The sequence below is a fragment of the Salvelinus alpinus genome, chromosome 15, assembly GCF_045679555.1.
Source record: "Salvelinus alpinus chromosome 15, SLU_Salpinus.1, whole genome shotgun sequence".
Lineage (NCBI taxonomy): Eukaryota > Metazoa > Chordata > Actinopteri > Salmoniformes > Salmonidae > Salvelinus > Salvelinus alpinus.
Window position 1 is genome coordinate 50478717 of NC_092100.1, and position 72089 is coordinate 50550805.

Consider the following 72089-nt stretch of genomic DNA (forward strand, 5'->3'; position numbering starts at 1 on the left):
CTAAAACCAAGCCTGGGCACCAATATAGATTCACCCATATCTCAGCCTGAGCTATAGCGGCAGTTACTTTAGCAAGAAAAATAATAAAAATACGAATATTACTGAACCGGAGCATGTGAGAGCTCACCTTCTTTGTCAAATAAATCAAGCACAAATATATTTCTTTCAAATAACTTAGGAAAGAACAAAGACTTGTTTTTAACAACAATATCTTAGTTGTTCCAACAGAAGTGCCTGGGTAATCTCATTTGTGTTTTGATGGGTAATTTTGCTGGAGAATAGTTGCACTTCCACAAAAATTGAAGACCACCCAATTTCATAAAAATATGACAGGGAATGAAGTACCATATAGTTTCAGAGCTAAGCATACATCTTTTTATCCAGATATTGTTGATATCAAGGAAATCTAGTACTTCAAGCCCGCCATCAGCTCTTTGGTTTGATATTACAGGCTTCTTAAGTTTGCATTGTTTATTTTTCCATATAAAGTCTAGGAAAGTGTTGTTGATATCCTTACTGGTTTGATCAGCTACAAATAGGGATAGAGCACGGTAGACAAAACGTGACAGACCCTCTGCTTTGGACAATAAAACCCTTCAAATAATAAAGAGGTCACGCTGGAGCCAGTTATTAAAGATGGATTTTGTTTTCTTTCATCGCTGAGAGAAATTGAGATGTTGACGGACAATGTGTTTTTTGATGATGCGGACAAAAGACCATCTGTTCCAGGTACTTTGCCCTTCTTCATAGATCTAAGACCAGCTCTAATCTCTCCTATAGAAAACTCCAATCTAATTGGAACATGACCCTGTTTTATAAAATGTTCACATTCAATCCCATGAAAATTTGACTTATACAGATTTTCATAGAAAGAATACACAAAGTTAGAGAGGAGCTTAGGGTCTTTACACAAGGTATTGTCAATATTTAAGGCAGAAAGAGATTTTCTCTTATAGTTTATTTTTTCAAGAGCAAATAAATTGCTGTTTTTCTCACCCTCCTCAACCCATTGTTCTCTAGATCTAGAAAATGCCCCTTTCTAAAAAGAAGCTCATCTTCTTTCAAAAAATGTTGCTTCTTTAGTTCCTTACTGTGTGCCATGTAGATAGATCTTACTTTGAATTAAAATATTTCCCAGTTACTTCCATGCCTTGGTTCTAAATCATTTGACCTAAACTAGTCTATGATCAAGTTATTTATGCTCTTGTTAAAAGACTGGCTCATTTAGGAGTGAATTATTACGATTCCAGTATCCTCGAATGCCACTGGATTTTCCAGAACATTCTAACTTCAATAATATAATTTTATGATCAGTCAAAGGAGCATGTTTATGACTTAGTTCTTGTACATAATGTAAAAGTGGGGGAGAAAAGAGAAACCGATCAATTCTGGATCTGACCATCATTAACCTATTACATCAGGTGCATTCGTTTAAGTTTGTACTAAAGAAGCGCCATGTATCGATCCCTGTCAGTTTACTTCAAAATGAGGTGATGATGTCACTATTCTGAGATCTTTGAGCTATTCTAGGTGGAAATTTATCTAAAGAGTTATCCAGTGTTTCATTAAAGTCTCCAGCTATTATAAGCAATGCATTTGTATACTTGTTTTGCAGCTCAGGAAGCTTATCAGCAAGATCCAAAAATAAAGTCTTATTTGAGGTGTAAGAGTTGTACCCATACACATTGCATATAATAAAACAATCATTATCTTTTTTTTCTTTTTTTCTTAAAAAAAAGAATTCTTAGGGGTGGATCAGCTTAATATTGCGGAAAGAATGTTGCTTCCATCAATGTAATTGTCTGCATCTTTTCCAATCCCCCATATATTTTTTGGTAAATATATCCATATACATACACACATAATACATACTGTAACGGCTGTTGGAAGGAGAGGACCAAGGTGCAGCGTGGTACGTGTCCATATTTATTAAATTAACACTGAAATAACAAAAATAACAAAGAATAACGACCGAAACAGTTCTGGCTGGTGCAGACACACAACAGGAAACAACAACCCACAAAACACAGGTGGGATGAGGCTACCTAAATATGGTTCTCAATCAGAGACAACGATAGACAGCTGCCTCTGATTGAGAACCACACTCGGCCAAACACATAGAAATATAAAACATAGAACAAAAACATAGAATGCCCACCCCAACTCACGCCCTGACCAAACCAAAAATAGAGACATAACAAAGGAACTAAGGTCAGGGCGTGACAGTACCCCCCCCCCAAAGGTGCGGACTCCGGCCGCAAAACCTGAACCTATAGGGGAGGGTCTGGGTGGGCATTTCACCGCAGTGGCGGCTCTGGTGCGGGACGTAGACCCCGCTCCACCTCTGGCTTGGTCCACTTAGGTGGCGCCTCTAGAGCGGGGACCCTCGCCACCGACCCCGGACTGGGGACCCTCGCATGGGGCCCCGGACAGGAGGGACACTCTGGCTGCTCCGGACCGGAGGGCGTCGCTGGAGGCCTCGTGCCATAACTCCTCGCTGGAGGCTCCGTGCCATGGATCCACACTGGAGGCTTCGTGCCATGGATCCACACTGGAGGCTTCGTGCCATGGTGCAGACACACAACAGGAAACAACAACCCACAAAACACAGGTGGGATGAGGCTACCTAAGTATGGTTCTCAATCAGAGACAACGATAGACAGCTGCCTCTGATTGAGAACCACACTCGGCCAAACACATAGAAATATAAAAGATAGAACAAAAACATAGAATGCCCACCCCAACTCACGCCCTGACCAAACCAAAAATAGAGACATAACAAAGGAACTAAGGTCAGGGCGTGACACATACACATACCTATATAGACATACTTTTTAAAAATATACCTTTATTTTTGCCCGCAAACCCTACCACCCTCCCCCGCCCTCCTTTCAGAAAAGCTGACCACGACTCCATTTTGTTGCTTCCAGCCTACAAACAGAAACTAAAACAGCAAGCTCCCGCGCTCAGGTCTGTTCAACGCTGGTCCGACCAATCTGATTCCACGCTTCAAGACTGCTTCGATCACGTGGATTGGGATATGTTCCGCATTGCGTCCAACAACAACATTGACGAATACGCTGATTCGGTGAGCGAGTTCATTAGAAAGTGCATTGACGATGTCGTACCCACAGCAACGATTAAAACATTCCCAAACCAGAAACCGTGGATTGATGGCAGCATTCGCGTGAAACTGAAAGCGCGAACCACTGCTTTTAACCAGGGCAAGGTGACCGGAAATAGGGCCGAATACAAACAGTGTAGCTATTCCCTCCGCAAGGCAATCAAACAAGCTAAGTCCCAGTATAGAGACAAAGTAGAGTCGCAATTCAACAGCTCAGACACAAGAGGTATGTGGCAGGGTCTACAGTCAATCACGGATTACAAAAAGAAAACCAGCCCCGTCGCAGACCAGGATGTCTTGCTCCCAGACAGACTAAATAACTTTTTTGCTCGCTTTGAGGACAATACAGTGCCACTGACACGGCCCGCTACCAAAACCTGCGGGCTCTCCTTCACTGCAGCCGAGGTGAGTAAAACATTTAAACGTGTTAACCCTCGCAAGGCTGCAGGCCCAGACGTTATTCCTAGCCGCGTCCTCAGAGCATGCGCAGACCAGCTGGCTGGTGTGTTTAAGGACATATTCAATCAATCCTTATCCCAGTCTGCTGTTCCCACATGCTTCAAGAGGGCCACCATTGTTCCTGTTCCCAAGAAAGCTAAGGTAACTGAGCTAAACGACTACCGCCCCGTAGCACTCACTTCCGTCATCATGAAGTGCTTTGAGAGACTAGTCAAGGACCATATCACCTCCACCCTACCTGACACCCTAGACCCACTCCAATTTGCTTACCGACCCAATAGGTCCACAGACGACGCAATCGCAACCACACTGCACACTGCCCTAACCCATCTGGACAAGAGGAATACCTATGTGAGAATGCTGTTCATCGACTATAGCTTAGCATTTAACACCATAGTACCCTCCAAACTCGTCATCAAGCTCGAGACCCTGGGTCTCGACCCCGCCCTGTGCAACTGGGTCCTGGACTTCCTGACGGGCCGCCCCCAGGTGGTGAGGGTAGGTAACACCATCTCCATCCCGCTGATCCTCAACACTGGGGACCCACAAGGGTGCGTTCTGAGCCCTCTCCTGTACTCCCTGTTCACCCACGACTGCGTCGCCATGCACGCCTCCAACTCAATCATCAAGTTTGCGGACGACACTACAGTGGTAGGCTTGATTACCAACAACGACGAGACGGCCTACAGGGAGGAAGTGAGGGCCCTCGGAGTGTGGTGTCAGGAAAATAACCTCACACTCAACGTCAACAAAACAAAGGAGATGATTGTGGACTTCAGGAAACAGCAGAGGGAGCACCCCCCTATCCACATCGACGGGACAGTAGTGGAGAAGGTGGAAAGTTTTAAGTTCCTCGGTGTACACATCACGGACAAACTGAATTGGTCCACCCACACAGACAGCGTTGTGAAGAAGGCGCAGACTGGTTCCCAGTCCGGAGCTTCCGGCGACGGTTCCCAGTCCGGAGCTTCCGGCGACGGTCCGGAACCTCCAACGACAGTCCACTGTCCGGAACCTCCAACGACGGTCCACTGTCCGGTAATTCTATGCGCCAAGCATTTTGCTAGGATTTTTGCACCACAACACTGGAGTGTAAGAGGTCTCAAATTTTTTAAATGGACTGGATCTTTTTATATACCATTTGGGTCCTGTTTCAGTAATAATGATATCAGACCTTCTTGTTGCGTGTCTGATAATCTACCATTTATATAGGAATGGTTAAAACATGCTAATAATGGTCCTCTGAGTATATCAGAAAAGGTTTTGTATACTTCCACTGGTATGCCATCCAGCCCTGGAGTTTTCCCATCCTTAAAGGCCCCAATTGCATCAAGAAGTTCCTCCTCCGTAATTTGGCCTTCACACGAGTCTTTCTGTACAGATGTTAATTTTACATTATTATTAGGAAAAAAATCCATACAATTACTTTCAGTTAGTGGAGATGGAGGAGCCTGAAAAGAAAACATATTCTTAAAGTACTTTACATCCTCTTTCAAAATATAATTTGGTGAATCATGCGTGACTCCATCATTTGTAACAAGTTTTAATACATTATTTTTGGTAGCATTTCTGTATTGAAGATTGAATTTATTTTTTTTGCATTTTCCCCCATATTCCATCCAGTTCGCTTTATTTTGATAATATATTGATAATATTTGATAATATATTACACTGGCCAAATTTGGCCCGCGGGGTAATTATATTTGCCCCGCGAGACAATACCAAATTACTACTAGAGCTGGCCCGCCGGTATTATACAGCGCATTCACCGCTAATACTACGAATCCCATAATGCTCTGCTGTTGTTTTCGCGCGCCAATCAGGACAGGACCCAGAAACGCCCTCTCCTCTGTGACAGTAGTCATAGCAACATAGACGCTACAACTGTCAGCGCGCTATCCCTTCCCAAAAATGGCGAAAAGAAAGGCAGAAAACAGGAGCTTTCTGAACAAGTGGGAGGCAGAATATCTGTTTACATATGTAAAAGACAAACCTGTTTGTCTTGTTTGTGGAGTCAACGTGGCTGTAAGTAAGGAGTACAACATTAGACGACACTATGAAACGAAACACCATTGACAAATACAAGGACCTGGACATGACTCAAAGGAGCCAGAAAGTAGAGGAGATGAAAATAAGTTTGGTTTCACAACAGAATATGTTCAAAATCACAAAGTGCTGGCTTGGGCACATCAGATTAGATCAGTGTGCAATAATTAACGTTTTCTTTGTGCACTTTTTCTTGCTACAAGGCATGGGCTTGAATGGTTGATTGATTTATTATCATTTTATTTGTAAAATTATTAGCCAGTGGAAAAAGTTTCTTTTGGTATTTAAATCAGAAGGCTGCAAATAGAAAAGAGGCATACGATTTTTATTTACATTTTATTTATTTAATAAATGAATGCCATTGATGTGTTTTTTCATTTGAAATTCGATTTTGCATGTCTCCACTATTAAATTATATATTGTATGGTAATAAACGATGCTTGTTCCATATTCAATGTTAAAGCAAAACTTGTTTGGGTCCATATTAAAAGGTTAATTTGTTCAATGTTGGCCCGCGACTTTGTTCAGGTTTTACATTTTGGCCCACTGGGTATTTGAGTTTGACACCCCTGCTCTATGGTATAGTTTTTAATGCTATCTAACTGTACTGTTAGTCTTTCAATTTCCTTTATTAATATGGACCCTTTTGATCTAAATTGCTTTTGTTTTATAGATGAGTACTGAATTGCATGGCCTCTAAAGGCACACTTAAGTGTCCCATACAATAAGGGGATCTGCTGTACCTATGTTATGTCTGAAAAAGTCAGTTATAAATTGTTCTGTTTTAGTTCTAAACAATTTATCATCTAGTAGGCTTTGATTAAATTTCCAATATCCTCGTCCACGTGGACATTCTGTAAGAGTAATATATATACCAATTATGTGATGATCCGACCGCATTCTGTCCCCTATCAACACTTTTTAAACTTTTTGGTGCCAGAGAGAATGGCATAAGAAAGTAGTCAAGACGACTAGCTTGATTAAGCCTCCGCCATGTATATCTCACTAGATCAGGGTATTTAAGTCTCCATATATCCACTAATTCCAATATATCCATGACATTCATGATTTCCTTAAGTGCCAGAGGGTGATAGTTTGTAGTGTGATTTCTTTTCCGGTCCATAGAGGTATTTATTTAAGACCGTATTCAAATCTCCCACCATAATAATAGAGTCTAGTGTTGCTTGTGGAGTTGATAAATTCTTATATATTGTCACGCCCTGACCTTAGAGAACCTTTTTATGTCTCTATTTGGTTTGGTCAGGGTGTGATTTGGGGTGGGCATTCTATGTTTTGTTTTCTATGATTTTGTGTTTCTATGTTTTGTCCGGGTATGGTTCTCAATCAGGGACAGCTGTCTATCGTTGTCTTTGATTGGGAACCATACTTAGGTAGCCCTTTTGGCCTCCTTTCGTTGTGGGTAGTTGTCTTTGTTTGTGTCACTATAGCCCTTAAGCTTCACGGTCGTTTTTGTATTGTTTATTGTTTTTGTCGGCGTCATTCAAATAAAAAGGAATATGTACGCTCACCACGCTGCACCTTGGTCCACTTCTTCCATTATTGGCTGTGACATATATATTTTCAAAGAAGCTTGGATCATCATTATTTGGACCGTATAGGTTAATAAGCCATATCTGTTTATTGTCCAATAACATATTTAAAATATATCCATCTACCTTGATGATCTGTTTGGACAATTTGCACATTTGGATCAAAAATACTGTTAATTAATACCATCACCCATTTTGAATTTCTTTGCCCATGGGAGAAATATATTTCGCCCCCCCAGTCCTTTATCCACAAAACTTCATCTAAAATTGTTGAATGGGTTTCCTGTAAACAATAGATATTATATTCCTTCTCTTTTAGCCAGGTAAATACTGATCGCCGTTTCTTATTATCTGCTAAGCCATTACAATTGTAACTGGCTATACTTATTTCACCACTTACCATAATGAGACACAACTTTCAATTAAATTGATCAAAATATATGTTTGTAAACGTAACATGATGATTGAGTGTCTATATAGCTGTACCATGATATTTGCATTGCTACTAAGTAAACCTCCAATTGGTCCCCACTATTCCACCCTCTAAAAGCCCTCCTCGTCCCAAGTTGGGTTGTCATCCCAATGCCCGGCAGACCACTCCCGACCCCCCGTATCCCATAGCCCTGAAAAGACTGGGATCCATCCTTCGAAAAGAGCACACAGTGCCATTTACAGAACAGAAGTAGATCAACTGCTAAATAATGCATTTCCATCGATCCTCACCTCGATTTGTATTATATATAGCCATCAAAAAAAGTTTCTTATTTTCCATAATTAGCTATTAATATTTGTAGTAATGTAGGCAATTTATGAAAAGGATTTTACGTTATCAAAATTACATTATTATAAGCAATTATTATATTAGCAAACAGTTGTTGTGAATCATCCTCTATTGTCCCAAACATCTTTTACTCCTTCGCAAAAGTTGTGGGATACACACATACACCCACACACTCATACACACTCAACCCTTTCCCCCCACACAACCATAGGCTCACATTCTCAACAGTTGCACCATCCCAGAGCCCAACTCAAGAAAGGTCTTGATTTACAAATGCATTTACAGTTGCAGCTGTTTGAGAAGGCCTGCAAGACCGTGCAAAAAATGGGCAGAAATGGAGAGATTTTATTAACCATTGTCACGTCCTAGATGATGGAGGTCAAATGTACACCTTTTCCCTGAAACACCCAAAACACGGTACCCCGTATTGACCATATTCTCAAGCATCTCCAACAATCATTATCTTGTTTGGAGACAATATAACCCATCTCCCATCTTTGGACACACAAGACTGAAATATCACCTCTAAACTTATGAAGCAATATCATAGTACCAGCTTAGTGGTTAGACCCGTGACTATAAAAACAGTATTAACACATTGTGATTTCCAAAAACTAAAATCTGAATCGCAGGAGTGAGTCTCCTGGAGTAGAATGACATCTGCGTTAGAGTGTTTACAACATTTTTAAAAAGTGCTATTCTTTTAGTTATGTTTCGTAAACCCCTGGCATTTAGAGATACAATATTTAGTGCATTGAATTCAAAATGTTGCATAACCTTACAAAAATGTTATAAAAATAAGAACACAAATACAGTGGTGTGATATGAATAACTGTTTAACTAGGCAGCTAGTAAGGAAACCTGAGCTTAGAGAAAGAACTGGACTACCCTAAACCGAGGTAGTTGTGATCAATATGATGAACCCGTATTCACATTTACAAACCTGGTGAATGTAAAAATGACAATCGACTTATTAACTTGAGTAATTTAGCTAACTCTTAACATTTTCATTTGACTTAGAAAGAATAGGACATCAATTTCAAGTTAACGGGCTCCGGAGTGGCGCAGTGGTCTAAGGCACTGCATCTCAGTGCTAGAGGCATCACTACAGACACCCTGGTTTGAATCCAGGCTATATCACAAACAGCTGTGATTGGGAGTCCCATGGGGTAAATTTGTTCTTAAAACTGACTTGCCTAGAAAAGTAAAAGGTAAATAAATGTTTTTAAAGCTATATACCTGAGCACAGTGTTTTCAAAACATTCAGTACACTAATGACATTCACTTGACGTCCTGGCAATCGATCTTCTTTCCATCGCTAAATGCATAAGGGCTTTCGATGATATTCTGTTGCAGCTGGCGATTCACTTGTTGCAGTTTCTGTACTTCAGCTTCCATGGTCAGCATTTTTTCGCTGTGGGTTGACACCTGGTTGAGGAGCTGCTGCACAGTGGCTGAGAGAGACTATTGATTTGGAGGTAGTATCTGTTGTCTTTTCAATGATGCCAGTTTCTCAAAGATGGCTTTGAGAATGTCAGGGTTGGGAGAACAATTTTCACCTGCCCTGTGTTTGGTAGGAGGGCTCTTACTCAGCGTAGGTGGTATGAGTTTTGCCATGAGTTCTGGAAAGTCTGCAAGCTCCTGTCTCGCTGCTAGCATCTTAGGTGATTAGCATCTGTTCATATGGAATCAATATCATGCCAAATGTACTCACAAATGTAAATACCTTTCCACAAATGTAAATCACTTTCCACAAATGTAAATCACTTTCCACAAATGTAAATGCCCAATCCACAAATGTAAATGACCAATCCACAAATGTAAATCACTTTCCACAAATGTAAATCACTATCCACAAATGTAAATCACTTTCCACAAATGCAAATCACTATCCACAAATGCAAATCACTATCCACAAATGCAATTCACTATCCACAAACAAACGCCTTTTGATTTGTATTTGTAAATCGATATATTGCATCAGACTGTTTTATAACTGGAGATATGCAGGCCATTTCCATGGGCCTTAAGAAAAATGACTGCCATAAAGACAGATGTTATCACACGTAGAAAGCGATTTGTAGTCATAGAAAACAAGTTATCACGCATAGAAAAAAAGTTCTCGCGGCGAAAGCGAGTCGTATAGTCGTATAAAAAAAGTTGATGCCATAAAAGTTGATCCCATTGATGCCGTTGACCCGGATCACTGGTTGCTGCGGAACAGGAGGAGGTCAAACTGGGTGAGTATAACCGGTGTGAAATGGCTAGCTAGTTAGCCGGGCGCGCGAATAGCGTTTCCCTTGCACTGCAAGCGCCGCGGCTTTTGTGGCGCGATGGGTAACGGTGTTTCGAGGGTGACTGTTGTCGATATGTGCGGAGGGTCCCCGGTTATGTCTCCTTAATGCTTGTGTGGGCAACATGAGACAGCGGATGGATTATAATCACTTACAATGTATGACATATCCTTCACATGTAGTGGTGCTATCAAACTGACCAGCTAATTCAACTATTTGGGTGATGAACGGGTGTACACCGCAAATATAGAGTAATCTACTAGGGCGTCGATTATTTACGTTGGACGTACTAAGGATACACATATGGTTAACATATTATGGTTACCATACTATAATTTCTGCAGCCTTGAAAGGCAGGCATCAACATGGCCGAACTAGATGCTGCCAGCGATTTCGCTTTCTATGGGTACAAATCTTTTTATTTATTTTTTATTAACCCTAAATCAATACAAAAAGTACATGCGGAACACAAGTGTATATTTAAAGAATATACAAACCTTTTTTTCTATGAATACAAATCGCTTTCTACGAGTGACGGTGAATGTACACTAGATAACGGTACATTTCCGAGTGCCGCCCATTTGTGACTCTCATGTGCGGGTGCTGGCAGCATATAGCAAGCAGCATGTTCAATTGTGCGTCAATAATTCAGCATAGCAAGTTTGTATGAGGGTCTGGTTATTATTAAATGGGCACATAGTTCAATAGTAATATCATCTAAAACGCTCTGGTGACAAACAAACTTTGCTGCCCTGTTTCCAATTGTCCACATGGCTGGGAGAACCTATTCAAGTAAGTAAATACATTTGGAATAAAAATAAAAAAAACGATGTATTGTTAGCTAACTAGCTACAGTGCAGGCTAACTCAAATGAGCTGCTAAATGAGCTAGCTTGTTGGCAAGCTAGCTAACTTAGCTATCTAGCCAACTTCACATACTGTATAGATAGCTAGTTAAGTGAATGAAATATCACCATCTACCTAACTTCATATTAGCTAGTTATCTTGATGTATTTATCACTGTAAAAAACAAACTCCAAATGCATTTGTAGGTAGCTAGCTAGCTAACAGCCATGGTGGAGGGTGATAGGATAGTAGCCCCAACTGTCAGTGAGAGAGTAGGCTATTCTGGATAGGGCAGGTACTTTTGTGTAGTTCCTGTCCCTAGGAGTGAGGATGGAGATAATAGTAACATATAAATTCAGTGCGGTGTAATTTGACTGTAATGAATTCTGTGTCTTGGGAGGTCCCAAAGAAGAGCAGTGGTTTTCAGTCCTGGTCCTGGGTACTCAAAGGGGTGCACATTTTTATTTTTGCCTCAGCACTGCACAGCTGACTCAAATGATCAACTCATCATCAAGCTTCAAGTGGTATTTATGTATTCATTTGTGATGCTATCCTTGATATGATCCTGTTATTGTCACATGCTACACATGCACATATGTGTGCCCATGCATCTAACAAATCATGATAACATTGGATTGATATCAGGGATATTATACTTTAGTAATCCACAATGACCTGGTGATGTAAAAGTCTAATAATTACATTGTCTTCCATATTCCTACAGATACCTTGTAACTGGAGATTCCTTCAAAACGATTGCCTACAGTTAACGTGTAGGGCACTGCAAGGTTGGGTGTCCAGGGCCATCTGGGACTTCCTGCTGGAGGAATTCAGGTGTGTGAAGGCTACCTGTGTCCTACATAACTTCATGAGGATGTGAACAGGAGGGGATCTGCAGGAGGGGATCTGCAGCTCGCCGCCATGTGCCAGAGGAGAAGTCTTCTGCTCTGCAGGATGTTTCAAGGTTGGGGTTTCCAACAACGCAGCAAGAGGCAATCCGTGTGCGGGAGATCTTCACCTCCTACTTCTTCGAAGAGGGTGCTGTTCCCTGGCAACACCATAGACTACACTATGCACAACCAAAGGCTCTTTTAAGAGTAATTCACATTGCAATAAGAGTATTATTCCATTTACTTAGCTATGTCAACTGCAGTTATTCAATTCCCAGTTTCTCTCCCTTTGAATCCTACTTCTCAGGTGAGGGTGCTGTTTAGGTAAGGGTGTGATGTCTGTACAAAAACAAAACGGGCTATTTTAAATCACTAATATTGAAAAAATGTAGAACAATTAGACACCCTATAACCCACACCTACACACTCATGTATCAATCTGATTGATGGACTGTGTTGTGCAGTAAGCAGACTCGGGTGTATAACGGTGGCTCCGTCCACCTTCAAAGAATAGACAAGAGGGCTAACCATGGAGAATAATAAGACACTTTATTATTTCTATAACTACGCTATAATGTTTGTCCTCGTGTGTCCGTTCATGTTTTTCAGCATAGAGTACTCTGCAGCCACTTAGTGTGGTGTGGACACAACCACAGATTCCTGTTGAACACTGTCACTTTAACTACCTTATTTTCTCAATAACAGTCTCTCTCCTTCACTTCATCCCTCTTCTCCCCAAATACACTAGGTTATATCAGCTGTGTCGGGGAACCCCTCCCGCATCTGAACTGGCTCAACAGGAAGTATTATTAAAAAGATGCTTCACATTGGGATTACTGCATCCATCTGTATTTCAGAGTTAATGATCCAAGGTCAGTTTTGCATTTCACCCCCTGATGCTTATGATTATACCTCTCGCCACCTCTTTCTTCCTCTGTTTTTATAGTGCACAACAGATGTGCTTTGAAGTACAGATTGAACTTGTATTTATAATATTACAATTATATTTATACATGTATTTATAACACTTGGATAATGAACTTCTTTCAATACAGTGTTTCACATTCTCTACTAGTTGAAATTATGTCTCTCATTTGATGAAATACTACACCTATCCTGTGTTTATCAGATCAATGCAGATGAAGGGAATGAACTTGTTTTCAGAGTATTTACATGATGCATGGGAAGTGTAGTGTACTGTTTAAAAAATAAAATAATTCTGTATATATGAATTACAAATCAGTATTTTAACTAGTTAAATCCTGTTTCTAATCTATTAGTTACAATGTGTAACCATTGATTGGTAAACACTGAAGTGTATAGTTGTAATACATACATGCATACAGTGTCATTCAAAGACTGGTATTGGATACGACTGAAAAATTATCTAAAAGACATTCATACCTGACCTGCACCTTTATTTGCCAAAGTAGAGTACATGATCAATGAATATATTAAATGTACAGGCTACAATGTGGGGATCTCATGCATGGTATTAACTACATGTATATACGACTTGCATCCTTGGCACAAAGTTATATTATATTCTACTCAATCCATAGGCTTCATTAATGTCATTTAGACTGTTTTGAAGTTGATACAACTGGCTATGATAGCTGAGGTTCATAGCTAGGTTCTGAACTAATATGTATACCAAATGTTTGAGTCCATCCACAGATAGGCTAGATACAGTTGAAGTCGGAAGTTTACATACACCTTAGCCAAATACATTTAAACTCAGTTTTTCACAATTCCTGACATTTAATTCTAGTAAACATTCCCTGTCTTAGGTCAGTTAGGATCACCACTTTATTTTAAGAATGTGAAATGTCAGAATAATAGTAGAGATAATTATTTATTTCAGCTTTTATTTCTTTCATCACATTCTCAGTGGGTCAGAAGTTTACATACACTCAATTAGTATTTGGTAGCATTGCCTTTAAATTGTTTAACTTGGGTCAAACGTTTCGGGAGGCCTTCCACAAGCTTCCCACAATAAAGTGAGCGAATTTTGGCCCATTCCTCCTGACAGAGCTGGTGTAACTGAGTCAGGTTTGTAGGCCTGCTTGCTCGCACACAATTTTTCAGTTCTGCCCACAAATTTTCTATAGGATTGAGGTCAGGGCTTTGTGATGGCCACTCCAATACCTTGACTTTGTTGTCCTTAAGCCATTTTGCCACAACTTTGGAAGTATGCTTGGGGTCATTGTCCATTTGGAAGACCCATTTGCGACCAAGCTTTAACTTCCTGACTGATGCCTTGAGATGTTGCTTCAATATATCCACATCATTTCCCCTCCTCATGATGCCATCTATTTTGTGAAGTGCACCAGTCCCTCCTGCAGGAAAGCACCCCCACAACATACAACATGATGCTGCCACCCCCGTGCTTCACGGTTGGGATGGTGTTTTTCGGCTTGCAAGCATCCCCCTTTTTCCTCCAAACATAACGAAGGTCATTATGGCCAAACAGTTCTATTTTTGTTTCATCAGACAGGTGTGTCACAGCATCATCGGACTGAGCTTGTTGCCGTTGCAGGCAATCTCAACGCTGTGCGTTACAGGGAAGGCATCCTCCACCCTCATGTGGTACACTTCCTGCAGGCTCATCCTGACATGACCTTCCAGCATGACAATGCCACCAGCCATACTGCTTGTTCTATGCGTGATTTTCTGCAAGACAGGAATGTCAGTGTTCTGCCATGGCCAGCGACGAGCTCGGATCTCAATCCCATTGAGCACATCTGGGACCTGTTGGATCGGAGGGTGAGAGCTAGGGCCATTCCCCCCAGAAATGTCCGGGAACTTGCAGGTGCCTTGGTGGAAGAGTGGGGTAACATCTCACAGCAGGAACTGGCAAATCTGGTGCAGTCCATGAGGAGGAGATGCGCTGCAGTACTTAATGCAGCAGGTGGCCACACCAAATACTGACTGTTACTTTTGATTTTGACCTCCCTTTGTTCAGGAACACATTATTCCATTTCTGTTAGTCACATGTCTGTGAAACTTGTTCAGTTTGTCTCAGTTGTTGAATCTTATGTTCATACAAATATTTACACATGTTAAGTTTGCTGAAAATAAATGCAGTTGACGGTGAGAGGACGTTGCGTTTTTTGCTGAGTTTATGTACTGTATATATATATATACAGTATATACAGTGGGGAGAACAAGTATTTGACACACTGCCGATTTTGCAGGTTTTCCTACTTACAAAGCATGTAGAGGTCTGTCATTTTTATCATAGGTACACTTCAACTGTGAGAGACGGAATCTAAAACAAAAATCCTGAAAATCACATTGTATGATTTTTAAGTAATTAATTAGCATTTTATTGCATGACATAAGTATTTGATACATCAGAAAAGCAGAACTTAATATTTGGTACAGAAACCTTTGTTTGCAATTACAGAGATCATACTTTTCCTGTAGTTCTTGACCAGGTTTGCACACACTGCAGCAGTGATTTTGGCCCACTCCTCCATACAGACCTTCTCCAGATCCTTCAGGTTTCAGGGCTGTCGCTGGGCAATGCGGACTTTCAGCTCCCTCCAAAGATTTTCTATTGGGTTCAGGTCTGGAGACTGGCTAAGCCACTCCAGGACCTTGAGATGCTTCTTACGGAGCCACTCCTTAGTTGCCCTGGCTGTGTGTTTCGGGTCGTTGTCATGCTGGAAGACCCAGCCACGACCCATCTTCAATGCTTTTACTGAGGGAAGGAGGTTGTTGGCCAAGATCTCGCGATACATGGCCCCATCCATCCTCCCCTCAATACGGTGCAGTCGTCCTGTCCCCTTTGCAGAAAAGCATCCCCAAAGAATGATGTTTCCACCTCCATGCTTCACGGTTGGGATGGTGTTCTTGGGGTTGTACTCATCCTTCTTCTTCCTCCAAACACGGCGAGTGGAGTTTAGACCAAAAGGCTCTATTTTTGTCTCATAAGACCACATGACCTTCTCCCATTCCTCCTCTGGATCATCCAGATGGTCATTGGCAAACTTCAGACGGGCCTGGACATGCGCTGGCTTGAGCAGGGGGACCTTGCGTGCGCTGCATGATTTTAATCCATGACGGCGTAGTGTGTTACTAATGGTTTTCTTTGAGACTGTGGTCCCAGCTCTCTTCAGGTCATTGACCAGGTCCTGCCGTGTAGTTCTGGGCTGATCCCTCACCTTCCTCATGATCATTGATGCCCCACGAGGTGAGATCTTGCATGGAGCCCCAGACCGAGGGTGATTGACCGTCATCTTGAACTTCTTCCATTTTCTAATAATTGCGCCAACAGTTGTTGCCTTCTCACCAAGCTGCTTGCCTATTGTCCTGTAGCCCATCCCAGCCTTGTGCAGGTCTACAATTTTATCCCTGATGTCCTTACACAGCTCTCTGGTCTTGGCCATTGTGGAGAGGTTGGAGTCTGTTTGATTGAGTGTGTGGACAGGTGTCTTTTATACAGGTAACGAGTTCAAACAGGTGCAGTTAATACAGGTAATGAGTGGAGAACAGGAGGGCTTCTTAAAGAAAAACTAACAGGTCTGTGAGAGCCGGAATTCTTACTGATTGGTAGGTGATCAAATACTTATGTCATGCAATAAAATGCAAATTAATTACTTAAAAATCATACAATGTGATTTTCTGGATTTTTGTTTTAGATTCCGTCTCTCACAGTTGAAGTGTACCTATGATAAAAATTACAGACCTCTACATGCTTTGTAAGTAGGAAAACCTGCAAAATCGGCAGTGTATCAAATACTTGTTCTCCCCACTGTATGTGGTATATATTTTTTCACTGCAACTGCCAACCACAGGAAGAATCAGGAGCCCTCTCTCAATGAGCGTAGACAGCCAGCTGCTGCCATTCTGCTAATCATCAGATGGGGGAGAAGAGGAGGTAGGGGGCTCATGTGGGTCACTGGGGGGGCTGCCTTGATTGGGTAACTTATTCATAAAAAATAAAATAAAAAATACATGTGACTGGTCAGTTGTGTGAGTCAGGAGCTTGACCCAATCCCATAGGGTGCCTAAAAAACAAAAAATGTAAATGAACAATTACGTAATTTTAAAAATTATTATAATTTATGCTGGGCGGGAGGGTAGGGATTTTTTTTTTTAAACGAAGCCCCAGGGCCTATTATTTCTTAGTCCGGCCCTGCACACTGTGTAAGGAACGCCCCGAATTGCAGTGGTCTCAGCTTTCAGGCCTTTTGGGCGGGATTTAATTTGGCATTCACCCGTACAGTAGAGCTAAAACCTGGCAAGCCAGCCCGACGGTCAGCCGTCACGTTTCTTGTGCTCACAGCCCGCAGAAATAGAGTAATTGCGGAGCTGTAGCTACAATTGTATCCGGGAGATACCTCTGTTTTAATGCAAGAAAACTCAGCCTCGTCCAGATTTCAGGTATATCCGTCTTTCACATGCTATTTTCTCTGGTTGCATTATATTTAGCGCTAAATGTTCAAAGATGACTGGGAATGGCTATCGTTTGTTAACGACGTGCGACAGCATGCCACGGAAGAGATGCGCAAAAGGGAGGGGTAACTGGCTAACGTTAGCTAGCCAGTTAGCTAAATTATTTCCATAAAGTGTTGTAGGTTTGTGTTAGGACTCATTGAGGTCAATCCTTTAAAGAAAGTGTTTGCATTTTCTTGTTTTGGTAGTGCTGTTTTTGCTGTCAGTCATTAGTTAACTAATGGGAATTGCTCCCCGCCACACCAAAGAAGTTGGCATACTGGCTAACGTTAGTTAGTTAGTTAGCTGTCTGGTTGGCTAGTTAGTATTCTTGCTGTGTGGGGTGACACGGCCACAAGTCGATGCCAGTGCCTTCTTGAGCAAGTTTCGCTAACTAGCTAATTAACATGTGGGCTGTGGTGTTCAAGCTTAAAATCATTATCACTTTGTACGACAATAGCTTTCTTTCTGAATTCAAATGGCGTGCCACTGGACTTATTTTAGCCTTATAACTTAAGTCACAAGTAAGTTGTTTGACTTTAATCGGGGTCACAAGATCTCCAGCCTTTTTCCATTTATACCATTTGACATATATATTCCTTTAACTCATTGACGTGAGTTTTAGCAAAAATGATAGCCACCCCTTCTCTAATATTTGGACAGGTATAGCTGCTGGTCTATACTAGGCCAACATCACCTGCTCTGATTTTGAATCACTGCTGAGGTGGCCTTGTCAACAGCGTTCTCTGATCTTTGCAGAGGGGGGGTCTTACTTCATACATTACCTTTTACGATGTGTTGTTTTCACATCTGTCATAAAATATTTACCACAGCATTTAAGTGCCAACTCCAGGGACATGCATGTGTTTTAATCAGTTATTCCAACAGGCGATGTGGTATCTGGGATCACTTGCTTTTACAGCAGTAAAGACTTGATAAAGGTGAATGTACTGTGTAGTTTACAGTGCTGTAAGGTGAGACCCAAGTGGAGTTAGGTTTTGTGTGGTGATCGTTCTTGGCTGGTGATCGTTTTCCTAGGTTGGCCAAAGAGGAGGATGCCAATCTCGGTCCCCCAAGGAGGACTGCAGAGTAGAAGCTGGACCTACAGGTGTAAAGGCTGTCTTGGTCAGTTGTCCCAAGTGAAATAGAACATTCTCTCCGGGGGTCCAAAACGTTTTAATGATGCTGTAGCAACAGCACCCTCAGTCTCAGTGTTTTTAGTGAAGCGCCAGACTCTCCTTTGCACCGCTCTCATACCCACCTGATAAGCAAGATTACCTTTTACCTCCATTCCTCCAAAAATGGGTATCAGGTTTTTCATGGTGGTGCTTTAGTGAATACAGTTGTTGCACACCACTCACCAGGGATTTCTTGATGGCTTTTTATGTCCTTACTCTACAGTTGAAGTTTCTCTTTGTGACACCTGTTATCAAATACTTTATTTGGTTTATAATAAGCACACACGCATACAGTAGGCCTATATATAATGGGAGGGCAAGATGGCACTGCATGCCACAACTGCCTTGCTGCTTGGACAGAGACACTGCCTCTGTTTGACAAGCTCACAGCTGTCACAGACTTGACACAGGCTGTTATTTACTGCATATAACCAATCTGCTCTGCCGCATTGACCAGAGGGAACCTATCCTGTATGTAAAAATGGCACTGACGGTGGAACACTGTTTCTGTCTGAACTCCGAATCAAATATGCTTCCCAAAAATAACATAGTCGCTGTGGTGAAACATTTATTTAGATGTATCCATGTAAACAGGATTATTAGGGTAATCGTTATTCTTACAAAGCATGTAAACGTTTTCATCAAACTATTATATTTATCTAACTATCCACAATAATCGCATTATTGTGTGCATGTAAGCGTACTTACTCACTGTTGGACAGAAGTGTTTTAGTGTTGCGTGTTTAATGATCTTGGTGGGTGATATCAGTTTTGAATAAGATATGTTATCTTCTGTGTCAATCATTATCTGTTTTGAATAAGATATAATGTTATCGTCTGTGTCAATCATTAACCAGTTATCTGTCTGAATAGCGAGATGTATCAACAGTAGCGTTCCATCCACCCGGCCACTATCACTCACAGTTAAGACTAGTAAAAAAAAAAATGGGCGTATTTAAACTCTTGAGTTTTAAAGATGCACTATGTAACCTTTTGGGAGACCTGACCAAATTCACGTATGTGTGTGATTTCTATGCTTCCTGTTCTGAAGTTTAGGTTTTGCGTGTCTTCCTTTTGGTTTTGTACACATGCTTCAAACAACTGAATATACAATGTTTTTGGTTATGGAAAATATATGTCTCAGCAGTTTAGACAATACAATGATTCTCTACACAATGACTGCTTGTTTTGTCACAAACTGAATGTAGGCAAACTACTAGAATTTTAGCAACCAGGTAACGGCAGAGCGATTTCCGCATAGTGCATCTTTAAGTCGGGCTCATATCTGGTAAACCGGATATTAATGATGCAATTTGATGTTGTGTAGAGAAGATTTCAATATATTTTACTGGCTCTTTGCCAGGAGTGCTCAACTCTGCTCTCTAAACCTTTCATAGATTGTGTGAATGAGAAGCTACTTTCATGAGAAAATAAAGTTTTAACTGTAAACCAGGTGTTATAGTAAAACATGTAAATTCTGGTCTTCATTTTGACAGTTTGGAAGAAAATACATGTAGGCAATGAAGATTATACGTTTTATATTTGTAGCTACATTCATAACAAGAAATAAATGACCATGACGTTCATGTCAACTCATTGTATTGTTTCCCCATCTGCTATGACTGATTGGTGGCACAGTCTGCTAAAACAGTTGGCTCATAGTTCAATGGTTGTGAGATCTGCATGTGGGATTAGAAATCCTTTTTTGCCTTACAATATTCATCCCGTGCCCACACACACTTCTAATTCTGAAAAGTGAAAGCATACCTGTGAGAGGGGTCGCCCTGGTAGTAGTTGTAGGTTTTTGTACAGTACCCAAGTCTGTGTTAATTTGGCCATTGGAAAAAGAGCTACTGTGTAAATACTGCAGTAAGGGTTGGGTTAAATTGAGCCCCTAATCATCATTGCACTTTTTCCCCCCCAACACTGCAATAAATGTGAGTCCACATTTCACTTCTACATTTATTTTTTTATTGTGCTCCATGGGGGATTCAAATTTACATCGCAATTGGCAATAATGTCAGGAACTCAGGCGCCTTACTACTTTGAGCTAACGGTGCAGAGACATATTTGCTCGCCATGCACAATTTTATTAGAGCATTTCAGTGGACTTCTGGCAATTATGCTTTAGTGAGAAAGTTGGGATCAGGTACAACTACGTTTACCCACCCCCAAAATGAATTCTTGTGAGCAATCCCCCCACACCCGCAATGTTTTTTTGAAGGGGTTAGGCAAAGGCTGAAATTGGAGTTGAGAGTTAACCTTTAAGTACAGCTCTTGAGCCCGTCACCCATCTTAATAAGTGTGTGGATTAGACGGGATAAGAGTTACTTACAACGGTGGCAAGGCTGAGTAAGATACAGGAACCAACATACTGTATGTGATATGGGCGCATTTTGTAGATGGAAAGAGTAGTTTTTGTCTCTTAACTGGGGTCTGTGTTACTGGTGAAATTCTGTCCCACTAGTCGGTAGGTTCTTCAATAACTATGCTAACGATGATGTAATCCTTCCATAGGTTGAGAAGGGTTGGAGCACACCTGACAAAATGGTGACCATTCCGGAATACTATGAAGGAAAAAATGTGCTTATCACGGGGGCGACAGGCTTCATGGGAAAGGTCCTGCTGGAGAAGCTGCTGCGGTCTTGCCCTGGAATCAAAGCCGTGTATGTTCTGGTCCGGCACAAAGCAGGGCACACTCCCCAGGCCCGCATCGCTGACATGATCAACTGCAAGGTGAGCAGAGCTGGAGAAGGATTAAGGTCTAATGGTGCTAGCCAAAAGGGGATGTCTGTGGGGTGATGGATCATATGTTCTTGAACATTTGTTACTGGAGATCTAGTAGTTCCAGAGCCCATGCTCTTCATACTGTGTTACAATTGGGTCATGACAGACCATGATGTTTAAAGTTTTAATGTCACATGCACAAGTACAGTCAAATGCCTTTCTTGCAAACTCAAAACCCAACAATGCAGTAACACTAGAAATAACAAGTTGGAAGAAAAAAATATGAGAACGACACGATAAAGTAAATAAGCATACTATATACAGGGTCAGTTCCAGGACCATATTTACAATGTGCAGGGATACTGGAGTGGTAGAGTTAGTTATGTATAGGGGTAAGGGGACATCGGACATATGATAAAACAGTAACAGCAGCGTATATGATGATTGTATGTTTGTGTAGTCAGTATAAATGTATGTACATATTATGTGTGTGAGAAAATAACGGAGTGAGTGTTTTGTGTGTATTGAAGTATCAGTGTGTGTAGTGTGAGTGCAAAGAATAAAACATAAAGGTCAACTCAATCCATGCAGCCATTTTGTTAGCTATTTATTAGTCTTATGGAAGGGGGCATAGAAGACTTGATGTACCGCGCGGAAGCGGAGAGAACAGTCTACGGCGTGGGTGGTTGACGTCTTAAACGATTTTCCGGACCTTCCCTGTACCCCGCCTGGATGGCAGGGAGCTTGGCCCCAGTGACGTAGTCTTAACTAAAGGGATTGTTTTATTGGAGCGCTTTCAAACCAAAACACATCACTCCACCAACACATTGCTGTCATTAAAAAAACATTGAGTAGGTTAATTTTGATCCTTTTATTGGCAGTGAAAGTAGCATGATTTGAGTGTTACATTTTCTTTGCCAACTGTTGCAGCTGTTTGTATTTCAGCTTTTTGACAGGGTACGAGATGAGCAGCCAGACTTTGCTGAAAAGATAGTGGCTGTTAACAGTGACCTCACCCTGCCAGAGCTGGACCTGAGCACAGAGGACCAGGAAAAGCTTGCTGACTGCATCAACGTAGTCTTCCACTGTGCTGCAACCATCCGATTCAACGAGCCTCTCAAGTGAGCCATTGTTTCTCTCCTAATGCTACTCCCCAGAGCTTTGCTGGACAATTCTGCAAGCTCAGATTTTTCTACAGGGTGATCTTGTCACTTGCTTCACCTGCAGAGAAATGACTCGCTTCCTCTTAATACTTAGTGTAGGTTATCATTCTAGAAGTATTTCTAACCGTTCTTGTGTACCCGCCCATTGGTTTTTAATATTTTCATGTGTTGTATGTGACATTTTTCTTCCTTCTCAGAGATGCTATGCAGCTGAATGTTCTAGCCACCCAGAAGATGGTGGCTCTGGCCCACAGAATGAAGCACTTGGAGGTGTTTCTTCACGTGTCCACAGCCTATGCCAACTGTGACCGGACGCTCATTGAGGAAGTGGTTTATCCACCTCCTGTTGACTACAAGAAGCTCATCGACAGCCTGGAGTGAGTCCAAGAAATGTGACTTGTTTTTCATAACTCTTCCCATTGCAGACTTGTTACCCTGAAGTTATTTGCAGATTGATAGAAACGGAAGCCATTTGTTATTATTTTAATTTTTTTTTACCTTTATTTAACTAGGCAAGTCAGTTAAGAACAAATTCTTATTTTCAATGACAGTATTATTAAGATGAATGTCAGTAATACTATATACCAAGAGATTATAGTAATTTACAGATAGGCATGTTTGACTAAGAGGAAATGGATGCATTAGTGGCTAATGCATAAGCTTGGAATTTCTCAAGGGTCTCTCAATGCCACTTCATGGACTGAAACTTCGTACCAACACAGGGAGCGTCTCTGATTTGAAACTTAATGCAGTTTGGTTACTGATTGAATGGCACCCATTTGTAAACTATTTAATAAGGACATTTGCTTTACTCAAAATGTTAGGTGGGACTTCTGACTTCTCTTGAAGGTGGCCCAATATGTAACCCATGGACAAAACAGTCACCAGTTGTGTAAAAGTTAGTGTTCTGTTGTAGTAATGTTTCCACCCTTAAGTATTACGAAAGGCATGTCAGAATCTCTTCAGAGGTGTATGTGGGTGGGGCAGTTTTAAGGAAAGCTGATCTCTGAAATATGTGTTTGGTCATGGGCAGAAAATTGCAATATAACTGACCTTTTGTGTGGATCTTCCAGTTTTCTTTTCTTCTACATAGCAAAGTGTGTGTGTGTAAATCATATATACTTTTATTTTTTGCTGTCATTATTTGGATTTTTTTTTAATCCAGTGTAAAATGAACTTTAAATGACTAAATTCAGATATAAACTATGTAGAAAAGATAACGGACTGATATATTTTTTAAATAATCATCTTTGAGAACTAAAAATCACCAAAATAAAAGCTAGACAGTCAGGGAGAAACTATAATTCAAAACATGCATTCGGGAGAATTTGTCATGGCATGGGGCCTCCATCGATTTAGTTGTTTGAGTAACTCAGATGGCATAAGCCATGACAAAATGTGTGGAACTGCAGGAAATTTGCTTTAAAACGGCAACATTTTGTCACTGTGGCCAACAGGAGGGCCTCTAAAATTGTTGTTCAGCGACTGCACCATTGGCCACGCCCACCATTTTAAGCAATATTTTTATCCAGAAAAAACCCTGACTTCAATGTGTTTTCATGTTGGTTAGGTGGATGGATGAGAAACTGGTCTCAGCGATGACCCCAGGGCTGATTGGAAAAAGGCCCAACACGTACACTTACACCAAGGCCATGGCTGAGTACCTGGTCCAGCAGGAGTGTGGAAACCTCAACGTGGCCATCATCAGGCCCTCTATAGTAGGGGCCAGTTGGAAAGAGCCCTTCCCAGTGAGTCTTCTCATGTACTGAGCAGGCTGTCTTTTAAACGGTAGCTACTGTAACTGACCGTAGTAAATAAACTCTGTATACTGGTCATAACATGTTTTCACTCTTCTTAGGGCTGGATTGATAATTTCAATGGACCTAGTGGAATATTCATTGCAGTAAGTAATCAACAACAAAAAAAGAAGTGAGCGGAGTTCTCTTCTCTATGTAAAATGGTCAGAGATCGGACTGCGATCATGACCACGTCAACATTGTGGCTACTCATTATAACCTGAGAAAGCACTTTCCTATGACCTAGTAATGAACCTGACACTTCTCTGCCCTATATAGGCAGGAAAGGGGATCCTGCGCACCATGAGAGCATCCAACAACGCAGTGGCTGACCTGGTGCCTGTGGATGTGGTCATCAATACCACACTGGCTGCCGCCTGGTACTCTGGCTCCCAGAGACACACCAGGTCAGTCGCGTGTGCGTACACACACGCTGGAGCTGGACGAATGATATCATTTATGAAATGCAGATATTCCTTCCGGTTTTTATTTTGTCCCTTTTTGTGTCCGCAGGCCTAAGAGCATATTGGTGTACAATTGCACGACGGGTGGCATCAACCCGTTCCACTGGGGTGAAGTTGGTATGAACCGCTTTCCTTGTCTTACACCCGGAGTATATTTGGATATTTGTTCTCAGATGGTCTAACAAAGCAGAATGATAAATTATGATTATCAGTTATGCTTCTGAGGGCACACGCACTCTTATAACTGTAGTGAGTGTGAGCAGGTTTTGGTTTACTCGCACGCTCTTTGGGGTGTTCAACTCCCTGGATTTGTGTTTACTGTACATATGGTAAGCCCTCATTGTAAATAAGAGTTTTCTTAACTGACTTGCCCAGTTAAATAAAAAATAAATCTGAATGCTAGCCATCTGAGAAAGATCAACATTGTGCCAGGTTTAAAGGAAATGGGTGAAACTATATAACATGACTCATGCTTGAATGAAAGTGTTCCAGTCATAAATCCAATATTTGTTTAGTGGACTAAAGATGGATGGTATTTTCATAGTGCCACTTTGTATAGTTCCCTTTTTAAGATGCCAACCTGGTGTGTTTATTTTAGTAAATGTTAAAATATATTTTGTCTATTTGCTACTCATTTACCGTAAATTGTTATGCTGCTTAAATATTTCAGGTGAAATCACTTTGTTTTTTAACATTGCTTTTCTCCATTCATTAGGCTTACTTTGAAGTCTAGATTTGTGGTGTTACGTAATCTCCCCAGACTCTTGCAATAACTTGTACGGTTAAATAATGATGGTTCAAAAGCACTTCAAAGATATATTGTCTAAACCGAAGATCTGGCTTTGTTGCTGCTTTGTTGTATGCTTGCCTCTTCGCTCTTTCTTTCTACTTTGGAGAAATGAGTTGTGCCAACAATTCACCCTGTTGAACCCCCTACCTTTTCTCCTAGAGTACCATGTAATATCCACTTTCAAGAGGAACCCCCTCGAGCAGGCCTTCAGACGGCCCAATGTAAATCTCACAACCAATCACCTTATCAATCAGTACTGGATCGCTGTAAGCCACAAGGCACCAGCCTTCCTTTATGATCTCTGCCTCAGGATGACAGGAAGAGAGCCCAGGTAAATGACGCCCCGCTCGGTCACACCCATCTCCCTCCACTCCCCCCCCCCCCCCCCCCCCGCGTTCTCGCTCAGTGTAGCCCAATGTGTACTGTACCTGTGACGTGATGCTTCTGTCCGGTGTCATGGGGGTAAGGGTGCATAAGCCACCCATATACCATTAGGGCTGGGTTCTGCACTCTTACCCCTCTCGGTGTTACCTCGACCATGTCCTGGCATTGAATGTCCTTGTTAAAGGGGTTCTCCCTCCTGTGATGTCATATTCTCTCTGCAGAGTACTGTATAAACATGACCTTCAAGACCAACCCCTTAGAGCAGGCTTTCAGGCGCCCCAATGTTAACCTGCGGTCCAACCCCTTTACCAATCAGTACTGGACCACAGTGAGTCACACTCTGCCCGCCCTGCTGTATGACGTGTATCTCAGGGCCACGGGTCAGAAGCCCCGGTAAGGTCTACTACAGTGCCCGTGCCCTCTCAACCCCCTCTCCCCTCCACCGCTGGTTGTGTGGCATGGTGGGTGGGGAGGAAGCAACGCCTGGCTGTTTGCTCGATTTCGTGGACTCGGCTGGCTGCTGACAGGCTTCTGTGTCGTCATGACAAGCATGGGTTCCTGTCCAAAGCATGCTGCAATAATGTTTGAGTGATTTTATTTTGTCGCCCTTTTTGTTTGACCTTTCTGCCTGTTACTGCATTTGTACTTTTTTGATGCAGTTGGAACTATTTGGCTTTGGAAGTCATTTTTTTTTTTTTTTTTTGTGGAATTACCTCCCTTTTTGTTTTTGTCGCCATTTTTTTTTTTCCTGTGCCATGCAGTTAAGTCCGGTGTTTCCCAAATTAGGGGTCGTGTGAGATAAAAAAAATCGTGCTTGGTTTGTAGAACCTGAGCTTACTGACCGCTAGATGCGGTTGTAATAAACAGAGCGGTTTCTATTTTCTTCTTACAAATGTGTGTCTCTCTTGAAAGATTTAAGCTACAAAATAACGACCCCATCACTGAAAGATAAGACTCGGGAACACGTATGTGTCTTCTGTTTCCCTCTCCAATGCTCACAAGTTGTGCATTACTCATTAGTAGAGTGGACAAGGCACTAAATCAGACTGCGGGGGAGGACATTGTTAATGTTCTTTTCAACACAGATTATCATACAAAATTATAGCCTGATTTATCTTCTGAACTTCCCGATGCATTCCAGTCACTTCAAACCATACTTTCAAAAGTACTGTCAGACTGATTTTGTATTAACTGTCATAGCCCCAATTTTAAAAAAAAGTTAACATTAGCCTTTTATTTTTTATATTTTTTTATACACATGGTGGGGTTGCAGATAATACATTTTTTTCTATCAAAACTGGGTCACAGGCCAAAAGAAGTTTGGGAACCCCAGCATTAAGTCTTCTGAAGTGACCTGGGATTGAAGCCAATGGAATCTTGAATTAAAATGTATCAGTGAGTTGAGTAGGCCTACTCATAAACCCCACCTTTTTATGCGTTTCATTATGCATCCAGACCACGGTTCAGTCTAATCAAGTTTTTGTTACTTGATAGACAGTATTGGTCCTCACAAGTTTACTGTACAGCAGAAACATTTCTGCAATAATAAACTTTTGGTAACACATCTCAATTAGCGAAAATGTAACATTTTTGGTTGTCTGAAATGCATTTGGATTAGTATAACACTTTCTACGGGTGAAGTGAATAGATGGGTGTCTCACCCACTGAAACTAATACCTTTTTAATGTTTGACTTTCTAAATGTTCCACCATGCATGTTTTGTCACCTTCCTCTTGGAACACGATGTATCATGGAGGGAATCTGAGCTCTGATTACAAGCATGGTTGCTTTTGATGCAATTTGGCATGGCCATTAATCCTCAAACCAGTTCGTTCATGAAACTTTCAACTACAATTAGTACATGTTTTCCTAATGACGACAATGTAGTTGGTGCAAGTTTTAAAACCTTAAGCTACTGGCAGTCAGACATGCTCAGGTGCCCTCAGATTGGACAAGCCCTCCATTACATTGTGTTCAACATGTAGTACATTCTGTAAGTATTCAGACCCCTTGACATTGTTACGTTACAGCCTTATTCTATAATGGATATTTTTTTAAAGGTATCTTCAGTCTATACACTACCCCATAATGACAAGGCAAAAACAAGTTTTTAGAAAATTTTGCTAATGTATAAAAAAATAAATAACTGATCACATTTACATAAGTATTCAGTACTTTGTTGAATCCCCTTTGGCGGCGGTTACAGCCTTCGAGCCTTCTTGGAATCAATCAGATTTATTTATAAAGCCCTTCTTACAGCAGCCTAAAACCTCAAACAGCAAGCAATGCAGGTGTAGAAGCACGGTAGGACGCTACAAGCTTGGCACGCCTGTATTTGGAGAGTTTCTCTTTTTCTTCTCTGCAGATCCTCTCAAGCTCTGTCAGGGTGGTTGGAGAGTGTCGCTGCAAAGCTATTTTCAGTTCTCTCCAGAGATTTTCGGTCAGGTTCAAGTCCAGGCTCTGGCTAGGCCACTCAAGGACATTCAGAGACTTGTCCTGAAGCCATTCCTGCGTTGCTTGGCTGTGTACTTACGGTCATTGTCCTGTTGGAAGGTGAACCTTCGCCCCAGTCTGAGGTCCTTAGTGCTCCGGAGCGCTTTCATCAAGTATTTCGCTGTACTTTGCTCTGTTCATCTTTCCCTCGATCCTGACAAGTCTCCCAGTCCCCGACACGGAAAACATCCCCACAGCATGATGCTGCCGCCACAATGCTTCACCTTAGGAATGGTGCCAGGTATCCTCCAGACCTGGCGCTTGGCATTCAGGCCTAAGAGTTCAATCTTGGTTTCATCAGACCAGAGAATCTTGTTTGAGAGTCCTTTAGGTGTCTTTTGGAGTGGCCAGACGCAAGTCAATATCATAAAGGTCTGATTGGTGGAGTGCTGCATAGATGGGTTGTCCTTCTGGAAGGTTTGCACATCTCCGCAGAGGAACTCTGGAGCTCTGTCAGTGACCATCAGTTTTTTGGTCACCTCCCTGACCAAGGCTCTTCTCCCACAATTGCTCAGTTTGTACGGGCGGACAGCTCTAGGAAGAATCTTGGTGGTTCCACACTTCCATTTTTTTTAAAGAATGATGGAGGCCACTGTGTTCTTGGACCTTCAATGCTGCAGAAAGTTATTGGTACCCTTCCCCAGATGTGTGCTTCGACACAATCCTGTCTCGGAGCTCTACAGATAATTTCTTCAATCTCATGGCTTGGGTTTTGCTCTGACATGCACTGTCAACTGTGGGACCTTGTATAGACAGGTGTGCCTTTTTCAAATCATGTCCAATCAATTGAATTTACCACAGGTGGACTCCCAATGAAGTTGTAGAAACATCTCAAGGATGATCAATGGAAACAGGATGCACCTGAGCTCAATTTTGAGTCTCATAGCAAAGGATCTGAATATTTATGCAGTAAGGTATTTCTGTTATATTTTGTATAAATTTGACAAATTTATCAAATGTTATTTTCACTTTGTCCTTATGGGGTGGTGTTGTATAGATTGAGGAACAAAAATGTATTGTATTACATTTTATAATAAGGCTGTAACAAAATGAGGAAATATCCACGGTCTGAATACTTTCCGAATGCACTGTATGTGTCAACCTAACAATACTCAACCCGATGCAGACTGGTATGAGTTAGTGTAAATTAGCTTATAATGCTAGTATGCTTAGACTCTTACCGGTTTTCTATTCTAGATTGTGCTGGAGTTATACAGTTCTTTATTTTAAAGCTGTGAAGAAGTGTGCAAGGGTCAGATGATTGCAAATCTACGTTTCATCTATAACGTTGACATACCCTAATCTTTACTTGGGTAATGAATTGGCTTAGAGGGCACTTTTACCCTGTACAAAAATACTTTGAATAGGTAATTCTCATCCGTTGTTCCATCTTGTCTGCTTAACAGACCTTAATCCCCCTGGTCTGTCCTTCTCCACGTCATAATCCGAATCTAGTTGGCTGGGGTTACTTTCCAGCAGTTGGATATTAAAGCTCAGTGCCCTTAAGGGTAAAAGATGGCACTGTGCTGTCAGCTCTGTGCCATCTCCCCTTCTACCTCCTTAATACCTGTCTCTTCCCTGTTGCCATGGCGACCACCACTCCACGGCAGGATGATGAAGACCATCACACGGCTGCACAAGGCCATGATGGTGCTGGAGTACTTCACCAGTCACTCGTGGGTGTGGAACACGGACAACGTCACCATGCTGATGAATCAGATGGGCACTGATGACAAGAGGGTACGCTTTACGCCCACCCACCAGTCACTGGCACACACACACTTGTAGGATGCACACACATACTTGTAGGACCCACGCATACATACTTGGGTAGGACACACACACACTTGTAGTGTGGCACACAGAAATGCTATTGAACGAATGGAGTATGTTTGCATTTGTAGTCCGAGCACAATTGAATAATTCAGCTTGGTTTTAAATGGAGTCATTGTGTTGGATAGTCAGGGCCTGGCTGAAATGTACAGTGAATGTACACTCAGTGGACAGTTTGTTAGGTACACCAATTCGTTCACACAAATGTTTAGCTCCTACAGGCGATGAGTCACGTGACCGCGGCTTACTATATAAAGCAGGTAGACAGGTATCAAGGCATTTTGTTACCGTTAGAATGGGACAAAATGAGGGACCTAAGTGACTGAGCGTGGTATGGTTCAGTATCACAGAAACAAGTGTCTGGGGTTTACTGAGAATGGTGCGACAAACAAAAAAACATCCAGTCTTAGGGGTGAAAACAGCTCGTTGATGAGAGCCGTCAAAGGAGAATGGCAAGAATTGTGTAAGCTAAGAGGCGCAGAGTACAACAGTGGTGTGCAGAACGGCATCTCGGGAACGCATACCTCGTCGGTCCTTGTCAGACGGGCTATTGCAGCAGACGACCACACCGGGTTCTACTCATATCAGCTAAAAACAAGAAGCAGCTCCAGTAGGCACAGGATCACCAACGCTGGACAATTGGAGAGTGGAAAAACATTGCCTGGTCTGACGAATCCCAGTTCCTGTTGCGTCATGCTGAGTCAGGATTTGGTGTAAACAGCATAAGTCCATGGCCCCATCTTGCCTGGTGTCAATTGTACAGGCTGGTGGTGTAATGGTGTGGTGAAAGTTTTTCCTGGGACACTTTAGGACCCTTGATACTGATTTTGAGCAATGTTTCCATGTCCCAACAAATTCAGGCTGTTTTATAGGGGGGGGTCTGACCCTGTACTGGATGGGTGTACCTAATAAACTGTCCAGTGAGTATGTTGGTCCAACACACCAAGTGTAACACGTGAAGTTGTACTTTTTGTGTCAAATCTTCCTTGGTTCAACAACAAAACTTGCTCAATGACCATCCTTACAGTATGAATCCCCTTATTTGTTTGTCCAGATGTTCAACTTTGACGTGCGACAACTCAACTGGGCAGAGTACATGGAGAACTACTGCATGGGGACAAAGAAGTATGTCCTGAACGAGGCTGAGTCGGGCCTGCCAGCCGCACGCAAACACCTCAACAAGTAAGAGTAATGTCTACCTGCACATGTTACGTAACTATCCTCTTATTGACAATTCCCAAGTCATCTTGAATATTTCATTGTAATGGCATTGACTTCATGCTATGCTGAAAAATAATATTTCTCAACTCCTGTTCCCCAGTCAAAATGTACATTTGGTGGATCATTGTACTGCAAGAAATGCTTAATTATGCAGGAGTTGAGAGGTTATAGACCACCTGTCAGTATCCATTTTACCCATCTGAATACAGGATACAGTTACCTTGACGTGCCATAGGCCTATTTGAAGTTCCTGTCTCGTTACTGTGGAATTTGTATATTGCCTCGCAATCATCACACGCAACATAGGCACTGCCTTCATCTTCTTTTACCACTTCACCAAGTCTTTCATTACTTTTCTAGCGCCCCTTCTCCTTATTTTCAACTTTCCATTTTGCAGCTTTTCTCTTACTGTGTTAAACTCCGACATTGTACCTTTTGCCTCAGTGGATCGACGTTAACGTTTTCTGCCCGTTCCCAAAAGCGTTTGCCGATTTAATCGCCAACGAATGAAAGCAAAACCTCAATGTAGCCTATAGATTAAAAAATTGCGCTATAGTTGTACATTTATGGATTTGTATTTTTTGGGGGGATGTTTTTCTCTTTATTCAACCCGATCGCCAAACACCCGCCCGTCAGCCACGGAATATTTCATGACCCTAAAACCGTGCATTACTAGCACATATCTTTCTGCTTTCCTGGATCACCAGCAAAATATTTCCCTGGTATCCTCTGTTCTTCTAAAAGTGCTCGTTGCTCACAATATTCAAAGGGTAAAGTTCTACTTAAATGTCCTATTCCTCCCGTGAATGCCTGTTCACATGCAAGCTACCCAGGACATGTCATTGTATTTCTTCAGTTACCTCTTTATAATAAAATATTTGTCATCCTTTTGTGTGTTTTTTCAGGTTGAGGAACATCCGCTATACGTTCAACACGGTCCTGGTCGTGTTCATCTGGCGAGTGTTCATCGCGCGGTCCCAGATGGGCAGGAACATCTGGTACTTTGTGGTTAGCCTCTGCTTCAAGTTCCTGTCCTACTTCCGAGCGTCCAGCACCATGAAATACTGAGGCCACGTGGCGTGTTCACCCTGAACCTATCCACCCGCTCTCCCTCCTGCCCGGCCTGCCTGCGGACAGCTATGCATTGGACAATGCTCTTCGAACCCTGGGACTATTTTCAGTCACATCAAAGGGAGCCTTCAGGATTTTGTCAATAAAGCCCTTTATCGACTTCCCTAGAGTCAGATGAACTTGTGGATATCATTTTTTTTATGTCTCTGCGTGCAGTTTGAAGGAAGTTGATAACGAGTGTTGACTGGAAGGCTGGTAACTGCTAGCAATGCGAGTAGATGCCATACACTTCGTCATTGCACTAAAGCTAGTTAGGGTTGGCTGGCGACACTACCGCTTACTTCCTTCATCCTGAATGCAGAGACTTACACATTTGTATCCATGAGTTCATCTGACTCTGGGGAAGTAGATAAAGGGCTTCATTGCAAAAAAATCCCAAAGTATCCCTTTAAAGGTCTGACATACCATTCATCCTACTGTATGTGATGTGTCCCCTTCTCTCTGCAGTGTGTTCCCTGGTGTGGGAGGTAGTACTGCATTCAACTGTGATGTAGTAAGCATGAATCTAACCAGACCCCAGGTCCTGTGATGCTCCCCTTGCACAGTGATGGTCAGACAGAATTGTCATCGATTTTTCTCGGTTGGTTGTCATGGTCATTGAGCTCTCTGCTTTGCTGACTGCCCCAGGGTGGTCAGGCTTTGGCTTTGACTAACGGTTTAGATTTTCTTGCTTGAATAGGGATGAAGGCACCCATGTGAAATCTATGCTTGCTGGTGGCAATGACTAATTCCCAATGACATGATCAAGCACAAGTTAGATGGTAATGGGATGGCTTTTTTTTACTGTGCCTAAAAGGTTTTGATTATCTTGCATGTCAGCTGTCCTTGCAGAGCTCGCATAAAAAAACTTTTGCTCCCTATGTTGCATTTAAGCCATTTCTGACTGGACTGTCCGCTTATGATTTCTGACCCAAATACCTCTGATCTCATGTAGCTCAGAACAGGCAACTGCTCAGAGGACTTGATGTTGGGGTAGTCTGCGGTTCTTTACACTGGTTTTACTGAACAGCTTTTAGGCAAAGCTGCGCTGATCTATTTAAGTGTTTCCCCATGTTGCACAATGTCATGGGCATTTTACTGCCTGGAATTGGAGCTTTGATTACGGTTTTGCCTGTTTTCTAGTTTGGGATACTCCATGCATGGGAGAGACCTCTCCTCTTCCAATCCTAAACTCCTTTTATCTTTGTCTTGCCATAACTCTCAAAGGTGGTCTTTATCCAATGTTGGCCTGGGTAGGTTGTGCACTTGGGACATTTTTAAATGTTTGTACCTCTCCCTTTTCTAACTGTTTTCTTGTACATATTGTCTAAGACGTCAGACTGACAGTGCACTTTTCTGTGGTTGTACATTGTATGTGTCCATTTGCCATATAGTTACTTATACCTACAAAACTCTATTTAGGTAGACTTAAAATCTGACTTACAAAGTATTTTTATGCTATTAAAATCAATGTTTCATGGCTGTTTATTTACTAAAGAAAAAAGCTGGAGGAAACTAATTCAACAGAACCTACTTCAGCTGCTGTATACCATTTTATTGCATCATGTTGAAACTGTTGTCAGTTAAGTGTACAATTTTTCTGAATGTAGTAGTTAACACAGCTTGACTCATTGCACAGCCTACTAAAAAGCTACCTATGATTCCTGAATCCAAATTAAGTTAATACTGTAGTTGCTTGTATTTGAATATCGAGGAACAAGTTGTCATGTCCATTGTAATAACTGTTTTGAGCAGCACATGTTGAATGGTATCCTTGCTTTTGTAGTCCCTTTTCCTTGTGGTGTTGGATTTGAAGAATTTAGTGTGTAACAGTTGTTTATTTCTGGTTTGTGGCTTTGCTATTCGTAGTGTAGTATTGTTAAACTTGTGACGCAATGGAACAGCGAATTCAGGGTTTATGAACTTGTGGTGGAGAAGTAAGAGAGTGGGGCAGACCCTCAACTACTTCATATTGCTAGGGATCCATGTTACTGGATCATTCTAATGGTCTTTATATTGCACATCTCTAACATTTTACATTCGTTCTGGTTTTACAACATATCACAATGCCCATCTGGACTGACATATGATTTAACATATTCCTCTTGCCTTTTGTCTGCCTGCCAAATCTTTGTATTCTGTTGTCCTGTTTCCTCTTATAATTTTACAATGTAGTCTTGTGGAAAGAACTGTATCCTATAACCAATTTGTTTACCGTGACCCTCACTGAATTCTCCCGAGGATGCGCTCTATAGTTTGAGGGTTTTAAAGTAATTGCCACTAAATGTAAAAAAATAAATAATCAATGGGTGCCTTTTGTTTGTAAACCAAAAAGAAGGAATAAACTGTTAAATCCTCTGTGCGGGAAGTTTTGTTCGTGAAGCTCAGTATTTTATGTTGTCGGGTTGAAAAATAACTCCATTAACATGGCTTTGATCGTACAAGATTTTTCTCACTCCAATGATCACCCCTTGGTAGAGAAGAGCTGGTAATACTGGTTGAGCATTCCAGTAATACCTTCAGTTTAAGTACCAGGTACAATCAGCAGGGATGGGCAACTTTGATGGGGTGGGGGTGACATCAAAATCTGAACTTATGAGGGGCCACAGTGACTCGTGGGTCTTCGTACCCACACATGCAGTCAGAGCCGGCCTTAAGTGAAATTTGGTTTTCTGCCCTCTTAACAGCGGAGAGAAATGTTAATTCTACTAATTTCCTGCAATTCTACACATATTGCCATGGGGCGTAGAGAAAATGTTGACATTTATAAAGCAAGTTTGCATCAATTATACACCTTTTTCCATGGGGTGTGGAGAGAAATGTGCAGATTTACAGCTAATTTCTTAAAAATCTTCACATTTTGCCATGGGCGATTGGGGCAGGAGTTGCCCATCCCTGAGCTAGAGAGATAATAAAGCTTAGCTTTATATAGATGTGTGACCAGATTCTTTAAATTCTTAACAGATCTCCCTCACCACTTAGCATACCAAACATTTTGTCATGTTTCTCTGATTCTGTTCAGATGATCGATTTAAGGCTTAATACTGCCAGCCAGGATTTGGCCCCCTAGTATCCGGTTCACCAGGACTTCTAACTGGTGCCCTATCTTCTGGCTCTGCCAATTCCTTGGTTTACCGTTGTCGCCAAGAAATCTGACCCAAGAGATTCCGCTATGATATCGTTGCACAGGGGAGGGTTTTTTTTATGTGCAAAAGAGTTGATACTGCACAGGACTAGAGCGGAGTCAATCATTTACTATACTTAGCTACAGTAGCTGACTGAATTGAATACCTGCCCTAGAGCAATAATATGTCATTTAGGGACTTACATAATTTTCTTATGGTTGGACTTGAACACATGACCCTTGCATTGCTAACACCATACTTTTACCACCTGAGCCACCAATAAGGCTGCCAATGTATTTAAGGTATTCATAGAATTTTCTACCAGGGGATAGAAGTTCAAAATCAATATTGCATTTGAACTTCAATTATTTTTATTGAGGCAAATTATGTATTTCTTTGTGTGATCACGGCATCAGAATATGGAGTGTTTTATGATTGGCCATTTAGCCTTTCCGAACATAGTCTGCTTCAACTAAACGTTTGTCTTCTGTTTGTGGAGAAGACCCCTACTGTTTTGAACTGCATGTGGCATCTTTTCCACTTCTATAAATTGGCCTTGACAATGAATTGTGTGTAGTAAAGTAAATTGACACAATGGAAAGAAAGCGTACCCAAACGCGCTTCAGCACAGCTTGAAACAAAATCAGGTGCTCAACGGAGGGACTTGAATTAAAACATTCCTTACCTCAGGACACTTCAAAAAGTGCACTCTGTTTCTGCATAAATCATTGGATGTTTATTGACAGGACATGAACAGGCTTACAATTAGAAACGTAAGCCTGTTCAAGTCCCGTCAATAAATATTGGTGTTCCTTTTTCTTTATTTCCTGAGATAGTCACCTGTTAAAGTGACCTGGGGTAAGGAAAGTTTTTTAAATTGAGACCATGTTGCCAACCTCTCCAAAATAATTAATTTGTCCTAATGCCCTCTAAATCTCTTGTTTTACCCAAGAAAAGGCTGACATGAATGCAGTGGTGTTGACTTTGAGCCATAGAACGACAACAGGAAAGAAAGAATGGAACCCTATTGTAGGATGCTTTCAGATATTGACTGTTCACCCATTCTCAAAACCCATGATGGTCAAAATGCTCCAGAGCTTCTCAGCAATCTTCTGCCAGAGGCAGTTTCTAGAATCAGAATAATAGAATTAGAAACACTGGGCTAGTTGCCACCAAGTCACTTGTGAGATTTGTGACAATTGTGAGATAAGAAGTATAATGACGGTTGTGCATGAATTCATGTTATTTATCCAAATCAAGATGCATAAGGTAGATGGGGAAACCCTGTGCTGGAACACTTGGCAACTGTAACCTGGCAACCATGGTCCGGGCTGAGTCACTACTGAGCGTGCTCATTGGGAGTCAGACCCCTCGGAAGGGTAAACAGGATCCACCGTCTCAGGGGCTTAAGACAGTGGTATGCCCTCATACTTTGATGCAAGACACACATACACTTTCAGCACAGATATATCCCTGTTGAGCATACTAGGAAACATACAGGAGTAGCTTAGCTCACAGTATGTAACAATACTAGTTCAGAGCAGATACATTTGTGTTCAAACTGGGTTCATCTGAATGTAGTCTGTATAAAGCATAGAACATTCTGACACTTTCCCAGAGGTTGCTTGTCCTACTGACTGATGTTATCATTGAAGTTCAATTTTGTCCTGACTATCAAGCATACTACTCCACTGCTCCTGGTAAGTAAACCCCCATAGATAGTCTTTCACATTAGATTTAACTGAATGTAGCTCATGTGACAGTCTTTGTTTGTGTAAAAGGTATATCATTGTTTTCTACGGAAGATCATACTAATTTGAACTGTATTGTTTGAATGCCATGCTTCCTCAACTGTACCAGTTCCCTAATGGTCAAGCAAGTCCCATGTGTTCTTGTGTTTTGGTATGCTTGAAATGTTATGACTGAAAGGGCGTTGAACAAATTTAAGAGCCTCTAGAACAGGGTCGGCAACAGGCGCCCTGCGGGCCAAAAACTGTCCTGCAAGTGATTTTAGAAGACATACTTTTTCACTCCACGGGGTGTTGAGATGTAGCGGGGTGTTGAGACTTCTGTCTGTAGCGTCCAAACCGTTTGGGCTACATACTAATATGACCAGTCTATGGAAAGATGATGTTCTCCATTTTGCTCTTCAACCCACAGAAGTGTCACGGACTTGTCTGAAGGTAACCCGGTACCGGTTAAAAACCTTTATGGAGATAGTTCTGTGGCAACAAATAAAAGGGCTTAAATGTGTCCAAGAAACAAATGTTTTGAGCTTTCACAACCTTATTCCTTAATTTTCTTGACTGTCTATTTTGACATTTAGGAATGTTATTCAATGGGCTACACTAGTAAAAGCCAAATTCTATATTTGATCAAATAATTACTAAATAATTCATACCCACAGGGGTCCTAAAATTCCAAATCTAATAGCTAAATAATCCATGGTATGACTGTCTTTTAAACAATTATATATGTAATCTTAGTAAAACACCCCCCCCCCAAACCTCCCAAAGACAGACTTTTAGTGGACAAGATCCACCATAAGTCCTCTATCCCCTCAACATTAAGTTTCATTCCGTGTGCAGAAATGGCAAAAGAGTTAAGGAAGTCATATTAACTTCCTATTTCCTGTTCCATGACTCACAAACTTAGCTTCAAATGTCATCGTGACCATGAGGGTGTCTTGTAGAACAGACATGCCTCTGACATGTAGAATAAGGAATCATTTCGGCTCTATCAGGGCAAAAGTTGCCTGAAATTCATGAATACTCTTACTGTTTCAATAGCCTATATATTAATACGATTAAAATCAGCCTTTAAACTCTCTCTCAATATCTCAGTTTTCCAATCTGCTTAATTTTTTATTGTTATCTCTACTCGTGTGTCTACGGCTCATTTTACTGATTGGATCTGAGGTTTCTCAGCATTGTCCAGGGTGATTTATGGTTGTCTTGGTCCTCCTCTTTGGTTGATTTTTTTTTAATGGGGTACTCATGCCTGTATTATACTGGTAAAGCCTGCCCTTGATTTAAGACACTGACAGAATAGTTGGAGACGGATTACAATGCTACAGACCAGTTTCAATTCAGGTTCAGTTTACAAAGAAGGAAAAGAAGGCATGGTCCATTTCCCTGTCTGTTTGTCTCCCACTGTATCATATGAATGGCAGTTCCCTGGTGATAGTTGTTGTCAAGCTCTGAGGGGAAGTCACCCTGAGCACTGTTGTCTGAGGCAGTATGCGAGTGAAGACCGCTGGGATTCTACTCTGTCTGTTACTTTCTCCACACTGGCATTTCAGATCTCTCTGGTAAGTTATCAAATGTATACCAGTAATAGGGTAGCAGGGTATACAGATTCAAAGAAACATTGATTGGATTGTGGACGTTTAACTTGAATGTCCAATTATTTTCTGTGTATTTTTTGTTGAACAAGCCCTGGCTTTTTTCCACCTACAGGTCTAAAGTGTGGACTTCCACAGGTCAGGAACCTCCTTGACTGTTATTTGAGAATCGCTGGAGGCAGGATATAGATAACCACCCCGGGTTGGCAAGTTACTTCCTTTTACTGTACATGTGACACCCTCCTTTTGAGAAATATGGCTATGGGGATACAGTGCATTTGGAAAATATTCAGACCCCTTGACTTTTTCCACATTTTGTTACGTTACAGCCTTATTCAAAAATGTATTAAATAGTTTTTTCCCCTCATCTACACACAATACCCCATAATAACAAATCAAAAGCAGGTTATTGATTTTTTTGGTGTGCAAAAAACCTGAAATATCACTTACGTAAGTATTCAGACCCTTTACTCAGTACTTTGTTGAAGCACGTTTGGCAGCAATTACAGCCGTGAGTCTTCTTGGGTATAACTCTACAAGCTTGACACACCTGTATTTGGGGAGTTTCTCTCATTCTTTTCAGCAGATACCGTCAAGCTCTGTCAGGTTGGATGGGGACTGTCGCAGCACAGCTATTTTCAGGTCTCTCCAGAGATGTTCGATTTGGTTCAAGTCCGGGCTCTGGCTGGGCCACTCAATGACATTCAGAGACTTGTCCCGAAGCCACTCCTGCGTTGCCTTGGCTGTGTGCTTAGGGTCATTGTCCTGTTGGAAGATGAACCTTCACCCCAGTTTGAGGTCCTGGGCGCTCTGAAGTAGGTTTTCATCAAGGATCTCTCTGTACTTTGCTCTGTTCATCTTTCCCTCAATCCTGACAAGTCTCCCAGCCCCTGCTGCTGAAAAACATCCCCACAGCATGATGCTGCCACCACCATGCTTCACCGTAGGGATGGTGACAGGTTTCCTCCAGACGTGACGCTTGACATTCAGGCCAAAGAGTTTCATCTTGGTTTCATCAGTCCAGAGAATCTTGTTTCTCATGGTCTGAAAGTACTGTAGTTGCCTTTTGGCAAACTCCAAGTGGGCTTTCCTGTGCCTTTTATCCTGTGCCTTTTATTGAGGTGTGGCCTCCTTCCATTTAGGAATGATGGAGGCCACTGTCTTCTTGGGGACCTTCAATGCTGCATAATTTTTTTTGGTACCCTTCCGCAGATGTGTGCCTCGACACAATCCTGTCTCGGAGCTCTAAGACAATTCCTTCGACCTCGTGGCTTGGTTTGGCGCTGACATGCACTGTCAACTGTGGGACCTTTATAAAGACGGATATGTGCCTTTCAAAATCATGTCCAATCAATTGAATTTACCACAGGTGGACTCCAATCAAGTTGTAGGAACATTTCATTGATCATCCTTGACAAGAGGATGCACCTGAGCTCAATGTGGGGCCTCATAGCAAAGGGTCTGAATACTTACTTATGTAAATAGGGTATTTCTGTGTTATATTTTGTCTAAATTAGCAAACATTTCTAAACCTGTTTTCGCTTTGTCATTATGGGTTTTGTATGTACATTGATATTTTTTTTTATTTAATGCATTGTAGAATAAGGCTGTAATGTAACAAAATGTCAAAGTCAAGGGGTCTGAATACTTTCCTAATGCACTGTATGTAATGTATTGTCTTAAATAATTAAGCACTTTGATGCTAGTTTTGCTGGTTATCAGCATATGCTGGTATGCTGGTACACTGGTGATCAGTTTGTTAGTATGCTGGTCACCAGCATGACACAATGAAGGCTGGTCACCAGCAAAACCAGCACTGGTCACCAGCATATGCTGTTTTTTTTCAGCAGGGGACTTTGGCCAGACATTAACCTTACCTTCAGTTTGACATTTATTCCAAACTAGCACTTCAATATGGGCACTTGACTCTTCACTTGGATTTTCTGGATGTTTTGATGATGGAGACCTAGGTTGATCCCAGATCTTTTATGCAGTTGGTGTGACAATGGCCATAAGGATTTGGTAAGACGGCACCAAAGGATATGGGATCAGGCTAATGGAAACCCACCGTATCCACATTCAGGTGGTCGTCTACCTGCCTTTCTGAGAGGTGCAGCTGGAGCCAGCTAAGTGCAAGTATGTTCTCCAGACCCTGAGACCCCCACAGCAGGCCCGCTGTGTGCTGGACTAGAGAGAGGAGGAAAGGACACCTGCCAGGTAAGCTACATCACAGCATGCTGTCTGACTCTGCATGTCAAAATCTATAAGTGTTATTATGCTTCAGTGGTCTCTGTCTGGTGGAGGATATCTGGTTATTTTCAGTCATAACAGTTCCTCTGTTCATAGACTTCCCATCATTCCTTTGAGAGGTCCTTTATCAGATAATGTTGTATTCTCCCATCTCCAGTGGGACTCTGGGGGTCTTCTGATCTACCCCAGAGAGGATGGCCACTGGGCCATGGTGGGGGTCACCTCCTGGGGGAAAGGCTGTGGCCGGAGCCGGATCAACAAGGCCGAGTCCCCAGCCAAGATAGGATCCCCGGGGGTCTTTACTGATGTCAAGATGCTCCTGCTCTGGATCGAGACGAAACTCGGAAGGTTATCTAACACGTTTTAGACAGTGTAAGCCATGCAGGTCTGGATTTGTTTAATTCATTGGTTTAACAGATGGTCTAACAAATTATTTTGTTTTGTTCAGCAGCAGATGCTAACCCAAACCAAAGGTCCATGTCAAGTAAGATGTGTTTCTTCTCATCAATTCCACATTGCATGTTTTGAAACTGCGCCCACATCCTCTTTGTCATCTGATTAGCTACTACATTTCTATTTAGACAATAGCTCACTTATGCAATTTGTACAATTAACCTTTACCGTATGATATGATTGTAGTATTTGAAGAGTGCATTTGATGCTGATTGTGTACTGTGCTGAAGGACTGTGCAGTGAGGGATAGGCCTGTGAGGGTCTCAAACCCAAACCTTAGTCTGACTCGACAACAACGAGTGGGTGTCAGTGTACAGGCCCGTTGCACAAGGGGAGGGAGAGCTGTGCTGAATTGAATGCTCTTCTTGAATGCACTTTAATTAAGTACGCTTTTAGGCCAATTTACTCACCACTTGACAGCTGTCATGGGCAGCAGGTAGCCAAGCTGTTAAACAGGCGAGCAGGCAGCCAGCAGGTTGCTAGATTCCATTGCCTCTGTTGTGCCCTTGAGCAAGGCACTTAATGCCTCACAACAACAGCCCACTGGGCGCCCAGTGTACAGTGTGTACAGTGGCAAGACAAAGTGTGAAACCTTGGATTTAATAACTGGTTGACCCTCCTTTGGCAGTAATAACCTCAACCAAACATTTTCTGTAGTTGCGGATCAGACCTGCACAACGGTCAGGATTTTGGACCATTCCTCTTTACAAAACTTTTTCAGTTCAGCAAAATTCTTGAGGTCTGGTGTGAACCGCTCTCTTGAGGTCATGCCACAGCATCTCAATCAGGTTGAGGTCAGGACTGACTGGGCCACTCCAGAAGGCGTATTTTCTTCTGTTGAAGCCATTCTGTTTTACTTCTGTGTTTTGGGTTGTTGTCCTGTTGCATCACCCAACTTCTGCTGATCTTCAATTAGTGGACAGATAGCCTTACATTCTCCTGCAAAATGTCTTGATAAAATTAATGCCCAAGTTTTCCATCGATGATGGCAAGCTCTCCAGGCACTGAGGCAGCAAAGATGCTCCCTCCACCATACTTGACAGTTGGGATGAGGTTTTGATGTTGGTGTGCTGTGCCTTTTTTTATTTTCTTCTCCACACATAGTGTTGTGTGTTACTTCCAAACTGTAGTTTCATCTGTCCACAGAATATTTTACCAGTAGCACTGTGCAACATCCTGGTGCACTTTGGCAAACTTCAGATGTGCAGCAATGTTTTTTTGGACAGCAGTGGCTTTCGTGGTGTCCTCCCATGAACACCATTCTTGTTTAGTGTTTTACGTGTCGTAGACTCGTCAACAGAGATGTTAGCACGTTCCAGACATTTCTGTCTTTAGCTGCCAATCTAGGATTCTTCTTAACCTCATTGAGTATTCTGCGCTGTGCTCTTGCAGTTATCTTTGCTGGACGGCCACTCCTAGGGAGAGTAGCAACAGTGCTGAACTTTCTCCATTTATAGACAATTTGCCTTACCGTGGACTTTGAACATCAAGGCTTTTAGAGATACTTTTGTAACCTTTTCCAGCTTTATGCAAGTCAGCAATTCTTAATATTAGTTCTTCTGAGATCTTTTGTTTGAGGCATGGTTCACATCAGGCAATGCTTCTTGTGAATAGCAAACTCAATTAATTAAAAAAATAATAATTATAGGGCAAGGCAGCTCTGAACAACGTCGCCAATCTCTTCTCATTGATTGGATTCCAGGTTAGCTGACTCCTGACTCCAATTAGCTTTTAGAGAAGTCATTTGCCTAGGGGTTCGCATACTTTTTCCAACCTACACTGTGAATGTTTAAATGATGAATTCAATATAGACAAGAAAAATACAATTTGTGCGTTATTAGTTTCAGCACACTATGTTTGTCTATTGTTGTCCAAGTCAAAACCCTCCAAATCAACCGGTGGGAAGGGTAAAACTAGGGAGACACACATAGGGTCAATGCAACCTCATCTCTCACCAATAGGCTACTTGGAGTCTGGACCCACAAATATTGTGAGCTGGTCACTGTGACAGAGGGTGTCATTCTTTGTCAAATTCCAGCAGAATATTCTGGATTCCAGCAGAATACCTGGATTTCTGCGTAGGTTGAGGTTGCAATTTATGCAGAAATCCAGGTAATTCCAAAGGGTTCACATACTTTTTCTTGCCACTGTATGTTTCTGGTCCATTAACGTTCCTTGAATTCCTGGAATTTACCCTTCCCACCGGTTGATTTGACTTTGATCTCACATTGGCTTTCTCTCAGTGGTGGAAAAAGTACCCAATTGTCATACTTTAGTAAAAGTAAAGATACCTTAATAGAAAATGACTACTTGAGTAAAAGTATCTGAAAGTATTTGGTTTTAAACATACTTCAGTATCAAATGTAATTGCTAAAATATACCTAAGAATCAAAAGTTAAATCCTTTGACATTCCTTATATTAAGAACCTGACGACACCATTTGTTTCTTTTTTTTAAGGATAGCCAGGTGCACACTCCAACACTCAGACATCATTTACAGATAGCCAGGTGTACACTCCAACACTCAGACATCATTTACAGATAGCCAGGTGTACACTCCAACACTCAGACATCATTTACAGATAGCCAGGTGCACACTCCAACACTCAGACATCATTTACAGATAGCCAGGTGCACACTCCAACACTCAGACATCATTTACAGATAGCCAGGTGCACACTCCAACACTCAGACATCATTTACAGATAGCCAGGTGTACACTCCAACACTCAGACATCATTTACAGATAGCCAGGTGCACACTCCAACACTCAGACATCATTTACAGATAGCCAGGTGTACACTCCAACACTCAGACATCATTTACAGATAGCCAGGTGCACACTCCAACACTCAGACATCATTTACAGATAGCCAGGTGCACACTCCAACACTCAGACATCATTTACAGATAGCCAGGTGTACACTCCAACACTCAGACATCATTTACAGATAGCCAGGGGTACACTCCAACACTCAGACATCATTTACAGATAGCCAGGTGCACACTCCAACACTCAGACATCATTTACAGATAGCCAGGTGCACACTCCAACACTCAGACATCATTTACAGATAGCCAGGTGTACACTCCAACACTCAGACATCATTTACAGATAGCCAGGGGTACACTCCAACACTCAGACATCATTTACAGATAGCCAGGTGTACACTCCAACACTCAGACATCATTTACAGATAGCCAGGTGCACACTCCAACACTCAGACATCATTTACAGATAGCCAGGTGCACACTCCAACACTCAGACATCATTTACAGATAGCCAGGGGTACACTCCAACACTCAGACATCATTTACAGATAGCCAGGGGTACACTCCAACACTCAGACATCATTTACAGATAGCCAGGTGCACACTCCAACACTCAGACATCATTTACAGATAGCCAGGGGTACACTCCAACACTCAGACATCATTTACAGATAGCCAGGTGCACACTCCAACACTCAGACATAATTTACAGATAGCCAGGGGTACACTCCAACACTCAGACATCATTTACAGATAGCCAGGTGCACACTCCAACACTCAGACATCATTTACAGATAGCCAGGTGCACACTCCAACACTCAGACATCATTTACAGATAGCCAGGGGTACACTCCAACACTCAGACATCATTTACAGATAGCCAGGTGCACACTCCAACACTCAGACATCATTTACAGATAGCCAGGGGTACACTCCAACACTCAGACATCATTTACAGATAGCCAGGTGCACACTCCAACACTCAGACATCATTTACAGATAGCCAGGTGCACACTCCAACACTCAGACATCATTTACAGATAGCCAGGTGCACACTCCAACACTCAGACATCATTTACAGATAGCCAGGTGCACACTCCAACACTCAGACATCATTTACAGATAGCCAGGGGTACACTCCAACACTCAGACATCATTTACAGATAGCCAGGTGCACACTCCAACACTCAGACATCATTTACAGATAGCCAGGTGCACACTCCAACACTCAGACATCATTTACAGATAGCCAGGTGCACACTCCAACACTCAGACATCATTTACAAATAGCCAGGTGCACACTCCAACACTCAGACATCATTTACAGATAGCCAGGTGCACACTCCAACACTCAGACATCATTTACAAATAGCCAGGTGCACACTCCAACACTCAGACATCATTAACAAATAGCCAGGGGTACACTCCAACACTCAGACATCATTTACAGATAGCCAGGGGTACACTCCAACACTCAGACATCATTTACAGATAGCCAGGGGTACACTCCAACACTCAGACATAATTTACAGATAGCCAGGTGCACACTCCAACACTCAGACATCATTTACAGATAGCCAGGTGCACACTCCAACACTCAGACATCATTTACAGATAGCCAGGTGCACACTCCAACACTCAGACATCATTTACAGATAGCCAGGTGCACACTCCAACACTCAGACATCATTTACAGATAGCCAGGTGCACACTCCAACACTCAGACATCATTTACAGATAGCCAGGTGCACACTCCAACACTCAGACATCATTTACAGATAGCCAGGTGCACACTCCAACACTCAGACATCATTTACAGATAGCCAGGGGTACACTCCAACACTCAGACATCATTTACAGATAGCCAGGTGCACACTCCAACACTCAGACATCATTTACAGATAGCCAGGTGCACACTCCAACACTCAGACATCATTTACAGATAGCCAGGTGCACACTCCAACACTCAGACATAATTTACAAATAGCCAGGTGCACACTCCAACACTCAGACATCATTTACAGATAGCCAGGTGCACACTCCAACACTCAGACATCATTTACAAATAGCCAGGTGCACACTCCAACACTCAGACATCATTTACAAATAGCCAGGTGCACACTCCAACACTCAGACATCATTTACAAATAGCCAGGGGTACACTCCAACACTCAGACATCATTTACAGATAGCCAGGGGTACACTCCAACACTCAGACATCATTTACAGATAGCCAGGGGTACACTCCAACACTCAGACATAATTTACAGATAGCCAGGTGCACACTCCAACACTCAGACATCATTTACAGATAGCCAGGTGCACACTCCAACACTCAGACATCATTTACAGATAGCCAGGTGCACACTCCAACACTCAGACATCATTTACAGATAGCCAGGTGCACACTCCAACACTCAGACATCATTTACAGATAGCCAGGTGCACACTCCAACACTCAGACATCATTTACAGATAGCCAGGTGCACACTCCAACACTCAGACATCATTTACAGATAGCCAGGTGCACACTCCAACACTCAGACATCATTTACAGATAGCCAGGTGCACACTCCAACACTCAGACATCATTTACAGATAGCCAGGTGCACACTCCAACACTCAGACATCATTTACAGATAGCCAGGTGCACACTCCAACACTCAGACATCATTTACAGATAGCCAGGGGTACACTCCAACACTCAGACATCATTTACAGATAGCCAGGTGCACACTCCAACACTCAGACATCATTTACAGATAGCCAGGTGCACACTCCAACACTCAGACATCATTTACAGATAGCCAGGTGCACACTCCAACACTCAGACATCATTTACAAATAGCCAGGTGCACACTCCAACACTCAGACATCATTTACAGATAGCCAGGTGCACACTCCAACACTCAGACATCATTTACAAATAGCCAGGTGCACACTCCAACACTCAGACATCATTTACAAATAGCCAGGTGCACACTCCAACACTCAGACATCATTTACAAATAGCCAGGGGTACACTCCAACACTCAGACATCATTTACAGATAGCCAGGGGTACACTCCAACACTCAGACATCATTTACAGATAGCCAGGGGTACACTCCAACACTCAGACATCATTTACAGATAGCCAGGTGCACACTCCAACACTCAGACATCATTTACAGATAGCCAGGTGCACACTCCAACACTCAGACATCATTTACAGATAGCCAGGTGCACACTCCAACACTCAGACATCATTTACAGATAGCCAGGTGCACACTCCAACACTCAGACATCATTTACAGATAGCCAGGTGCACACTCCAACACTCAGACATCATTTACAGATAGCCAGGTGCACACTCCAACACTCAGACATCATTTACAGATAGCCAGGTGCACACTCCAACACTCAGACATCATTTACAGATAGCCAGGGGTACACTCCAACACTCAGACATCATTTACAGATAGCCAGGTGCACACTCCAACACTCAGACATCATTTACAGATAGCCAGGTGCACACTCCAACACTCAGACATCATTTACAGATAGCCAGGTGCACACTCCAACACTCAGACATCATTTACAAATAGCCAGGTGCACACTCCAACACTCAGACATCATTTACAGATAGCCAGGTGCACACTCCAACACTCAGACATCATTTACAAATAGCCAGGTGCACACTCCAACACTCAGACATCATTTACAAATAGCCAGGTGCACACTCCAACACTCAGACATCATTTACAGATAGCCAGGGGTACACTCCAACACTCAGACATCATTTACAGATAGCCAGGGGTACACTCCAACACTCAGACATCATTTACAGATAGCCAGGGGTACACTCCAACACTCAGACATCATTTACAGATAGCCAGGTGCACACTCCAACACTCAGACATCATTTACAGATAGCCAGGGGCACACTCCAACACTCAGACATCATTTACAGATAGCCAGGTGCACACTCCAACACTCAGACATCATTTACAGATAGCCAGGTGCACACTCCAACACTCAGACATCATTTACAGATAGCCAGGTGCACACTCCAACACTCAGACATCATTTACAGATAGCCAGGTGCACACTCCAACACTCAGACATCATTTACAGATAGCCAGGTGCACACTCCAACACTCAGACATCATTTACAGATAGCCAGGTGCACACTCCAACACTCAGACATCATTTACAGATAGCCAGGTGCACACTCCAACACTCAGACATCATTTACAGATAGCCAGGTGCACACTCCAACACTCAGACATCATTTACAGATAGCCAGGGGTACACTCCAACACTCAGACATCATTTACAGATAGCCAGGTGCACACTCCAACACTCAGACATCATTTACAGATAGCCAGGTGCACACTCCAACACTCAGACATCATTTACAGATAGCCAGGTGCACACTCCAACACTCAGACATCATTTACAAATAGCCAGGTGCACACTCCAACACTCAGACATCATTTACAGATAGCCAGGTGCACACTCCAACACTCAGACATCATTTACAAATAGCCAGGTGCACACTCCAACACTCAGACATCATTTACAAATAGCCAGGTGCACACTCCAACACTCAGACATCATTTACAGATAGCCAGGGGTACACTCCAACACTCAGACATCATTTACAGATAGCCAGGGGTACACTCCAACACTCAGACATCATTTACAGATAGCCAGGGGTACACTCCAACACTCAGACATCATTTACAGATAGCCAGGTGCACACTCCAACACTCAGACATCATTTACAGATAGCCAGGGGCACACTCCAACACTCAGACATCATTTACAGATAGCCAGGTGCACACTCCAACACTCAGACATCATTTACAGATAGCCAGGTGCACACTCCAACACTCAGACATCATTTACAGATAGCCAGGTGCACACTCCAACACTCAGACATCATTTACAGATAGCCAGGTGCACACTCCAACACTCAGACATCATTTACAGATAGCCAGGTGCACACTCCAACACTCAGACATCATTTACAGATAGCCAGGTGCACACTCCAACACTCAGACATCATTGACAGATAGCCAGGTGCACACTCCAACACTCAGACATCATTTACAGATAGCCAGGTGCACACTCCAACACTCAGACATAATTTACAGATAGCCAGGGGTACACTCCAACACTCAGACATCATTTACAGATAGCCAGGTGCACACTCCAACACTCAGACATCATTTACAGATAGCCAGGTGCACACTCCAACACTCAGACATCATTTACAGATAGCCAGGTGCACACTCCAACACTCAGACATCATTTACAAATAGCCAGGTGCACACTCCAACACTCAGACATCATTTACAGATAGCCAGGTGCACACTCCAACACTCAGACATCATTTACAAATAGCCAGGTGCACACTCCAACACTCAGACATCATTTACAAATAGCCAGGTGCACACTCCAACACTCAGACATCATTTACAAATAGCCAGGGGTACACTCCAACACTCAGACATCATTTACAGATAGCCAGGGGTACACTCCAACACTCAGACATCATTTACAGATAGCCAGGGGTACACTCCAACACTCAGACATAATTTACAGATAGCCAGGTGCACACTCCAACACTCAGACATCATTTACAGATAGCCAGGTGCACACTCCAACACTCAGACATCATTTACAGATAGCCAGGTGCACACTCCAACACTCAGACATCATTTACAGATAGCCAGGTGCACACTCCAACACTCAGACATCATTTACAGATAGCCAGGTGCACACTCCAACACTCAGACATCATTTACAGATAGCCAGGTGCACACTCCAACACTCAGACATCATTTACAGATAGCCAGGTGCACACTCCAACACTCAGACATCATTTACAGATAGCCAGGGGTACACTCCAACACTCAGACATCATTTACAGATAGCCAGGTGCACACTCCAACACTCAGACATCATTTACAGATAGCCAGGTGCACACTCCAACACTCAGACATCATTTACAGATAGCCAGGTGCACACTCCAACACTCAGACATCATTTACAAATAGCCAGGTGCACACTCCAACACTCAGACATCATTTACAGATAGCCAGGTGCACACTCCAACACTCAGACATCATTTACAAATAGCCAGGTGCACACTCCAACACTCAGACATCATTTACAAATAGCCAGGTGCACACTCCAACACTCAGACATCATTTACAGATAGCCAGGGGTACACTCCAACACTCAGACATCATTTACAGATAGCCAGGGGTACACTCCAACACTCAGACATCATTTACAGATAGCCAGGGGTACACTCCAACACTCAGACATCATTTACAGATAGCCAGGTGCACACTCCAACACTCAGACATCATTTACAGATAGCCAGGGGCACACTCCAACACTCAGACATCATTTACAGATAGCCAGGTGCACACTCCAACACTCAGACATCATTTACAGATAGCCAGGTGCACACTCCAACACTCAGACATCATTTACAGATAGCCAGGTGCACACTCCAACACTCAGACATCATTTACAGATAGCCAGGTGCAGACTCCAACACTCAGACATCATTTACAGATAGCCAGGGGTACACTCCAACACTCAGACATCATTTACAGATAGCCAGGTGCACACTCCAACACTCAGACATCATTTACAGATAGCCAGGTGCACACTCCAACACTCAGACATCATTTACAGATAGCCAGGTGCACACTCCAACACTCAGACATCATTTACAAATAGCCAGGTGCACACTCCAACACTCAGACATCATTTACAGATAGCCAGGTGCACACTCCAACACTCAGACATCATTTACAAATAGCCAGGTGCACACTCCAACACTCAGACATAATTTACAGATAGCCAGGTGCACACTCCAACACTCAGACATCATTTACAAATAGCCAGGTGCACACTCCAACACTCAGACATCATTTACAAATAGCCAGGTGCACACTCCAACACTCAGACATCATTTACAAATAGCCAGGGGTACACTCCAACACTCAGACATCATTTACAGATAGCCAGGGGTACACTCCAACACTCAGACATCATTTACAGATAGCCAGGGGTACACTCCAACACTCAGACATCATTTACAGATAGCCAGGTGCACACTCCAACACTCAGACATCATTTACAGATAGCCAGGTGCACACTCCAACACTCAGACATCATTTACAGATAGCCAGGTGCACACTCCAACACTCAGACATCATTTACAGATAGCCAGGTGCACACTCCAACACTCAGACATCATTTACAGATAGCCAGGTGCACACTCCAACACTCAGACATCATTTACAGATAGCCAGGTGCACACTCCAACACTCAGACATCATTTACAAATAGCCAGGTGCACACTCCAACACTCAGACATCATTTACAGATAGCCAGGTGCACACTCCAACACTCAGACATCATTTACAAATAGCCAGGTGCACACTCCAACACTCAGAAATCATTTACAAATAGCCAGGTGCACACTCCAACACTCAGACATCATTTACAAATAGCCAGGGGTACACTCCAACACTCAGACATCATTTACAGATAGCCAGGGGTACACTCCAACACTCAGACATCATTTACAGATAGCCAGGTGCACACTCCAACACTCAGACATCATTTACAGATAGCCAGGGGCACACTCCAACACTCAGACATCATTTACAGATAGCCAGGTGCACACTCCAACACTCAGACATCATTTACAGATAGCCAGGTGCACACTCCAACACTCAGACATAATTTACAGATAGCCAGGTGCACACTCCAACACTCAGACATCATTTACAGATTGCCAGGTGCACACTCCAACACTCAGACATCATTTACAGATAGCCAGGTGCACACTCCAACACTCAGACATCATTTACAGATAGCCAGGGGTACACTCCAACACTCAGACATCATTTACAGATAGCCAGGTGCACACTCCAACACTCAGACATCATTTACAGATAGCCAGGTGCACACTCCAACACTCAGACATCATTTACAGATAGCCAGGTGCACACTCCAACACTCAGACATCATTTACAAATAGCCAGGTGCACACTCCAACACTCAGACATCATTTACAGATAGCCAGGTGCACACTCCAACACTCAGACATCATTTACAAATAGCCAGGTGCACACTCCAACACTCAGACATCATTTACAAATAGCCAGGTGCACACTCCAACATCATTTACAAATAGCCAGGGGTACACTCCAACACTCAGACATCATTTACAGATAGCCAGGGGTACACTCCAACACTCAGACATCATTTACAGATAGCCAGGGGTACACTCCAACACTCAGACATCATTTACAGATAGCCAGGTGCACACTCCAACACTCAGACATCATTTACAGATAGCCAGGTGCACACTCCAACACTCAGACATCATTTACAGATAGCCAGGTGCACACTCCAACACTCAGACATCATTTACAGATAGCCAGGTGCACACTCCAACACTCAGACATCATTTACAGATAGCCAGGTGCACACTCCAACACTCAGACATCATTTACAGATAGCCAGGTGCACACTCCAACACTCAGACATCATTTACAGATAGCCAGGTGCACACTCCAACACTCAGACATCATTTACAGATAGCCAGGGGTACACTCCAACACTCAGACATCATTTACAGATAGCCAGGTGCACACTCCAACACTCAGACATCATTTACAAATAGCCAGGGGTACACTCCAACACTCAGACATCATTTACAAATAGCCAGGTGCACACTCCAACACTCAGACATCATTTACAGATAGCCAGGTGCACACTCCAACACTCAGACATCATTTACAAATAGCCAGGTGCACACTCCAACACTCAGACATCATTTACAGATAGCCAGGTGCACACTCCAACACTCAGACATCATTTACAAATAGCCAGGTGCACACTCCAACACTCAGACATCATTTACAAATAGCCAGGTGCACACTCCAACACTCAGACATCATTTACAAATAGCCAGGGGTACACTCCAACACTCAGACATCATTTACAGATAGCCAGGGGTACACTCCAACACTCAGACATCATTTACAGATAGCCAGGGGTACACTCCAACACTCAGACATCATTTACAGATAGCCAGGTGCACACTCCAACACTCAGACATCATTTACAGATAGCCAGGTGCACACTCCAACACTCAGACATCATTTACAGATAGCCAGGTGCACACTCCAACACTCAGACATCATTTACAGATAGCCAGGTGCACACTCCAACACTCAGACATCATTTACAGATAGCCAGGTGCACACTCCAACACTCAGACATCATTTACAGATAGCCAGGTGCACACTCCAACACTCAGACATCATTTACAAATAGCCAGGTGCACACTCCAACACTCAGACATCATTTACAGATAGCCAGGTGCACACTCCAACACTCAGACATCATTTACAAATAGCCAGGTGCACACTCCAACACTCAGAAATCATTTACAAATAGCCAGGTGCACACTCCAACACTCAGACATCATTTACAAATAGCCAGGGGTACACTCCAACACTCAGACATCATTTACAGATAGCCAGGGGTACACTCCAACACTCAGACATCATTTACAGATAGCCAGGTGCACACTCCAACACTCAGACATCATTTACAGATAGCCAGGGGCACACTCCAACACTCAGACATCATTTACAGATAGCCAGGTGCACACTCCAACACTCAGACATCATTTACAGATAGCCAGGTGCACACTCCAACACTCAGACATAATTTACAGATAGCCAGGTGCACACTCCAACACTCAGACATCATTTACAGATTGCCAGGTGCACACTCCAACACTCAGACATCATTTACAGATAGCCAGGTGCACACTCCAACACTCAGACATCATTTACAGATAGCCAGGGGTACACTCCAACACTCAGACATCATTTACAGATAGCCAGGTGCACACTCCAACACTCAGACATCATTTACAGATAGCCAGGTGCACACTCCAACACTCAGACATCATTTACAGATAGCCAGGTGCACACTCCAACACTCAGACATCATTTACAAATAGCCAGGTGCACACTCCAACACTCAGACATCATTTACAGATAGCCAGGTGCACACTCCAACACTCAGACATCATTTACAAATAGCCAGGTGCACACTCCAACACTCAGACATCATTTACAAATAGCCAGGTGCACACTCCAACATCATTTACAAATAGCCAGGGGTACACTCCAACACTCAGACATCATTTACAGATAGCCAGGGGTACACTCCAACACTCAGACATCATTTACAGATAGCCAGGGGTACACTCCAACACTCAGACATCATTTACAGATAGCCAGGTGCACACTCCAACACTCAGACATCATTTACAGATAGCCAGGTGCACACTCCAACACTCAGACATCATTTACAGATAGCCAGGTGCACACTCCAACACTCAGACATCATTTACAGATAGCCAGGTGCACACTCCAACACTCAGACATCATTTACAGATAGCCAGGTGCACACTCCAACACTCAGACATCATTTACAGATAGCCAGGTGCACACTCCAACACTCAGACATCATTTACAGATAGCCAGGTGCACACTCCAACACTCAGACATCATTTACAGATAGCCAGGGGTACACTCCAACACTCAGACATCATTTACAGATAGCCAGGTGCACACTCCAACACTCAGACATCATTTACAGATAGCCAGGGGCACACTCCAACACTCAGACATAATTTACAGATAGCCAGGTGCACACTCCAACACTCAGACATCATTTACAGATAGCCAGGTGCACACTCCAACACTCAGACATCATTTACAGATAGCCAGGTGCACACTCCAACACTCAGACATCATTTACAGATAGCCAGGTGCACACTCCAACACTCAGACATCATTTACAGATAGCCAGGTGCACACTCCAACACTCAGACATAATTTACAGATAGCCAGGTGCACACTCCAACACTCAGACATCATTTACAGATAGCCAGGTGCACACTCCAACACTCAGACATCATTTACAGATAGCCAGGTGCACACTCCAACACTCAGACATCATTTACAGATAGCCAGGGGCACACTCCAACACTCAGACATCATTTACAGATAGCCAGGTGCACACTCCAACACTCAGACATCATTTACAGATAGCCAGGTGCACACTCCAACACTCAGACATCATTTACAGATAGCCAGGTGCATACTCCAACACTCAGACATCATTTACAGATAGCCAGGGGTACACTCCAACACTCAGACATCATTTACAGATAGCCAGGTGCACACTCCAACACTCAGACATCATTTACAGATAGCCAGGTGCACACTCCAACACTCAGACATCATTTACAGATAGCCAGGTGCACACTCCAACACTCAGACATCATTTACAAATAGCCAGGTGCACACTCCAACACTCAGACATCATTTACAGATAGCCAGGTGCACACTCCAACACTCAGACATCATTTACAAATAGCCAGGTGCACACTCCAACACTCAGACATAATTTACAGATAGCCAGGTGCACACTCCAACACTCAGACATCATTTACAAATAGCCAGGTGCACACTCCAACACTCAGACATCATTTACAAATAGCCAGGTGCACACTCCAACACTCAGACATCATTTACAAATAGCCAGGGGTACACTCCAACACTCAGACATCATTTACAGATAGCCAGGGGTACACTCCAACACTCAGACATCATTTACAGATAGCCAGGGGTACACTCCAACACTCAGACATCATTTACAGATAGCCAGGTGCACACTCCAACACTCAGACATCATTTACAGATAGCCAGGTGCACACTCCAACACTCAGACATCATTTACAGATAGCCAGGTGCATACTCCAACACTCAGACATCATTTACAGATAGCCAGGTGCACACTCCAACACTCAGACATCATTTACAGATAGCCAGGTGCACACTCCAACACTCAGACATCATTTACAGATAGCCAGGTGCACACTCCAACACTCAGACATCATTTACAAATAGCCAGGTGCACACTCCAACACTCAGACATCATTTACAGATAGCCAGGTGCACACTCCAACACTCAGACATCATTTACAAATAGCCAGGTGCACACTCCAACACTCAGACATCATTTACAAATAGCCAGGTGCACACTCCAACACTCAGACATCATTTACAAATAGCCAGGGGTACACTCCAACACTCAGACATCATTTACAGATAGCCAGGGGTACACTCCAACACTCAGACATCATTTACAGATAGCCAGGGGTACACTCCAACACTCAGACATCATTTACAGATAGCCAGGTGCACACTCCAACACTCAGACATCATTTACAGATAGCCAGGGGCACACTCCAACACTCAGACATCATTTACAGATAGCCAGGTGCACACTCCAACACTCAGACATCATTTACAGATAGCCAGGTGCACACTCCAACACTCAGACATCATTTACAGATAGCCAGGTGCACACTCCAACACTCAGACATCATTTACAGATTGCCAGGTGCACACTCCAACACTCAGACATCATTTACAGATAGCCAGGTGCACACTCCAACACTCAGACATCATTTACAGATAGCCAGGGGTACACTCCAACACTCAGACATCATTTACAGATAGCCAGGTGCACACTCCAACACTCAGACATCATTTACAGATAGCCAGGTGCACACTCCAACACTCAGACATCATTTACAGATAGCCAGGTGCACACTCCAACACTCAGACATCATTTACAAATAGCCAGGTGCACACTCCAACACTCAGACATCATTTACAGATAGCCAGGTGCACACTCCAACACTCAGACATCATTTACAAATAGCCAGGTGCACACTCCAACACTCAGACATCATTTACAAATAGCCAGGTGCACACTCCAACATCATTTACAAATAGCCAGGGGTACACTCCAACACTCAGACATCATTTACAGATAGCCAGGGGTACACTCCAACACTCAGACATCATTTACAGATAGCCAGGGGTACACTCCAACACTCAGACATCATTTACAGATAGCCAGGTGCACACTCCAACACTCAGACATCATTTACAGATAGCCAGGTGCACACTCCAACACTCAGACATCATTTACAGATAGCCAGGTGCACACTCCAACACTCAGACATCATTTACAGATAGCCAGGTGCACACTCCAACACTCAGACATCATTTACAGATAGCCAGGTGCACACTCCAACACTCAGACATCATTTACAGATAGCCAGGTGCACACTCCAACACTCAGACATCATTTACAGATAGCCAGGTGCACACTCCAACACTCAGACATCATTTACAGATAGCCAGGGGTACACTCCAACACTCAGACATCATTTACAGATAGCCAGGTGCACACTCCAACACTCAGACATCATTTACAGATAGCCAGGGGCACACTCCAACACTCAGACATCATTTACAGATAGCCAGGTGCACACTCCAACACTCAGACATCATTTACAGATAGCCAGGTGCACACTCCAACACTCAGACATCATTTACAGATAGCCAGGTGCACACTCCAACACTCAGACATCATTTACAGATAGCCAGGTGCACACTCCAACACTCAGACATCATTTACAGATAGCCAGGTGCACACTCCAACACTCAGACATCATTTACAGATAGCCAGGTGCACACTCCAACACTCAGACATCATTTACAGATAGCCAGGTGCACACTCCAACACTCAGACATCATTTACAGATAGCCAGGTGCACACTCCAACACTCAGACATCATTTACAGATAGCCAGGGGCACACTCCAACACTCAGACATAATTTACAGATAGCCAGGTGCACACTCCAACACTCAGACATCATTTACAGATAGCCAGGTGCACACTCCAACACTCAGACATCATTTACAGATAGCCAGGTGCACACTCCAACACTCAGACATCATTTACAGATAGCCAGGTGCACACTCCAACACTCAGACATCATTTACAGATAGCCAGGTGCACACTCCAACACTCAGACATCATTTACAGATAGCCAGGTGCACACTCCAACACTCAGACATCATTTACAGATAGCCAGGTGCACACTCCAACACTCAGACATCATTTACAGATAGCCAGGGGTACACTCCAACACTCAGACATCATTTACAGATAGCCAGGTGCACACTCCAACACTCAGACATCATTTACAGATAGCCAGGGGTACACTCCAACACTCAGACATCATTTACAGATAGCCAGGTGCACACTCCAACACTCAGACATCATTTACAGATAGCCAGGTGCACACTCCAACACTCAGACATCATTTACAGATAGCCAGGTGCACACTCCAACACTCAGACATCATTTACAGATAGCCAGGGGTACACTCCAACACTCAGACATCATTTACAGATAGCCAGGGGTACACTCCAACACTCAGACATCATTTACAGATAGCCAGGTGCACACTCCAACACTCAGACATCATTTACAGATAGCCAGGTGCACACTCCAACACTCAGACATCATTTACAGATAGCCAGGGGTACACTCCAACACTCAGACATCATTTACAGATAGCCAGGGGTACACTCCAACACTCAGACATCATTTACAGATAGCCAGGTGCACACTCCAACACTCAGACATCATTTATAGATAGCCAGGTGCACACTCCAACACTCAGACATCATTTACAGATAGCCAGGTGCACACTCCAACACTCAGACATCATTTACAGATAGCCAGGTGCACACTCCAACACTCAGACATCATTTACAGATAGCCAGGGCACACTCCAACACTCAGACATCATTTACAGATAGCCAGGGGCACATTCCAACACTCAGACATCATTTACAGATAGCCAGGGGCACACTCCAACACTCAGACATAATTTACAGATAGCCAGGTGCACACTCCAACACTCAGACATCATTTACAGATAGCCAGGTGCACACTCCAACACTCAGACATCATTTACAGATAGCCAGGTGCACACTCCAACACTCAGACATCATTTACAGATAGCCAGGTGCACACTCCAACACTCAGACATCATTTACAGATAGCCAGGTGCACCCTCCAACACTCAGACATCATTTACAGATAGCCAGGTGCACACTCCAACACTCAGACATCATTTACAGATAGCCAGGTGCACACTCCAACACTCAGACATCATTTACAGATAGCCAGGTGCACACTCCAACACTCAGACATCATTTACAGATAGCCAGGGGTACACTCCAACACTCAGACATCATTTACAGATAGCCAGGTGCACACTCCAACACTCAGACATCATTTACAGATAGCCAGGGGCACACTCCAACACTCAGACATCATTTACAGATAGCCAGGTGCACACTCCAACACTCAGACATCATTTACAGATAGCCAGGTGCACACTCCAACACTCAGACATCATTTACAGATAGCCAGGTGCACATTCCAACACTCAGACATCATTTACAGATAGCCAGGTGCACACTCCAACACTCAGACATCATTTACAGATAGCCAGGTGCACACTCCAACACTCAGACATCATTTACAGATAGCCAGGGGCACACTCCAACACTCAGACATCATTTACAGATAGCCAGGTGCACACTCCAACACTCAGACATCATTTACAGATAGCCAGGTGCACACTCCAACACTCAGACATTATTTACAGATAGCCAGGTGCACACTCCAACACTCAGACATCATTTACAGATAGCCAGGTGCACACTCCAACACTCAGACATCATTTACAGATAGCCAGGGGCACACTCCAACACTCAGACATCATTTACAGATAGCCAGGTGCACACTCCAACACTCAGACATCATTTACAGATAGCCAGGTGCACACTCCAACACTCAGACATCATTTACAGATAGCCAGGTGCACACTCCAACACTCAGACATCATTTACAGATAGCCAGGTGCACACTCCAACACTCAGACATCATTTACAAATGAAGCATTTGCGTTTTAGTGAGTCCGTCAGATCAGAGGCAGTAGGGATAACCAGGGATGTTCTCTTGAGAAGTGTGTGAATTGGGCCATTTTCCTGTCCTGATAAGCATTTGAAACGTAAAGAGTACTTTTGGGTGTCAGGGAAATGTATGGGGTAAAATGTACATTATATTCTTTAGGAATGTAGTGAAGTAAAAGTAAAAAATATGAATAGTAAAGTAATGTACAGATACCCCCCCAAAAAACGACTTAAGTAAAAATACTTTAAAGTACTTAAGTATTTTTACACCACTGCTTTCTTGTAGAAAGGTTCTGTGGCAGCCCCCCCCCCCCCTTAGCCCCAGTGCTAATCGATTCCCACAAGGCCTCCACTTTGTGTCTGATGGCAGTGGAACAGGAAGCGGATTTGTTGTTAGATTCCGAGGTGTAACCGCTATGTCAGGCCATGCATGCTTGGCTCGCCAAGGCTAACCCCACTCACCCCAGGGATAGAACATCTCTCAGAGTTAACAGAACATTAAACCAGTTACCATTGCAGAAGTGCTGTATGTCAAAACGTGTGTTTTTTGATTATAAAGATGACAGACTGACACTGATGGCTGGATCCTCATAGCATTTGTTTTCTGCTAAATAATTATTTAGTTCTCTGTTTGTACTGCAAATACCTGTGTATTGTGTTCGTGACTTGATGATAGAGTACCGTACGTTGTTTGGCAGAGCTATGTGCTGGGTCTCATGTTTCATCACCCTGCCTGATGACAGGATGTGTCTAGTCCCTCAGAGTTCCTAACAATGGATAGGCTCCCTACTCTCTTTCAATCCTAGCAGAGCCCTCCACCTTGTGAGCCACACACCCTCCAAGTGCTGCTAGTCAGACATGTGCAAGTATGTATACACACACATCCTCATGGGGCTAACTGAATTCTAATTCCAAATTCTATAGCTGACTCTCCCATAGTTACAGCGCATCCAAGGGGCACACAGTAGTCCCATGACCCGGCAATGAGGTGCAGAGGGTCTGTGATAAAACACAAACTCCTCTACTGTAACTACACCACCACGTAGGTCAGAAACAGGAGCCAAGATGGCTGGCTGACAGTGTTTGTGTTGTACGGAGGCACATGTATTGTCGAGGGTTAAGTGTGCGACAGGGTGCGTGTAGAGCCACAGGCAGGGCTTGTGGCTAATAATATGTCCTTTGTGTTTGTGCAGCGTCGGGATGTGGCACCGTGGCACTAGTCCAGGATCAGAGGGCCGTTCAGAGTTTCAACTACCCACAATCCTACAGCAACAACTCTGACTGCCACTGGGTCATCTATGTCCCCCAGGATCATGTTGTCAAGGTGACACATGTTGACCTATACCTCTTAGGCAGAGGGGGCTTTAATATTTTGTGTATTGTCCTGTGCAAGGCCATTGTGACCGAAGGGATTTCCCCAGATCTCTGATCGCTCCCAGTGGAATCATGAATACGGTCTCTGGTGTGGATGGGATCAGTTTACCTGTACTGGAAAGAATGTGTTACTCACTTTGATGCAACCATAACAACAATAATAACAGCAACAGACTGCAATACTGTTGCTGCACATGTCACATTTTTTGCTGAAATTACAATTATATAAGAGTTTACAGCTTAGTGCAAGGATGATGTTGTATTCCTTTGTTATTTTATTATCTTGCAGCTTGACTTTGATATGGAGCAGTCAGATGACTGCAGTATGATTCGCTGATTTGTACTTGGAGATGTGGACGCAAATACATTTTTATTTGTCACATACACATGGTTAGCAGATGTTAATGCGAGTGTAGCGAAACGCTTGTGCTTCTATTTCCGACAGTGCAATAATATCTAACAAGTCATTTAACAATTCCCTAACAACTACCTAATACACACAAATCTAAAGTGATGGAATAAGAATATGTAAGTATATGGATGAGCGATGGCCGAGTGGCATAGGCAAGGTGCAGTAGATGGTATAAAATACAGTAAATACATGTGATATGAGTTATGTAAACATTATTTAGAGTGCATTTTATAAAGTGACTAGTGATCAGGTCTCAATGTAGGCAGCAGCCTTGGCGTTAGTGATTTGCTGTTAGGCAGTCTGATGGCCTTGAGAGAGAAGCTTGAATATGTCCGTAAATAAACCAGCCAGCTGGTCTGCACATGCTTTGAGGACGCGGCTAGGGATGCCGTCTGGGCCAGCAGCCTTGCGAGGGTTAACACGTTTAAATATTTTTACTCACATCAGCCACGGCGAAGGAGAGGGGGGGCGCAGTCCTTGTTAACGGGCCGCGACGGTGGCACTGTATTATCCTCAAAGTGGGCAGAGAAGGTGTTTAGTTTGTCTGGAAGTGTGACGTCAGTGTCCGTGATTTGGCTGGATTTCTTTTTGTAGTCCGTGATTTCCTGTAGACCCTGCCACATGTGTCTCAAGTCTGAGCCGTTGAACTGCGACTCCACCTTGTCCCTGTACTGGCGTTTCGCTTGTTTGATTGCCTTGTGGAGGGAATAGCTACACTGTTTATATTCAGACATATTCCCAGACCTCTTTCCATGTTTAAATGCGGTAGTTTGCGCTTTCAATTTTGCCCAAATGCCGCCATCCATCCAGTTTCTGGTTAGGGTAGGTTTTAATAGTTACAGTGGGTACAGCATCTCCAATGCACTTTATAAACACACTCACCGAGTCAGCGTATAGGTCGATGTTGTTCTCTGAGGCTGACCGGAACATATTCCAGGCCACGTGATCAAAACAACCTTGAAGCGTGGCTTCCGATTGGTCGGACCAGCGTTGAATGGTTCTCGTCACAGGAACATCCTGTTTGAGTTTCTGCCTATAAGACAGAAGGAGCAAGAGAGGAGATAGGATCAGGTTCTGTACCTAAGAGCAATAAGTCAAGAAGCCTATCCAAATTGATAAGACTTTTAAGCCACATGAATAATTGTAATAGACGCTGAAATATAAATGAACAAAACATTAACTTAAGCTGAAAGATCTCTCACCTACAGCACAAACACAAACATACAGTTGAAGTCGGAAGTTTACATACACTTAGGTTGGAGTCATTAAAACACATTTTTCAACCACTCCACACATTTCTTGTAAAAAAACTATAGTTTTGGCAAGTTGGTTAGGACATCTACTTTGTGCATGACAAGTCATTGTTCCAACAATTGTTTACAGACAGATTATTTCACTTATAATTCACTGTATCACAATTCCAATGGGTCAGAAGTTAACATACACTAAGTTGACTGTGCCTTTAAACAGCTTGGAACATTCCAGAAAATGATGTCATGGCTTTAGAAGCTTCTGATAGGCTAATTGACATCATTTGGGTCAATTGGAGGTGTACCTGTGGATATATATCAAGGCCTACCTTCAAACTCAGTGCCTTTTTGCTTGACATCATGGGAAAATCCAAAGAAATCAGCCAAGACCTCAGAAGAAAAATTGGAAGATTGAAAAAATTGTGAAGATGCTGGAGGAAACAGGTACAAAAGTATGTATATCCACAGTAAAACGAGTCCTATATTGACATAACCTGAATGGCCGCTCAGCAAGGAAGAAGCCAATGCTCCAAAACCGCCATAAAAAAAGACAGACTACGGTTTGCAACTGCACTTGGGGACAAAGATCATACTTTTTAGAGAAATATCCTCTGGTCTGATGAAACAAAAATATAACTTTTTGGCCATAATGACCATCGTTATGTTTGGAGTAAAAAGGAGGAGACTTGCAAGCTGAAGAACACCATCCTAACCGTGAAGCACAGGGGTGGCAGCATCATGTTTTGGGAGTGCTTTGCTGCAAAACGGACTGGTGCACTTCACAAAATAGATGGCATCATGAGGGAGGAAAGTTAGAGCACTTGGCCTTTATTAAACTAAACTTGTAGTAATCATGGTCAAATTTCAAACTGTGGGGCCCCCATTGATTTTGTTAGTCACTCTCACTCAGATATCATATTAAAAACTGTAAACATTTCTCTCCAACAAATGGAAAATGTGTAGAATTGCAGGACATTAGCTGTAAAACTGCACATTTTTCCTGGTTTAAGCACTTCGTGTAGGTTGGTCTTGCTGAAAAGGATGCACAATGGTACTGGAAAAGCTCCTTCCTATCAATGGAATAAAATATAGTCTAAAGTAGGATACTGTACTGGTAAATAGATCAGTTAGACAGAAGAATACAATTGATTCTATGGGATCTTCTAATCTTCTAATCTAATCTTCTAATCGGAGCAAATCGAGGAGGGGGGGGGGGGAGTAGGAGTCAAGACCGGGGGGGGGGGGGGGCGAGGCCGAGACAAGTTTAAGTTTTTTGCATTTAATGTGGAACTGACAGCATTTTAGCAACATGAAATATTATTAAAAGCTGTTCATATACACCCCCAAGAAGAATATGACACTTAGGTTAAAAAATATATATAATTGTGAGAATTCAATATCAATATAGTGGCCTTGCGTTTGGACAATTAATAGACACTGCAGTAAATATAACAGACTAAAAACATCTGTCTTGTCCAGGACCGGAGTCTACACAGACAGGTGTGCTATAGCCAATCAGAGCTACAGTGCAGTAGGCCTTTATACAAACAAACCATTTGCCACAAGGGCCTGCCATCATTCACTTTGAACTGGACTGTCTGTTTACAGACAGTTGCAACAAGGTGACTTTTGATCATTAGAACATTTTCACCAAAAGCCACAAAATACACCTGAATTGATTTCTGCAAATATGTAAACACCACGGGAGGTAGGCTCTCTCTCCCTCAGTTATGCACATCAAGATCAACAACTAATGCTAGCCAGAGCAAGATGAGCTAAAATCTAAAGAAGGAATATTAGATAAACCCTCAAACTTTTTCAGCTAGATGGCCGTCAAAATTGCACTGATAAACGATGGGGAAGTGTAGCCTCTTCCTTCTGCAGCTTGCCTGCCAATGCATGCTTGTCCCAACCAAGCACCCAAGCTAACTGACTAAAGTTAGCTAGCAAGCTAGCCATCTACTTCTAGACACAAACGAGAGAACACTTAATTCTGACCATTTTATTCGCCATAGCAGAGCTGGTTAGGTTGTTTTCATGTTATCTAGAGCGTTCTTGACCAAATTATTTTGACCTATGTAAGAAATTGTATTAGATATTGGTAACTTGTTTTAACAACTTCTCAACATTAGCTATAGTTGACACAACATGCACACAACCCCTCTTTCTCTTGGACATATGCTGATCTCATTAGACGACAACCACCGACACACACAACTCCCCTCCCCCATGACAATTATAGACACACACAACTCAAGGTTGGAGCACAAGACAAAGGACTGTGGGAAGAGCCAATGGAATGTCGACATCAGGCCTGATCAGGACTACCCAAGACCCAGATCGACAAATCGGAAGGCCAGACTACCAGATCAACCTACTTTGCTTGTTGCCTATATAAAACTGTACAACTGTTTAAACTGCCTCTTTTCCTGACGATTCCATACGAATCAGACAGAAGGAGCCGTGCTGCACGCTTTGCCTAATATTTTGACACTTGAATAAACCTGCCTTATTATACAATTATCCACCTCGTCCTATGTCTCCACTTGTTCTCCTGTCTCCAGTAAACGTTTTATCAACAGAAACTTGGTAAGCAGAGGATGGTTAAGACATCTTTGAATTCGGTCCAATAGAAAGTTGATCAGACAGGAGACGCGTGGGAGAAAGATTCGAGAAGGAGAGGTGACCTGTTTTGAAGGAGAATCGCGATTCAACTCACCCAGGAAACTGATCAAAAGAGCTCGAAACTAAAAGGTAAGCAGATGCCTGTTTAATCAAAATCTGTATATTGTATTATAGCCAATATCTAAATTCAATGATCAGAAGTACTGTGGTGAGTGTGAATTGTTGCTAAATTTATGTGGAATTGTTTAGAATCTAAGGCATTGTGTAAAGATATTTGCGAAGTATAAAATCAAGTCGTATTAGTAATCTGGAACTAGTTGAATTGTTCTTCAACTAGGAGTATCGGGGATACATCTAAGCTTGATGAAGTGTTGAAATGTAATGTGATCTGTTCAAGTCGTATTAGTAATCTGGAACTAGTTGAATTGTTCTTCAACTAGGAGTATCGGGGATAAATCTAAGCTTGAACTAGGAGTAATGGTATTAAACCTGAAACTCAAAGTGTTGAAATGTAATGTAGTCTGTTCAAGTCGTATTAGTAATCTGGGGCTAGTGGAAATGGCACCCCACTAGGAGCATCGGTGATAAATCTAAGCTTGGCATATCGGGATTCAAGTTGCATTAGTAATCTGGGACTAGTCGAAATATTCTTCAACTAGGAGCATCGGTGATAAATCTAAGCTTGAACTAGGAGTAATGGTATTAAACCTGAAACTCTCCAAATTAATGTGAGTGATTTAACGTTCCACGAGACCGATTGCTACTAATTAGCCATATGCTAAGTTGAGGCTGTGTGAAAGGGACCGCCGAGTTAGAATGGGTGGGCTGTTTTGAAGCAATTTTTCTGCTGATAAGTTGACTTGATTTTTCCCTCTCGTGCTGTTGGGATTGATTTAAGGATTAGAATTCATTTGATAATTATTCTAGAAGCGCTAGGATACACCATATATTGTCCCAAAAGGACACGTTTGAAATACTTTGGGAAAGTATTTAATTAATTAAGTTAGTTTTTGAGTTTTGAGTTTTTTAATTAGTTTTTGAGAAAAATGAGTCCTAGAATTAATTAAATATTTATTCTAGAAACGCTTGAATATACTAATATAATGTCCCAAAAGGACATTTCTGAAATGTTTTGGCAAAGTATTTAAATAATCGAAAAAGTGAAAACGAATAATAACTTTTTGAAAATAGTTCCTAAAATTATTATTATATTTAAAATAGAAGCGCTCGATAATACTAGTATATTGTTCCAAAAGGATATTGCCGAAATACTTTGGGAAAGTATTTAATTAATTCGCCAAACATAAAGCAATAAAATTCTTTGTACACAAGGGGGAGACAGACACCAGAGATAAGACTGTGTCAGCACCAGAGATACATTGCTAGTTTTGGCCAGTGATGGGCTAAGTGCACCAAAATAGCATAGAGCCAGACATAGCTTAACGACAAAATGGCCACGACCACCGTCCCCAAACACAAATTCAATGAATACTTAGATCAGAGAATGAAAGATAGATCAGGGGGAAAGATGCAGTATAAGGAAGTTAAGAAGGTGTGGGAAGGAGTGAGGCTAAAATGGACACAGGCAGGATACCTCAGTGGGGTGGCCCCATCAAAAGGGCAACTCCTCACTATGGAGAAGGAATTAGAGGAAGTAGTGAAGGAAGGGATAGAAAGTGAAGTTGAAAAGAATAAGAGTCACTTATTTAAAAAGGAAGGAACAAAGCATAGGGAAAGAGCAGAGGCTGAGCTGAAAATAGGAATTTGGGCAATTGAAGAAATTAGAAGAGCACTCCCTTACAGGAAACCTGATATGATGGGGGTGGCCACTGAAGCCCCAACTGACACCAAAGAGGGCAGGCCCAACAATAATGATGCCCCACCTACCACCACAGCAACCCCATCGGCCCCCACCCATCTATACCCAGAACTGCCACAGGGAGAGAAAAAAAAACACCACCTCCCTATTTTCAAAATCCATTCACTCACCTCCCTCAAAACCCTTTTTTGACCTCTGCTGTGGTACAGGCACCAGTGTTTGTGGTGCATGAAGGACACCTAAAAGGAAGCATGACTTTGGGGATCCAAGAAGGGCAACTCGTGTGTGAAGAGAGGCCTGATCATCAAGACAGGGAGGAAAGGGATAGAGCATACACACAGGGACGTGGGGGGGGTTCGAACTCCGCCTCACTACAGGGACACGGTGAGTCTCTACCAACCTACCCACAAGGACGGGGTGGTGGGTCTCAACCAGGCCCTTTGAAGAAAGAAGACAGAGAGCTGATTCAGTTTTCTTCCACTCCAAACCCAGAATGGTTCAGAAACAGAACACGGGGGGATAGTCAAATAGTCTCTGAAGGGTCATGGTCGCCACCAGGACAATGTTCCTCTGGGGCCTCATTAAGAGGGAACCACAGCAAGGACGATGAAGGTGAGAACAGAACAGGACAAGATGAAGAGGAGGAGGAGCGAGACCTCAGGGAGTCACTGGCACGGGCCAGATCTATGATAGAAGATGTTGAACGTGGAGAGGGCTCGTACCATCAAAGGCTTTTGCACTCTTGAAAACAGATCTCTAAGTGGCAGCAGCCTTAACAGCACCTGACTAAAAAAACAAGTTCCATCTGGATGTTTCTGAAAAAGAAGGATTTACATCATCCATCCTTTTCCAGAACCTAGAGGGGGAGAGTAAAGTGTTGATGTATCACTCCTCCAAACTGGACCACATTGAAGAAGGACAAACCACATGCTCCAGGTATGTGGCTGCAGTGGCAAAAGCTATTGGAAAAACAGCCCACATGATAATGTGCCATACATTGGAAATCCACACCCACCATGGGGTTGCAGCATATCTGATGAGCAAAGAATTCACGTTCAGCGCTGAAAGAAAAACGAAAATCCAGAATAAATGCACACAATCACACATCACATTTGTCAACACTGACAAAAACATGGCAGACGCACTCAATGCTGAAGAAGGTCTGCCCCACTCCTGTGCAGAAAGAGCTGCACAAGAACTGAAACTGAGACTTGACCTGGGGAACGAACCACTCACCAACCCGGACCTATGGTTATACACAGATGGATGCTGCTATAGAGGAGAGGAAGGGAACATAGCAGCATACGCAATGGTGCAGCAGCTCCCGGATAGATCACATGTGACTTTGGAATCTGCCATCATCACACACCTGCATCAGCCCAGTTAGCTGAAATCATAGGGTTGACACAAGCTCTGGAAAGAGCTGAAGGAAAGACTGTAAACATCTACACCGACTCAGCGTATGCTCATGGAGCAGTCCATACTGTTGGACCACAATGGGTTAGCAGGACATCAGCATAGATTACACAGATATGGGGCAAGACAATGTGACAAATGGAAAAAGGTACCTGTTAGTTATGGTAGACAGGTTCTCTAAATGGGTTGAGGCAATACCAACAGCAAGGGAGGATGCAAAATCGATCATTAAGTGGCTCCAAACCGAACTCATACCAAGGTATGGAGTTCCAAGGCAAATCAGATCCGACAAACGGGTCCCATTTCAGTAACCAACACCTGAGACAGGTGGAGGAAAGATTGGGTATTGTACACAAGTTTGGGTTAGTGTACAGGCCACAATCTCAAAAGTCTCGTGGAACGCGCCAATCAAATGTATGTGCAGGTTTGAAGTTGATTTGGGTTGAAGCCCTGCCCCTGGCGTTGCTGGCCATGAGAGCCTCTCCAGGTGCAGGCACCCATCTCTCTCCTCATGAGATAATGGTTGGAAGAATTATGCTTGGTCCACCAAGGGAGGGAGGTCATATGCCCGCCCTTGATGTATAACAAATTGTAATGTCTGATAATTGACGGAACTTTCTGCAGCTCTCTCCACACAGATTCACAAGGTCCAAATGGGGAAGCTGACAGGAGATCCGCCATCACTGAAGGTAAAAATTGGTGACTGGGTGGGGTAAAAGTCCACAAGAGAAAGTGGCTAGAACCCAGGTGGACTGGACTGTACGAAGTGAGGGAGGTTACTTCACACTCAGTCCAGGTCAAAGGTAAATCAGGCGCACCTTGGCACCAACTCACACATTGCACTCCAGCCCCAATCCCTTCTAGAACACTGACAGAAGTCAGAGCTGAATTAAACAGCTTAAATTCGATTCCAAATGAAGACATTCCTGACTCAGGGGATGCGGCATCAAACTCCGCCTCCCCTGATAAAGGAACATCGCCCAGTTAGAGGGACATTTCTCCCTCCCTGGGCAAGGCTAGGGATATCTGGCCCCTTATTTGTGATATTCCTACTGATATTTGGGGTGTCCCTGGGCACTTTCACATGGTTAATAGAATAACTATAACCGGATCCCCATGGATGTATGTCACGGACACTCTAGTCTAACTAGGTAATAATAGATTAAAAAAATATATATATTTTTTTTTTTTAGAAAACAATAGTTAAAATAAGAAACTAATATGGCTCAAATTGAGAAGGTTGAATAAGAGTGGGTGGAGAGCTGTGCAGAGAATGGACAGAAGATGGCAGTATTACAGCACCCAACGGTCTCCCAGCCGACGGGGAGCCTGGTTGAATGCTGGTGACATAATTTTGTTTTTTGGAGTAAACATTAAGGTTAAGGGTTTCCGTGTTCCCAGAGATAAGATATCTTAAAAGAATACACTCATATTGGAATAGGAGTTTTACTTTCTGAGTTTTATTTAGGCAAGGGACTTTGAGAAGATAAAGGGTTCTTTTGGTATGTCTAGATATGGTATGGAACACGAATGTAGGTGTAACCTTTTGACCTATTTTCTGTTTTCGTTGCATTTTCCGGTGACTTGATCACTCACGGGGAAATGTAGTGAGAATAATGAATTTGTGTCATTTGGGATACTAGTTTTGAGGTAAATTGATTATAATAAAGTTTATAACTATTGACCATAAGGTTAGCATTTGTATTGGTCATTAGAAGATAGAGATAGGTTAATTAAGGTTATGTAAGGACTTTAGAGATTGACACTATAAGACATGTTGTTATTTTTAAATCCATGATTTCAGAAAAAGTCAAAACAGTGAGACACTTAGTTAATATTGCAAAGGAACACATAGTTGTTATTGAATATTATTTAAAAAAAAGGCAGACCGAGGGGTCTACCCCGCACTGTTGAGACCTTGAAGGTTTGAGAGCAGGGTGATGAGGGTGGACCAGGAAATGAGCAAGGTAGGCTGTGAAATAAGATAGGAGAGAAAGGGTTTAACATATATAAGCAGCACAGATACATTTCAAAGTAGATAAGTCACTTGACAGAGAATTGGAAAAGGATAGATATGAATGTACGCCCAAGGGAGAATTGGATATGCGGCGAATAAAAGGGACGTTCCTATAATATGATGTACTAAGTCATTATTTAGAGTAGGTAAGGTTGATACCTGGCCAGAGCCAGGTATCAAACGGGGGAGGGTACATTGTGGTCTAGGATAGGATGGGGCCTATTGGATAATAAACTTAATTAAAAATTTCTAGCTAAAAAATAGGCATAGAAGTTAAATATATAATCAGATAAAACAAATGAGAAACTGGTGGTTAACCAAACCTGTATGTCCAGGATTCTATGCGTTGCAGGTGAATTCAAGGAGAAGGTGAATCACTCGACCTGGGAGCATATCGCACTTGGAGGGACTGCTTCAGGTCCTGAGCTGTCTGATTAGGATACGATGGGGATGTTACCATCACAGTACTGCCAGAGCCACCACCAGTTCCAACGGACCAGGGATTCAGCCGGCCTCCTCCACCACTTCAAGACCAAGTCCCACACCACCACCTAAGCTCTCCAATCCGGTACAGGTAATAAATGTGAAAGACATCTCAGATAGTGAACAATTGGGGACTGAAACTGGTTATGAGGAAAGGGAGAATATGTGGTTGGCCTACAAAACAATAAATAGAAAGGACTG

General features: G+C 42.8%; 1 protein-coding gene and 1 long non-coding RNA gene across 7 annotated transcripts; both read left to right on the plus strand.

The window, feature by feature from the left end:
• The first annotated feature begins 10267 nt into the window (after positions 1 to 10267).
• Positions 10268 to 34948, plus strand: LOC139540267 (fatty acyl-CoA reductase 1-like). Of its 6 annotated transcripts, none has more exons than XM_071343964.1 (15): positions 10268 to 11046; positions 11500 to 11623; positions 11824 to 12196; positions 12738 to 12861; positions 21127 to 21345; positions 22282 to 22457; positions 22697 to 22876; positions 24070 to 24247; positions 24358 to 24402; positions 24575 to 24702; positions 24809 to 24876; positions 25709 to 25880; positions 30037 to 30166; positions 31314 to 31441; positions 32386 to 34948. In XM_071343964.1, exons 5-15 carry the CDS (start codon positions 21157 to 21159, stop codon positions 32546 to 32548), a joined length of 1557 nt encoding a protein of 518 aa, XP_071200065.1. In that variant the 5' UTR covers positions 10268 to 11046; positions 11500 to 11623; positions 11824 to 12196; positions 12738 to 12861; positions 21127 to 21156; the 3' UTR covers positions 32549 to 34948. The 6 variants fall into 6 exon arrangements, with proteins under 6 accessions (XP_071200065.1, XP_071200068.1, XP_071200066.1 ...); XM_071343967.1 differs by having other exon boundaries at positions 11824 to 11933; XM_071343965.1 differs by having other exon boundaries at positions 11576 to 11623; positions 11824 to 12861.
• A 6032-nt stretch (positions 34949 to 40980) lies between these two features.
• On the plus strand, positions 40981 to 64715 carry LOC139540269 (uncharacterized). The gene is made up of 3 exons (XR_011668143.1): positions 40981 to 41275; positions 41466 to 41792; positions 61686 to 64715. It is a non-coding gene; the product is annotated as an uncharacterized lncRNA (long non-coding RNA).
• The last annotated feature ends 7374 nt before the right edge of the window (positions 64716 to 72089 follow it).

Bases quoted from the DNA above. Each gene is read 5' to 3' on its own strand.
- LOC139540267 (XM_071343963.1), top strand. From the start codon at position 17,348: ATGCAAGAAAACTCAGCCTCGTCCAGATTTCAG. The intron at 24,403-24,574 runs GTAAGTAATCAA...TGCCCTATATAG, and splicing joins CTAGTGGAATATTCATTGCA to GCAGGAAAGGGGATCCTGCG. The intron at 24,703-24,808 runs GTCAGTCGCGTG...TTGTGTCCGCAG, and splicing joins GGCTCCCAGAGACACACCAG to GCCTAAGAGCATATTGGTGT.